Below are 66,751 nucleotides of genomic sequence, written 5' to 3'. Positions count from 1 at the left end.
ATGGGTCCATGCAGGTGACATCTGTTCGTACCCGCATGCTGCTCTGTGAGTGGTCAGCCAGGCAGCTGAACGGTACAGTACACCAGTGGTTTTCAACTGCTGGTCCAGGGACAACCAGTGGTCCTTGAAGAGATTCCAGGTGGTCCCCAACTAAATGATGGACAGTTGGTTGGTAACCAAATGGACCCTTATAGATCTATATTTTATGCTCTCAAGAGTTAAATTATTGTTAAACATCTGCATTCATTCATTTACAAGAAGTCTATACACAATTAGAGAATGTGGAAGAATAATTGTTATCTCTCCTATGGTACCAACATCAATACAGTACAAAATCTTATCCAACAACAATATTCAAAGTTTGGGGTCTGCGAGGCTAAATCTCATCAAATGGTGGTCCGTGGCTCAAATGCTCGAAGTAAATACTCAAGTATTTAAAAGTACAAATTACAAAGTTCATTTTATTTTTCATATCAATGCTGTATTGAAGTAGCCTATATAACATAAAAAATCACACCTGTGTGAAGTGAGGGGCGCTCTTATCATTGATTTGTACATCATAATGACATAAAATAGACACTAGGTCTATTTGCTCAGACACTATGACGAAAATTCTCCATTCATTGTCAATGGGAATTTAATAATTTGGGGAATTTAATAAGTTTGTGTAATACAAGTTGGTGGACACACACCAAAAGCTGGAAATAAAGATTTTAGACATTTTCTAAATTTGTGAAAATGGCACATCTAAAACCTCATGTGAGAATTGTACAAAGAGAGCAATTTAATTTCTTTCTAAGGACCGGGTAAATGTGAAATCAATCAATCAATCTGTCTAAGCAACATAATTAACATTGGAAACAAATCTAAATAAAATAACATATTTTGTTTTAACATAGTCTAGTCGGAGACTGCAAATAGACTAGACTACTGCTCTAGTCCCATCATGACAGACCAATAGAGGGTATGTGTGTGACATCATCATCATAACAGGAAGTTATGCGGGAACACTTACTGAGTGGCAAAAAACTACTTTCTGGCCTTGACAGCCCATACATCCAAACAGAAAATTCAAAAGATTTGATTGCATTAAACGACATTACTCACTTTGCCACTTGATTTGCCACTCACTTTATGCATGCGCATACCCTCTATAAGCTATTTATACTGTATATTCTCAATGTGTATTGGCTTTCTTCCCCGAATCGCTTATACATTTTATTACCAGATAATTATATTTAGACAGAGGTTTAAGAAGGAATGCTCACTATGTCTAGTTTACAAGCTTATTTAACCCACACACAGTAGAAATAATTAACCGAACAACAAACCGGAGGATCTAAATGCTAGAGTATCTCTAGCCATGTAAACCTCAAACAGAAACTAGCTTCAGAAACGCAGGCAGGCACCATGCTAATGAACAGGAGAGAGAGAACAGGCCTCAGGGATTTGCATGGTCTGTCATTATCAGTAACCTCCTTAACTGTCAGTGCACACAGCCTACAGGCAGCACTGACAAACTCTCATTCAGGCACGCACACTCGCGCACACACACACACACACGCACGCACGCACGCACGCACGCACGCACGCACGCACGCACGGATACACACGCACAGATACACACGCACACACACAGATACACATGTTCATCACAGTGTGTGTTTACACACACAAACAGACAACTACCAAATAAATTGTGGTTCCGCAGCAGTTCTTTGGGGTGGTCGCTAACATACAAAGTACCTGTTAAGCCTGATTGATTGATTGATTGATTGATTGACTGACTGACTGACTGACTGACTGACTGACTGACTGACTGACTGACTGACTGACTGACTGACTGACTGACTGACTGACTGACTGACTGACTGACTGACTGACTGACTGACCTGAATGTTTAGAGATTTGAATAGTTGTGTGTTGTAGGTTGATGCTTTGAGATTTTACGTGATAAGTGTGTGCAACAACCGAACATTGTGTGTAGTGTTTGGACAACAAGGTGATGTGTAATTGACATCAGAGTCTAAAGAAGGAAAGTCAGAGTCTAATGCAGATAAGGGAGTGTGATGTAGTGCAAATTGTGTCGAGCGATTAGGTACAAGGTTGTGCGTGATGTTTGTGTGTAAACAATTGTGAAAAACTGTAACAGTTTGTAGAATAAGCTCAAGGGAAGCACAGTTCAATACAAGGTCTGGTAAGAGCAAATAATAGTTTTATATCACACCATTTGACAAAGGTGCTATAAAACACAGATAGGCCCCACATGAGTTTTCCCCTTAGGAGACATGTACAGAACCACTTTTAGTGCCATTTAGCACTATTGTTGTGTAGTGGGCAAAAGGTATGCACTATATACAGGTAGATGCTTAAGACACATACTGAACTGTTGTGTAGATTATACATACAGGCGTAAACTAGACACACACAGACACACAGCCTCAGGGAAACAATTGTTGTTCCACTCAGAGATACAAGCTGGGCGCTGGCAATCATGTTTGTCATGTCAATTAAGATACAAACAGCGGTTAGGAGTGTGTGTGTGTGTGTGTGTGTGTGTGTGTGTGTGTGTGTGTGTGTGTGTGTGTGTGTGTGTGTGTGTGTGTGTGTGTGTGTGTGTGTGTGTGTGTGTGTGTGTGTGTGTGTGTGTGTGTGTGTATACATAATAGTAACCAGCAGAAGAGGGGTTATACAGTGATGCAGTAGCCGCAAAGTAAATTATATACTATACTAGTTCTAGATTTTGATAGTACTAATTAAATACTATCACTTGAAACATTAAAGTGATGAACACATTAATGCATTAATTAACACACATAATAATAATAGGATTGTGAAACAGGCCATTCTGCATAATGAGCACACGTTTCTGAAAGTACCGGTATATGTTTTGATGCCAATACCTTTGTACTGTTACTTTAAAGTAAAATGGTAGAGAGCTTTTACATTACTGCATTGTGGTAGGCCTACTGCTAAATTGCAAAGTAGGCCTACATGTTCCACCACTTATAGTGTCATATATTTTGAAATGTAACACCCCAATTCATACTTTCATTGTTTGTTTGTTTGTTTTGACTTTTTTTAACCAGTCATTTGTCACCATTGAACACAGAATGCTGGTGGAGTCAGTAGGTAGCGGTGGTTCAGAATTAACAGATGTTAGGGGTGCAACAGTTATTCAAACTAAAGCGATAATAACAAATAATTGATCATCTTATTTAAAAAAAAAATGTATATAACATTGAATAACAATCTATCCCTAGTTTGGATATGTCATTATAGGTGAAAAGTTTCAAAAGACAACATAAAATAAATAGTGGAAATAGCACATCTGCAAGGTCGCATCACATTGTGACATGTTGTGAGCTTGCGTTGAAGATCTGCTATTTTCACTACTTTTTCACAATACTGTGAGTATAAAATATGGCATATGTGGTTATTCAATTCAGTGGCATGCAATAAAAAAATACTATATAAGTATGTAAGTAAGTAAAAAATACTATAAAGTTTCTTGATTATTCGATTCATCGAAAAAGTGATCAATAGACCAATGAAATCGCTGAGAAAACAATGGATAGTTGCAGCCCTAAACACGTGACATGGCCGTTGGAGTATAGGGTGTAGCCACAGCAGGACCAGGTGTGACAGTCGGTCCATAGCGAGGAACGGTAACCAGGATACTGAAGAGTGTGAGCCTTTCCCTTCCTCCGGCTTTAAACAAATATTGACTGGAGCTGCAAGCTGGGACAAACAGGCTCACAGCTACACAGCTAAATAATGAAGGTGCAGGACAGGTTTTCACATAATGACTCCATCTAACAGTGTGACATATTCTATGTGAAGGCCACGATGTCTTAGCAACTTTCTGAGGCGATTTAAGAATGGACGGAGATTGGCTAGATGGATCTAATTCACTGTGTGAAGCACAATGGGCCATAGGAAATAGATTTTTTTTTATTGCTGTGCAGGCCTGGTCAGTTAGTACATAGTAGATGAAGAGTTTGGGAGTAGACAGTGAGACCAGTAGAGAGGTATATGGACAATTACGATGGGATCACTCAACTCACGTTCATTAACCCTGTGCTTTTATCCAGTGATCACAGTAACATAACATGTCGATCTTGAACCAAGTGTTATTATTTGCATCTAAAATGTCCTTTAACAATATAGCACACTGCCAGTGCCAAAGCACTGGATAATTTCCTGACTGGTTGGTAAAAGTGAGCAGATTTATTCTAACATTTAAGGTTTCCTGTAGTCTCAGGCTGAGCTGTAAAGTCTACTGTACATTAGAACTACACAGACTAGCGTGAAGTCCAGTCAACTATTTTTTCAATATGCAAATGTGTTGGTTATCAGTTATTCCAATGACTACATCATGCAACAGAAACCGGTCAGAGGGGTTTTATGCCCTAAGACATGGTAACACTTCCACTATGAAAGAGGAATGAAAGAGGAATGAACTATACTCAAATGTTTTGACAATGGTCAGGTTGATTCCAATATATGTGCACTTCCATTAACATTACTTTTTGCAGTAAAGCCAACACAAAAGGCTTTTGAATCAACAATGTTCATGAATTCTAGTTTATTGCAGTTAGATAAAAAAAAAACTTTCAGACAACAATAAGAATACTATAGTTAATTAAACACAAAAATACAATAATAAAAAAGTGAATAAAGGGAGAATAAGATTGAACGGTATACAGTGGGCATATATTTGTGATGGCTACAGGCAGAGTATATCGCCACATCCAAATGGCAGATGGTTCCTATCATGGCTGGCGCGTGTGTGTGTGTGTGTGTGTGTGTGTGTGTGTGTGTGTGTGTGTGTGTGTGTGTGTGTGTGTGTGTGTGTGTGTGTGTGTGTGGTTAATGGTTAGTTAATGATTAACATAACCTTCCCATTAAGCCCATCTCTCTTCTCTCTGGTGCGTTGCCTGCAGGCTGCAGCCTCCCTTCATGACGTAGGAGATGCTCTAATGAATAGGTCCCCACAGTGGAAAAATATACTATTGTCATGAATGTCCCAATGGAAAAGTGATTACTGTGAGACGTAAAATGATATTATGAGTCCTATATGACCACAAGTGTTTTCCTCCATACTATGGCCAGAAAGGCAGAATACTGCATAGGCTCTTATCCATTCAAAAGGTGAAATGATGATGATCATGTACACCAATTAACACTGCAATTCATAACTTGAAACGTTATTTTAGCCAATCTGTGTGGTAGCTTAATACTAATATTAATAGAATATAACTAACACATCTGCAGTGCGTGGTTGGAGGTGGTCTCCCTGCAGTTCCATTGAGACATGTATACTCGACTCGTTGACAAGTAGCGCATGTCTGAAGCTCATAAGTGCAATATCTCGCCTATAGTCAAAATGGGGATTAGCAGGAGAAATTTGATCTCACATGCGCAAGATTTTAATCTGGTGTATATACTAGGACAAGATATCATATGGATAGCAACTTTAAATATGATTGTTCACGGTTTGACCACTTTGTAGTGCTCAATAGCCATCACATTTCTTCCAATGCAGGAGATGAGAATCAGCACTGCTGCTGCATTAAAAAGGCATTGTCCTGAGGGGACTGCCACCCAGGAAACATTAGTTACTTCTTTAACGCAGACTCGACTCTATCTCATCATAATTATTGTCTCTATAGCCTAAACGATGTTATCTTGAACTCTAAACATATAGGATATACATGTAGGCCGGCGCTAGTGTTTTCTTTTTCAAAGTCAGGGTTAAATTACCATTTGTGGAAGAGAGAATTACTTCAGGCCTATAATGATAAAATGCAACCTCATATTGTTGTTACTATGTGGTCTTTGTATCTGCTCATAAATATATGTCAACTTACAATTGTTCTCAATTCTAACACCATACTACTCAGTAAAAAAGAAAATAATAAAATAAAACACATATATATTTTTGTCTCATTAAAAAAAAAAAACTCCTGATAGTCAAGAAACTGATCTGTGCATAAATGCTATAGACCTTTCTTGTATAATCCTATAGTGTGAGTTAATTGGCCAGCAAATTAGGTGACCCAAAGTCTGTATGAACTATTCAGTATTCACCTGTTGCTTTAGGTTTAGCCTAGATGTCAATGAGGAAAGGGGTCCCCCTCCCCACCCCCCAATAAAAAATATAGAAAAGGAAAATAAATAAATCCATAAAAGCAATAGGCCTACAAATGAAACAGTATTTGTGTTTGTTTAAATTCTGGGACTGACAATAGGCTAGTGTCTGTCAATGATGCTCTTCAATGGTGGGAGGTAAAAAAAAAGAAAAAGAAAAGAAAAAAAGAAGAAGATGATGATCTTCGACATTCCTCTTCTTCAGTCGCCAACCTGTATCTGCATAACGCGAGCCGAACGAACAAAACTTCATCTTCAGGTATTGTGCGTGAGGCTCAACGTGAGGCAAATACAGACAACGAAAAGTAACGAAAATGTCCGAATGTCTTGATGGTTCCGTGTCTCGGTCTCATGTGGTTTCTGTCCGACCTTAGAAACAGATGAGGGAACAAAAGTTAAGAGCAGCTATTACAAAAACAACGTTTTAAACGAATTTGAATAGCCTATATGCTACATATACAACTTCAGTCAGCCTACCTTTTAGCCTACTGTGGGAGCAGGTGAAAAAGAGCTACACTCAGTTCAACTTTTGTGCGCATCTTAAGGCCTAGTCACACTGAACGTCTGCGGCTGGTGGCAGGTATACACCTTTTATACCTCAAGTCCTCAACAGTATCTCTCTCTCTCTCTCTCTCTCTCTCTCTCTCCCTCTCTCCCTCCCCCTCTCTCTCTCTCTCTCCTGGCTATTCCACATCAAATGGGAGGGTAAGTGTGTGTGGATCCTCGGGGCGCGCGCACAGAGCACAGACACCTGTCGCACGGTGCGTTGCTCTGATCCAATATTGACACAAGGGGGAAGGGTGAGAGAAAGGCCGCGCGCGCGCGCACGCACGCACACACGCACACACACACACACACACACACACACACACACACACACACACACACACACACACACACACACACACACACACACACACACACACACACAAGCCTCTCTCACCGTCCATTATCGTTACCGATCCTTTCCCTCTCTATGCAAACCGGCCCCCGCCCCTTCACTGTCTCTCTCCCCCCTCCCTTCTACCACGCAGCACATCTGACCTTTGTGCCAGCCCTGATGATCCACGGGAGGAGAAAGGAAGCATTGAAAGGTAACTTCATTCATTCAGCTTGTTAGTCATGTCATAGAGAAGCCCGCCCCACCTGCCGACTTCGGCTGTGTATCTGTCAGTCTTGTTCAGCGCTCGGCCCAATCATTTACACATCATTTCCATATCATATGGCTTGCAAATAAGTTCCTACCGGCCGGGCTATTGCCAGCTCGCTGGGCACACCCTGCCCCCAGTGCCCACCAAAACTTTGGAACGAACTCAACGAAGTTATGGAATTCTTGACTGTTGTCTACCAGTAGCCTGTATACATTACACATTACTGTGAAAAGAAAGACTAGCAATTGTCACAAAACGACAGTTTTTAATATTCAAATTATATTCATGTTTATTCATGTTGTCAAATATTGGGCAAGCCGCAACTCATATTGTTGAGTCTGTCAAAATGTGTTTGTAGCTTACATATTGATGAAAGAATAACCTGATTACCTGAGTCACATTTTGCTAATCCTCAACTGACTGGTTTGTGGTTGGCATATAGGCCTATGTGAGTATAGCCTACTTCTCATCGCAGTCCATTTATATTCATAAGCTATACACGAAAACACAAAGCACACAAAGCGCTGCTGGACACTTATTTTGCAAGCATCATAGTATAGGCTACTGTAGCCTATGCAATGCAATAGTGTGGTATAAGTGACTATATGTGGCCATTGCTTTAAGTAATGTCAACACATATAGATTTAATGCCATGTTCTGTCCTAAAATCACCCAACCACTTAGTCACTGGACTTCATGGAAAGTGATAAAACATCTAGAAACATAATTAGAAACCTTATACCTAGACATTTTGCAGCACTCATGCATACTTTGCATATAGTTATATTTAGCCTATACTGTAAAAGTAAATGGAAAATGTATGTCAAAATTTGTATTAATTACAGAGGCTGTCAAACTGCATTTCAAATTACACATGAATCAGTATAATACTACACACATTTGCAATGATACATTTATTTAATTAAAGTGTCATTACACAAAAGGCAATAATTTAATTGTCATGAAAAGACACAATAATAGGAGGGAAAATACTGAAAAAATAAGGACATATAAGAGTACAGGTTATAGCTGTGGGTGTTCCTAATGCCAAAAGCAGGGTTCCTACACATTTGGAATTTCAAAATTCCACTTTTTTCATGCAGACTAATCTCAGGCCGGGTTGTTCACCGGGCGAGAAACCAAGGTATCGGAGCAAAAAAGTGGACAGTTCAGTGTCAAGAGGGACATCCAGAAAGGAGGAGCTGCGCCCCCCTGGCCGTCAGGTGGCACTCCCACAGCGGCCAGGGGCAAAGGCCCACTGGTGACAGAATGCCGTGAGAGTACGGACACCCCAGGCACCTAAAGGCCTATTCATACTCCAGTTTTAGGTGATAAGGTGACCACCAAAACGGTTGCAAGTAAAAACAGAGAAGTTCTGGGGTGAGTGGCTTATCACTGCAGCGACATCATGTTGTAGTTTTCGGTGGTCACCTTATCACCTAAAACTGGAGTATGAATAGGCCTTAAGGCGACAGACAAGCTGGACTCACCGTCCGGGCAGGGACCAGAGACCCCAAAAAAAAGATCATACATTTTTCATTTTCCAGACATTGAAAAGTATTAAATAAAATTCCATACCATTCCATACTTGCGTAGGAACCCTGCAAAAGTCACACCATTTAACGGCATGTAAACTCCTGCCACAACCATTTTGTAAGATTATATACAGTAAGACACACACATTGCATTCCTGTCTGAGGATATGTTGTGAATAAAACATGAAATTAAAAAGGTCTCTTTGAATAAAATTTGTTTAAAAAAAAAAAAAAGTCTTTATCCCGTAAAACAGTATAGTAGGAATGTTCCAATTCAGAATGACTGAGTGGCATGTCCGTAGACCAATAACTAAACACCATGTTTCTATATTATGTAGCCCCTATGACGTTCTGCAGACATAGAATATAGGAGGAAAATTGCATGTTTTGACGAGCATCAAAGTCTAAATCTATTTAAGTTGAATTCAGAACTTTCAGTGTGCACGATCAGTTTAATTTCATTTGATTTCAGTTTTAAACTAGATTTGCCCCACTTGTTCCCTTAATAATAAATTCCCCTACAAACACAAATCAGTTGACTATACATGTGCACCTAGCAAGTACAGTATGTTGATGTGATAGCATCTTTAAATCTTTAAAGGAATACTATGTTTTCCAACCATATTGCCATGTCTTTTTTTGTATCAGTAAGGATCATGGTGCAAAATCTATCAATGTTTTTTATACAACAAACTGAAAGCAACAAATACTGTCCACGCTGGGATGAGATTTAATTAGTATTAGAACTGGCCCTCTGGTATATTGCACAGACCACCATAATACTACAAGTCCGACAATTCACTGCGAGTGCATTGGCACATATCACATACTATGAAATCAGTGCTTGGTGAGGATCATAGAACAGGAAACTGAGCTTAATAATAATGCATTTTCAGTTTTAAATGCATTTACGTTTTTGCTGTTTGCCTGGGACGTCCTCATGACCGTGCCCGTGTGTTGAAACACAGTCCGGCCCTCGACCTCGACCGATTTCTTTATTTTGGCCTACTGTGTATTTGAGTTTGACATCCCTGACCTAAAGGGACCATAACTTGGTTGGCTTGATTTCTACAAGCATTAGTATTGTCAGTGAATTCAATCATGAATGTGATGTTTATTGATTTAGTTCTATTTTATGTATCAAATGAGAAATCGCCCCTACCATCCAGTACCAAATGTGTTTTGTTCACAGAAGCATCATTATCGAAAGCAAATCAATTCTGGACTATATCTACAAAGTTTGATCAACCTGATAATTCCGTGAGAACTACCGCCCTAAGGAAACTACACGGAAGTCAATGAAAGTTTGCACTTAGCACTTATGATACGGACACAACCTCTGATTTGTTATTGGCTAGTCCGACCAAGTCTCTTAATGTAGGCTTCCCATCCTGACTTCCTGTACAACTCGGCAGTCTCCAGCCTATTAGAGGCCCCCAAGATACCCCGTCCAACAATGATGACATCAGAGCCTTTGTTACAGATAATTTCCTCTGGGCTGGTGTACTGCTGTCCCAGCTCATCGCCTGGAAAGAAAGGATATAGGTGAGAGATCAGAGCAGAGGGGTGAATACTGAGCTGAAATTTTACTTAACAGTAGATTCCTTGTACAACAGCACCACCCTGTGGTAGACAGTGGCAAGCTTTGAACATTGTGTCATCAATTTCTTTCTTTCACTACAGTGACTGAGGTTTAATCACTTAAACCCTATACTCAATTGACCGGATTCTACAGCGCTCTATACTAGCCCCCCACCTGTTTTTGCTCTTACACTATAGCTTCTCTGAAAATAGCTGATCTACAAGCTCACAGCAACGTGACGCAATGCGATTCTGACCCAATGTTGACCCCAGAATAGGGACACGATAGGGTTCATGTGATTAAATATATTAAAGACATTTTACTTCATAATTCAAATGATACATAACTAAATATGAGACAGGTCCAAAAGAGAAGTCACTATAAGTCAATTAACCTCCAGCTTGCATCCGCACCCCAGGAGTCATGTGGATGAACTCTGGTTGTTTGCTGATCTTTGACGTGCAGATAAACCCAAGAACAAAGTCTGGCTGCTCCTCTGCCATCTTCAGCTATAGAAGAAACATAACACGCAGTGATACACTGTGAGAAACAAACAGTATTATCAACAAATCTGAGATTAATTCAATTAAACCATCATGATATATAGTCATGCTTTTAACCATTTTCAAACTGGCATCCATATTATAGGCAATATTTTCAGAAATGTAAAATAGGCAATCGTTTCAGCACGATGAATTTTCATGACACCGTCATACAAAACAAACAAAAAATAGGTGTTTAAGGGAAGACATGCTTACCACTGCCTGTGTGTATTCACCAGTAGCCAGTGAACCCTGGGAGCTCATCTGTGCTATGAGCAGACAGCCTCGCCCCATTGGCTTGCCCACAGCACTCAGCCCCTTCACTACTCCAGGACCTGGAACAGCATGGGCATTCACTATGTGGGACCACGACGCGATTTGGTATAAACCCCCTGGGGAAAAGGATAATCACAGAAATTAGTAATGATTTTGTGTCTTACATCTCCATTCAGGGGCGCCCCGCGCCCGGATGGCATATAAAAGGCGAAACAAGTGACCTGTTACCACCACAGTATACCACATTTGCCCTAAAAGTAAACATTCTTTTTGTGTGTCAAGTTATGTTAAAAGCAGATTCAGGCTATTTCAGCAATGAATGAACCTTGCAGCTCAGCACATATTATTGTATTTCCATACGCTACAACTGAAGAGAAACTCCCATGACCAACAATGTCTACTAAAACCTCTGTCATTTTCTTACCTTCATACTGGTGTTTCACCGTGTTCCCGATGTCTGCAAACTTGCGGTCCTCAAAGATGAGGAAGTTGTGTTTCTCAGCCAGGGCCTTCAGTGCTTGGCTGAAGCTTGGTGTGTAGTCCTGCATTTAGAGAGAACGACCATTTTAGCTTTGATGTTGCTCGTTTGTTTTGTTTTGTCTTGTCCTGATTGGGATGAGTTTGGACAGAACATGGAATAAGGGGATTGAGGAGTAGACAATGCTACATGAAAAGTAATGCAAGATATTGCTTTATAACCTCATCACCCCGTGATTTGTTTCTATCCCTTTGCCTGCAGTATAATAGGTTAGGTGGATACTATGTTGTTTAAAAGGGGGAAAAGATCCCCCTCAATCATTTATTGTTCAGTTACAGAAATTTCTGAAAGAGGGCTATTCTGGCCTTTGGGTGGTCTTTAAACATGCACTCTATCCTGTTTAACTGGCTCCCTTCCTGGCACTGGCAGATGCCTGTAGGTCGCCTACCTGAAGGATGTCCACATGGGTTTTAAGGAGGCATATCTTTGGACCCAGAAGGTCGGCCAGCTGGAGCAGCTCTTCGCAGCCCGTCACATCGGCTGAGACACACAGGTTTGACTGCTTCTCTTCAATAATTCTCAGTAGCTTGGATGCCAGGGGGTGGACGTCTGGAAGTAAAAGCGTTATTCAAATGTGATATTAATATACAGATCCACAAATGTCGCCGATATAAGCATTTCTGTAGGACCTTTAGTCCTCCAATGGAATGTTACAGCTTTATATACAATGAAACATACTGGGTAGTTTTGCTCTGTCTTCATAGCTCAGTTCCTCGCTCTGGTCTTTACATGGTTTCTTGGTGACAGGCGAACCATTACCATTCTCCTCCTTAGTGCTGAATAGGCAAGAACATTTAAAAGTTGGGCTCAGGTGAATGTCACAGAGGGCAGGCAGAGCAATGTCTAATCTCACATAAACATGCACACCGCATAAACCCTTTTAGGTGTCTTTCACAATAATAAAACGCAATAAACGTTCTTTCACGCGTTTCAACCTAATCGGTCATCCTCATCTTACCGATTACGTTGAAAACGCGTCCGTTGCTCTGTGTGGATGAGGCAAATAAATATAAGTGAAAGGACATTTATTGAGTTTTGGCTGTTTGGGCCGTGCTGAGACTTTTACTTAATTCAGAGTGTTGCAGGCATTCCATTTCTCTTAATATTAAAAACACCACCACCTCAGTGTTGTACCTAAAAGTATTGTTGTCCATTATGAACTTGCGTACGTTCTGGGCAGTACGGGCATCGATGCGTTCAGCTGCCAGCAGCACATTGAGCAGCTTAAACATGGAGATGATTGGGTAGAGGGTGATTCCCTTAGAGGCCAACTTCTCCACACCACCTTGTGCTCTGTCCATTAGCACAATCGCATCTGTCACCTTCAACCACGACAAATTATAAGGTTAGTTTTAAATGACAGAAAATTATTCTACATTCTCACACTGAGCATTTCTTTGGGTTCGCTCATTATAATTAGTATTACCATTAATAGCTTATTTTAATATACCTTCAGTCCCTCTTTGTAGAGCACCTCAGCAGTCTCTAGGATGCTCGTGCCACTGGTCACGGTGTCCTCAATGATCAGACAAGTGTCCCCCTCACGAATTGTCCCCTCCACCATACGCTTGGTGCCTAGGGGTTTACATTACACAATTCTAGCACCTTAACTAACGTCCATAAGTATATACTGTAAAATGCACAGAATACATCTGCTGTTATGCTCACTCACCTTTGTTATCTCAGGTATTATATGTAAATACTTTAACTAGATCTCCTCCCCCCCCGCCCTCCTCCCTTCTTCTTCCCTTTATTTTTCTATGGGGGAAGAAAACACTAATTTCACCCACTCTTGTAAATCTGTAATGTGACAATAAAGCTGATTATATTGTTTTGACTAATGTTTCGGCTAAAGTGCACAATTTAATTCCTTAAAAATGCAAAAACCTTTGCATTTTGCAACCCTACACTTGAGCAATGTAATCTTCTACTAAAAACATTGAAGTAGCTGAAAACTTGCAGAATTGATTGTTTTGACTGGATACCATAAGCAGTTTCTTGGCAATGTGTAGTATGGCTTTCGTCTAGATCAGGTCAGATCCGTTTTTGGCCTTCTATATCATAAGACATTTGGCTAAATAATGCAGCCATTCTCTACGTTCAGTTAATTCAAAGTAGAAGATAACTGAGCTACAAAATGTACAAATACAATCACTTTGTTTCATGTCATATTCATATACCAACAGAGATGTGGAAATAGGTCAAAGGTAACTGTAGTGCACACACACACACACCATAGTCCTTGGCCTCCTTTCGTCTGATGAGCATGGGTAGTTCATGTGTGGAACAAATGATTGTAGCCAAGGGCAGAGCAGTGTATGGAACTCCACACACAGAGTCAAACTTAAGCTCCTCTTCTTGTGCGCGTTGGTAAATGAGACTAGACACCTGTACAGAACACAGATTGGTTAAGCATGGAGCTATACACTGACAGAAGCCTACGTCTGTTGCAGTTGTGGAATCTATCCTTAAACAGGTCTGTGGATTATCTCCTTAATTTTCCTTAATATAGCATGAAGTGAGTCGCGATATCCAGGCAAAGTCCTTCTTTTATTCAATCAAGGCATATCCCATAGTTACATCAAGTTACACGCATCAAGTCATCAAGCATCAATTCCATACAGCATTCAGGCCAGGCCAAGCCTGTCCATCATGAACCAACTCCGCTCACTCACCCCAACCAACCAACCTCCCAACTCTTCTGTGTCCCATCTCTTTATACAAATATGTGGGTGTCACCTTTGTCCCTGTGTGTGTGTGTGTGTGTGTGTGTGTAAGGAAGTCAAAGGACCCCCACCTGTGACAGGCACTATAATAATAAAATGCTCCTGTAAAGCATCCTGAGTTATAAAATATGTTGAAACAGACCCCAAAGATAGCCTAGGTATTTGTACAGCTGCCGTAAGCCACGGCCTGTGGTCGCTGACCCTAAAGATAATATCAGCAAAGATCACTTCCCAAGCATTATCTTGAGAAGTCATCTGGTAAACCCTACAATTTGGAATGACTGTCTTTCACCCCCGAGAGTGGCTTCCTGCCTGTGGACCAATTGATATGCAAATAGACTTCAGTTTAAGGCACTTTGTTAAGACACTGGAGAAATGGCTTACAGAAGTTATATGTACAATTGTGACTAACCATGTAGTTATGATTCATAATACACCACACAGTGAAGAAAAATTAAGTTTGATCAACTGTTCAGTTGAGAGTCTACTAGATTATTTGCAAAACAAGCCCCATAAAGATTTCGCTGCTTCTACTTGTATAAATTTGTGACAAATAGAAGTTTGATTCTCCATCCTGGCTACATCAGGCATGTTGCAGTATGTGGCTTTTTATAGGCAAGTAGAGAAAACTTTTGGACAACTTTGGTAAACCATATCCGATTCCAGTTGGATGTTGGTGGTTGAAAATCACTTGCCACAAATGCATGAACAGTAGTGTTTTTGTGCGTGTCTGGGTCTTGTTGGGAGTGTGACCGAGTGGCCTGTGGATCCAGTCTCGTCTACTCAACACTTTTGTACATTTTCATTTAAACTAGAATGAATAACTATCAGTAGAGTGTGAATGTGAAGTCACCGTTCTACAGTACCACCGAATAGAACATAGAAAAGTTCTCTTAATCTCTTTTAAAGCATAGACTACCCCAAATATCGATTAGAATCTTCCACAGTGTAAACGACATGTGATGCTGCAAAGATAACACGTGTTTACCTGGTTCATGAGAGATGGATGAGACACAAGCACTCTCAAGTCGATATAAATTGGCGTCAACAAGCCACACTTCAACTTGTATTGCCCAAATTTAACGGCATTGACATCGTGAAGTTTCAAGATTAGACTGTCCAGACAGACGTTTTCCATCTTTGATCTGAAGATTTCCAGCAGTAGCTCTGGAGGGAACACGTACAACTCTTCGGTCGTACAGCTCTATGGTACAGCTCACGTTGTTTTTCCTCTCCTCGAGTCCTCGCCCCGTGTGGTCGCCTTCGGTTCGGAAACTCTTCCGCTGATGAGCACCATGGATGCGCACTCGCACTGCTCAGTGCGCAAAGCATCCTGGGCTTTGAAGTCTTTTCACCGTTGTGAGCATGTAGATTGTCTATTTGTGAAATCAAATGACACATTTCGAAAACCTTTAAAAATACATTCTGCAATCTGCATAATGAGTACTTTTACTTTTGGTTCATGTCCTTAATTATATGTCGATGCCAATACTTTAATCAAAGCGAAATTTACAGTAAAAGCTAGCACTACACAATGACATTTTCAATGTAGCCTACTTGTAACAGAGCATTTCTACATCCAGAATCTATTGTTAGTTCAATGTTTGTTTTGTAAACGCCATTGACAATGAAGGAAAAATTTACGTCATATGTGCCTCATTACGTGATATTGTCTCTTTATTGTTAATGGCGTTTAATGTCTGTGTTGGCTCAGCATTTATTTTACATCACCATTACATCACCTAATCAACATGAGTTAGATATATTTAATATATTAGCGCCCCTCACTTCACATGGGTGTGATTTTTTCTCTAAAGATACATTTAACATCTGCTGTACATTCTAGCTATTCTAATAAGCATCGGATAGAATATAATCATGCTGCCAGTCTGCCACAAAAAATGTCATAAAGGGTATAGAAAAAAATGGAGGAAAAGTAGGGAATACTGTACTGTAGGTAGGTGGAAAGGGCATCACACATGAACGAACCTCCACCCCAAACGCTTCACATTTTGGTCTATAACTCACATTGACAAGTAAATTAGCCTTTTTTTCTTTCTTCTTACGGAAGAAGACCGTGCAGGTATGTTTTCTGCGTATGTCCCATGACGTGATGAATATATGTACCAATGCCAGGGTATAATTGGTTATCGATGGTGACGTAACGATGACATGTTTCAGTGTCGGGTGGACTAAAGGTAATGCCCCTATGTATACATGTATGTAATCTGACACCTCTGCCATAACAGGCATATAAGTAATCACTTCAAAATACTACTTTTCCCCTCCAAAAGCAAGGTACGTAGCAAATAGCTAAACCTAATAATTCAATATTGCAAACGTTCTTTCACAGAGGCTGAGATTTGAAAGTTTGTAGCGGTCTACAGTACTTGCACGCTCTGCTTGCGCACTAGTAAGTATGGCCTACTAGCCATTTATGGCCTACTAGTGTGCAACAAGCAAGTAGGCACTCGACAGAGTGCAGTTCTAGTTTATCATGCAGTGATGTGATCAAGCAGATCAAGCAACAGTCAGTTATTTCATATTCCTTTCCAATTGCCTAGGCAGGTTTGCATGAAGGATCCATCTTCCAAAGAAATGCCACAAATCCTGAACACATGCAATCAACCTGCCAAAATTGAAATGACACATTGAGGGATCTGTACATTCTAGCTATTCTAATAAGCAGAAATTTCACTTTCACAACTCATATGAGGCGCCAGTGCGTCACACATGTTTGTTGTCGGGCTAGGGTGGGCTTCATTTTTGAATGATGAAATCTTAAAGTATTGCAATTCAATTCAAGTGAGATTTATGTTTAGTTATTGTATCTTTAATATTTGGTTAAAACATTTGAGAGCTTCTTCTCTGCTGTCAGTGCCATGCACAGTGACCAGTGTCGGAATGTGAGTATAAAAATCACACCTGTGTGAAGTGAGGGGCGCTCTTGTCGTCGTACATCATCCAATAAAAAATGAATATACTTCTTCATGAATTAATTTGTCAACTTATGTTATTATCTTTTAACCATGATAGCCTACAATGTTTTTTTAAAAACTCATCTTTTCACCATGATAATGTAAGATGACAACTGAATTTATGTGATTGGATAGCCGATTTGCTCGTCTACATATGACATTTTCCTTTCATTGTCAATGGCATTTAATGTTTGTGTTGCCACAAATTTACGTTATATTTCAGGCACATATTACGTAAATTCTCCTTTCATTGTCAATGGCAAATGTGAGACGTGACGGGACGAAAAGCTGTATATCGGAGGGGCTATAGTGCTCCTCAAAAATGAGGATAGAAAAGTGAGGACGGCAATTGTGATGATGTATGATGATAAGAGCGCCCCTCACATCACACAAGTGTGATTTATTTTACAGTATATCATTTACCGTGCCCTGGTGCTGTCCGGAGGATGAACCCTTTGTTTGCTTTAAAAGCAGAAAATGTATTTCACTGTTAATTTACTAATACTAGTCCATAGCCGCATTTCCATTGCCGGGTCTACAGATTCCATAAACCTGTAGCTAGAATGACAATGCACTTATATTTGGGAGAAGCTAATCAGTTCTTCACTCCCTATGTGCAATTCAGATCAGATCAACTTGTCAACCCAATGATTTTGAAAATGGATGAGGACTGGCAATGTTTTGTTCATGTAATATTAAGATTTACAATATCTCGTGAACGAGCGGGTGTTGCTAAAGGTGAATACATGTCTTTTGTTGTACGTCCAGAGTATTCTTTGTCTACACTGGGCGATGAAAGGAAAAGTTCAGCACAGTCCACTGTTTTAAACACTACAGAACATGAGCACCATATAAGAAACTGTTCAATGATGTCCAGCGATGAGCCAAACAGGACCTGACTGTATAATAATCTTTCTAGTTCATCCATTTATGAAGGAGAAACTGTATATTTGTATATTCTCTGCACATCATATCAGGCACGTTTGGATAAGTCAGGACACATAATAGTAAAAAAGAAAGAAAAGAAAAGCATAACAAGTGTACAGCGGGTTTGTGTGATTTTGGATACTGTACGTCTGTCACTCTGGACTAGGCCTCCGCCAAAAATAACAATGAACTAGAACTGCACTCTGTCGAGTGCCTACTTGCTTGTTGCACACAAGTAGGCCATAAATGGCCTACTAGTGCGCAAGCAGAGCGTGCAAGTACTGTAGACCGCTACAAACTTTCAAATCTCAGCCTCTCTGTGAAAGAACGTTTGCAATATTGAATTATTAGGTTTAGCTATTTGCTACGTACCTTGCTTTTGGAGGAAAAAAAGTAGTATTTTGAAGTATGGTAATGATTACTTATGCCTGTTATGGCAGTGGTGTCAGATTACATACATGTATATTGGCATTACCTTTAGTCCACCCGACACTGAAACATGTCATCGTTACATCACCATCGATAACCAATTATACCCTGGCATTGGTACATATTCATCACGTCATATGCCTATATGTATGTATATGTAATTTCTGAGTTGATTAGTGGTATAATGTGGTTACTCGGGTGGTTTGATGCGTATGTCCCTTTAATCCACCCGACACTGAAACATATCATCATTACGTCACCATCGTAAACCAATTATACCCTGGCATTGGTACATATCTTCATCACGTCATGGGACATACGCTTCGTAGCATGACGGAAAACATACCTGCACGGTCTGCTTCCGTATGTACCGTGCCAGCATATGACGTCATATCATGCTGCTAAGGGACATACGCATAGTAGCACCTGACTGATAACATTACTTGCACGCCCTGCTTGCGCAAGTAATGAGTGCGCAACTCACTATTACGCCAGTAGACCTGATCCAAGCAGGCAGGAGGGGGCAAAATTGTGGTCCACGTTGACCCGTAACGTGCAGTGTGCTGCTGCTGATTTTATAAACAAAACACCCCTACCGCACCTTTTAGCCCAGCGCACAGCTATTCCTCAAAATTCCACACATTAACATAATAATATGCCCTTCTACTGCCTACAATCCTAAAGCAAATCCTTGCTGAATTAAAACACGACAAGCAGATGAACTGCCCTGGATAGGCGAGCGGGCCTGGTGGAGATCTGCGCTCAGAGGAGTGTGCAGTTGTGCACTTTTCTAGTTTTATGGACATCGAATAAATTTGAGGGCAATTTGGGGGCATCAAGGGGACTCCACCTGGCGATGCAATTGCTGTATGTATTTGTATATCTGTTTGTGTCATTGTTGTTTATCCTGCTGTGTTGTATAGCACTTTGGTTGTCCTCTGTCATTTGAAATGTGCTCTATAAATAAAAGTTTAGTTGAGTTGATGCTGAACCCACATTGTCATGCCTGTAAACGTTGCATCTCTTCTCATAATTAACCCCAAACTTGTACTATTGACAGAACAAATGTGTCAGTTACATAATAATGGGACAATGTATTAGTAAGTATAGAGAATATATATAGGATATAATCTGTATACTTTCTAGAACAGCAGTGCTCTTAGGCTGCCAACTTCGCTCTGCTCTTTTACAAAGATCTCAAAGTACTGGTATATAGTGGTCACAGCTAAGAGGATTCCTGTACCAGAACCAATGGCACCCAGCAAGTCGGCCATGACAGACAGCGCTCCTACGCAAAGTCCACCAAAGGCGGCAGCTGTGGGGATGTACCTGTTGAGCACGGTCACCATACTTGTGTCTCTGTATCCCCTTATAACCATTTGTTGTTCCCTCAGCTGCCTAGCTACATCTTTGGCAGAGGATCCTGTGATCTCAATCCATTTCTTGGAGATGAAGGCACAGGAGCCGAGCATGAAAAGGATATAGATGACAGCATGAATTGGGTCATGCAGAATAGAACCAAAGGAGTGTACTGGAGAAAGGTAGTAGCAGAGACCACCCACTGGGTAGGCATGAGCTGGCCCGTCACTAGCGGCGTCAGACCAGGTTCCCAGGAGGTTGACCAGGAAGTTGCCGCTGTAATTTGTGGAGAGCTTCTGGGAGATGAAGTAGAGGTAGGAGACCAGGGTAGACTGCAGGATGATGGGCATGTTAGAGGTGTAGAACAGCCTGATTGGGTAAGTGTTGACCTGACCACGAAAGCGGTTTGACTTGATGGGCAGGTCCACCCTCCAGCCCTGGAAGTATATGACAACAGCAAAGACAATGCCCGTGGCGATAAGGTTCCATACATTGGGCAGGTTCTGTCTCCCGAAAGCCTCCGTCAAAGCCTGCAACTTGTCCGTGCGGGTGGCGAGCAAATGGAAGAGAGCACAGATGGCTCCCTCAACCTCAGTACCTCTGCCGCTGTTAACAGTGATAGGGCTGAAGGCCTTCCAGGCGATGTTCTCACAGGTGTTTGTTGCAATGAATAGGGAGATACCAGAACCCAGACCATACCCCTTCTGGAGCAACTCATCCAACAGCAATACAATGAGACCGGCCACAAACAACTGGAGGATGATGAGCATGCTAATTCCAAGACCCATCTCCCAGGGATCCCCATACATGCCAGTCATAACATATACAGTGGCCTGTACAATGGTGATGATCATTCCAAACAATTTCTGTGCTTTGTCGAAAAGGGTTTTGTCTTTGGTGGTGCCTCCAACCTCAAAAAACTGCATGAATAGGCCTGATGTCACAATGGGGGAGATACCCAGCTCCATCAGAGTACCTCTGTTGGAAGCCAGAATTACTCTCATCCAGTACAAGGGATCTGCCGAGTCTGGCGGCATAATGCCAAACAGTGGCATCTGGCAGCATACTAGATAGATGAACAATGTGATGGCCGTGAACAGTAGTTTTTCTTTAAACTGAACATTTTTTTGTGGTTTCTGAATCTCTGGCACAAATGCAGAGAACGGCTTGATGAATTGTAAAACTTTATCTCCAATGCAGGGGTCCATTGTATACTGGTTCGGCTTTCTCTCCTTGATGTAAAATACTTTTGGGAGAAAGTGGAAATTGGTTGGGATCAGAATTTGATGCAGTGGTGAATAAGAACGTAGAGAGATTGCCTGTGTGGTTCAAAGACGTCTTTGTTGGGGACAGCAATTAAGGAAAACACTTGGAAAGTCTTGTCTATACAGTACACTCTCAGCAGTACTGAGGGTGTACTGCTTTTATACAATTAAGCAGTGTTTACCCTGTTGTCATGTGCTAGAATGTTACAGGTCAATCATGGCCAAATATGGAGTCTACTACAGATTCTGGCCGCTATGTGAGCGTTTAAATCGCTTGTTTAGTCAGCCGCTTCCATGTTTATCAAGGAAGTTGTGCGTGTGCGTGTGCATGTCGACTGAACTGAAGTCAGTTGGAAAATCTAATTCCACATTCGACCAGGGGAGGCGCCGGGGAGGTGCTAATGCTTTTCAACTCCCTGTCTGGATAATATCATGTCACAAAAGAAGATATGAGAAAAAGTTAATTGGTAAACTGACATGCCCGCTACTTAGTCGATTACACAATAGCATATTTTCTCTGTGGCAGCCCGACCTGAAGGCATTGCCTCAGGTATGAGTGGTAAGGTATACATCAAGTCGTAATGAAGGGGCACTTTGTTCAACATTTCAATGATCGAACTGCCAACTCTAACTTCATGAACATATGCCCATAATATTCAGAATAACAAATACCTTGGTTTCCAACCTCAGAAAACATATACCCTTAAATAAGTATACCATGCTCGGATTCAGCCCACATTCAACTGCATTGGTTCTGGTATGTTTGGGCAACATGTCATACAGTATGCTACCTGCAGTACTATAGGAGCACCAGAGTGTTGTTCCCATGATCTATACACACATGCTCATGTCTTGTATTTGATATTTTGAGAACTCTCACAGCCCTGGGACAGAAACTGCAGCGATGAGCAGCGGTGCAATCAAACCTGTGGTATCTGTTCCAAGTGGCTTGGCTGTCACAATGTTGACAAGGAACAGGACCGGGCAGGGACACACATGGATGTTATGATGATAGGGAAAACAGTCCATGGATGGCAATAAAATAACTATTTTGCTGAGTGCTGATTCCTTCAGCTTCAAAAGTGTTGTCATTTTGTGCCTATATGATTGTATCAAGTATAGGGTCCATGTTTGGCAAGTCATTTGGTAACGTGAAATCTTTCACTGACTTTCCTACTAGGCTGAGGAATATATCCCACCCTTTTCAGTTATAGCTGTTATAGCGCCACCAACAGGTGGATTTTTGAAATGCCTCAAATCATCCAATTGCCATCCAAGGCGTAAGAAGAAATAGCACCCTTTTCACATTGGCCTATTATAGCGCCACCAGGAGGCCACAACCTGACCTGCCCTGGTGGAGACCTGTGCCCCGAGGGGCACTTTATCTAGTTTGGTAGTGGGTCGGTGCGTGACTGTGTGTGACTGTGTGAGACTGTGTTTGTGTGTGTGTGTGTGTGTGTGTGTGCGTGCGTGCGTGCGTGCGTGCGTGCGTGCGTGCGTGCGTGCGTGCGTGCGTGCGTGCGTGCGTGCGTGCGTGCGTGCTTTTGGCAGTTAAACATAGAGGTCCAGGTGTTATTTTGTGCAAAAGCGGATTAGCTATTTCCCCTACCATAATGCCCTCAATGAATTGCATTGAATTGCATTGAATTGAATATGGGGTGTTGTGCTAATTCGCTTATTTCCATCGCTCAAAAAAAAATATTTTTTGTATATATCCTCTCTTCATAATGTAAATAGTATCCCAAGCGACACACTTTACTATACTCGATGGAAATCGACAACCCAACCCCCATTGAGGGCTTATGGTAGGGGAAATAGCCAATAATGCACTTTGGCACAAAATAACACCTGGACCTCTTTGGTGGGGACGTAACAACTACAAATAAAGGTAAGAAAGCCTTCTAGTATTGAATTCTCCTTTAATGCTATAACTATAGAGTCATTTTTATTGACGTTGCATGTATAGGCCTAAGGATAACACATCATTATCATTAAGTGTCTGTAAACTACTGTATACTAAATGAAATGTCACATATGGATTACGTTTCCCAAACTTTGAACTCAGCTACTGTTACAGTAGCATATACTGTATCAGAACCCTTAAGGGTGGAAGACAGCTAGCTTGGAAAGCTGTCAAACTTGTTTTAAAAGAGCCTGAGTTGCACACTTCGCCAAGACATCAAAGCCTTTATTGATTCCTGTCGAAATAAAAAATATTGTCGTTTCTCTCTACTCAACTGAATATTTGGATAGGGATGGATATGTAACGATTTATGCTTATGTATAAATATGTACTTTTTTATAATTGAATTTTTTCATTTAAGTAATCTGAATGGAGTAATAATGTTTTTGGGAAAGCCTTTGACCACTCAAACCCTATACTTACTTCATTGGTCCCCCAGGGGTCTATAGAGAGTATGCCCGGAGGTTATGCAGGAATGCCTACTGAGTGGCAAAAAACTACTTTCTGGCCTTGACAGCCCATACATCCAAAAAGAAAAGTCATATCTGATTGCATTAAACAACATTAAACAATGTTAAACTCAGTTGCTTTGCCACTCGATTTGCCACTCGATGTGCCATTCACTTTAAGCATGCGCATACCCTCTATACCTATTACTACCCATCAATCATGTGTTCCCTCTACAACAAATCTAACTAACTGATCTAACAAGCTCACAACACATCAAGCTTGTAGATCTGCTATTTTTGAGGAATGTGCACTCATTCATGACATGCCCAGAATAGGGTTCATGTGGTTAAAAGGAAGCAAACAATGTGTTTCCTCACCATTGAAGCTATCTTCTCTCCCACACACTGAGCTAACAGTCTTTAGAAAACAACACAATGCATTTTGAAACTTTTCATGCTTCCTATATGATGCTTCAACCCCTTGGAGAGTATGGTAACTGAATACAGGTACATCACCTTAATAGGTGTCAGCTGAATGAATGTCAGGAATACAATAGGAGCTCTGATTTGCCTACCAGCATAGCGTCATTGAATTGAACATAATGGTCCACAACGGGAACAGCATAAAATAGGTAAAGCATCCCCAAAGGGATTGACTATTATATGCACTTGGTTTGAGTTGCTTATTAATGAGTTTAGGATGGATACTAAAGACTATGGTATAGTTTTTGCACTATATTATAAACCGTCTCCAACAAAGAAAAACTTGGAGACCTGGGCCAGGCAATTCTCTTTAAATGCTGCACACTTTGCACACACCCACCACCACACATCCACAGACAATACGTATGGCATTAACCTCCTTTCCCATTGTGCGTGAGGTTTGTGGAGCGGACGGTGATGTTATCATGGTTTCATCAGTGTATTCTCATATTACAACTCAGATCAGATCACTTTTGAACCTGAGCCATATAAAAGCAGTCACACACAACACTGTCCTACTACATCACATCTTCATACCGATACCTGGACGTCGGAAAGGAGAGATACAAAAGGACAATATGGTGAGATAGCTTTGGATAGACTGATAGGCAGTTATTTTCTCTAATAGCTTATAGATATATATAGAAAGGGACATTTTACTGGACTGTTTTTTATTTCCACTTATGGAATTAGATGGATTCAGGTAGTTTAGTATTTTTAGTATATTATGCCAGGATTATCTCTTGGATAGATGGAGGATTGGATGATGCATTTCTAAACCAGACTGAGATTTCAGATCGTCAAAAGAAGTGTTAGGAAATCATTCCAGTTGATATCTGAGTAGTATCTAGATATTCCGCCTGAAACTAAATCTGAGTTGTTATTTTGCTGCAGCGTGAGTGTATCTCAATTCACGTTGGTCAAGCTGGGGCTCAGATTGGCAATGCATGCTGGGAGCTGTACTGTCTGGAGCATGGCATCCAGCCAGACGGCCAGATGCCTGCTGGTGGTGAGAAGGCCAACTTCAGAGGGGATGACTCCTTCAGTACCTTCTTCAATGAGACCGGGGCTGGGAAACATGTTCCCAGAGCCATCTTTGTTGATCTGGAACCCACTGTTATTGGTCAGTGCACAGTAAATAGTTGTTTAACTGTTGTTTTAGGGAAATTTGACTTTTTAATTCATGGGCATCTGTGATTTATGTTTTAAGAATACTGATAAGCTTTTTATGAGATAATTGATTAGTTAGCATGTCTGTTTTTTTACCCCGATGTAAACTCTCATTTGTGTTAGTATAAGATTGAATTGTCATACATTATGATGACACAGTGACATCCGTTATTATAGCAACGGATACAAGGTACACATTTAAGATGATTTTAACCGTTATATTATAGGATTCAAAGGGCAGTATTATGCGTGTCTTAAGTACCAGGTCTTATGACTTAACTTAAGACCTGGAGGCGTGGTCAATGCCATTTGGCTATTCTGAGTGGCCAAATGGCATTGATCACGCCTCCAGGTCTTAAGTTAAGTAATAAGACCTGGTACTTAAGACACGCATAATACTGCCCAAAGAGTGCAATTACTGTGAGATGGGATGTGTTTGCACCAGGGGTAATTGATGCTTCTTTCTACAGATGAGGTGCGTAGAGGAACATACCGCCAGCTGTTCCACCCTGAGCAGTTGATCACAGGAAAGGAAGATGCAGCCAACAACTATGCCCGTGGACACTACACCATCGGCAAGGAGATCATTGATGTGGTGCTGGACAGAACTCGTAAACTGGTGAGCTCTATCGTGTTGATAAACAAGCTTACAGATACACATACGTATATAGAGTAAATGCAATTGTCATTTTGTATATTCTCATGTTCAAAACATTACATTTACAGGCTGACCAGTGCACTGGACTTCAGGGATTCCTCATCTTTCACTCATTTGGTGGAGGCACCGGCTCTGGGTTCACTTCCCTGCTGATGGAGAGGCTCTCTGTCGATTATGGCAAGAAGTCCAAACTTGAGTTTGCCATCTACCCAGCTCCCCAGGTGTCCACCGCTGTAGTGGAGCCATACAACTCCATCCTGACCACCCACACCACCCTGGAGCACTCCGACTGTGCCTTCATGGTGGACAACGAGGCCATCTACGACATCTGCCGCAGGAACCTGGACATTGAGAGGCCAAGCTACACCAACCTCAACAGGCTCATTGGCCAGATTGTCTCCTCGATCACTGCCTCCCTTCGCTTCGACGGAGCCCTGAATGTTGACCTGACAGAGTTCCAGACCAACTTGGTGCCATACCCTCGTATACACTTCCCCCTTGCTACATACGCCCCAGTAATCTCTGCCGAGAAGGCCTATCATGAGCAATTGTCGGTTGCAGACATCACTAACACCTGCTTTGAGCCAGCCAGTCAGATGGTGAAATGTGATCCTCGTCATGGTAAATACATGGCCTGCTGTCTGCTGTATCGCGGTGACGTGGTGCCCAAAGATGTAAACTCCGCCATTGCAGCGATCAAGACCAAACGCACCATCCAGTTTGTAGACTGGTGCCCCACAGGCTTCAAGGTGGGCATCAACTACCAGCCTCCCACAGTGGTTCCTGGAGGAGACCTGGCCAAGGTCCAGAGGGCAGTGTGCATGCTGAGCAACACCACAGCCATCGCTGAGGCATGGGCTCGTCTTGACCACAAGTTTGACCTCATGTATGCCAAGAGAGCCTTCGTCCACTGGTATGTTGGAGAGGGCATGGAGGAGGGAGAGTTCTCTGAGGCCAGAGAAGACATGGCTGCCCTGGAGAAGGATTATGAAGAGGTGGGCACTGACAACATGCAAGAGGGGGATGAAGGAGAAGAATACTGAATGATTCGTGGCTTGAATCTGCTTAACCAGCATTTATTTAGAATACATTTTTTTCTGTAGTTGGAATACTCAATATAATAGCCTAATTATTTATATTTAGAAATTCAGAAGAATAACCAGAGAATGTCACCCAGCCAGTTCATAGATTGAATAGTTAATTTTATTGTCATCAACACAACAAATACAACAAGTGACAATTTTTTGTAAAAGCCCAATCTATTATCCAAACACAAATAATTGCTTGATTCATCCACTGAAGACCAAAATAGAACTGGGGACATCTTTCAATCTAAAGCGAATCATCAGAATTACTGATACAGTGACACTGACAGTATGAACCTTGATACACATGAGTTATGTATGTGTTATGTGCTGCCATTCAAAATAATTGTTTCCTTTTTCAATGTGGTTATAAAATCTTAGCTTCCATTGCAATTCAACCCATTAAAAAATCTAGGCCAAAATGTTCGGGATTCATAGACCATCTTAAAATAATACATTGTGGCTCCGAACAGTAGACACCCAGCACCAAGTCCCTCTGTTGCACGCCCTCCTACCCGGGGCCCATGGTAGAATGTAGCCTTATGTGATGAAAGAGCTGTTGTGTGGGTTTCTACAGTACATACATACCATTCTATATGAGAGCGGGACCAGGGCCAAATTAGCCATTGGGCCAATGGGGCCGTGGCCCAGGGGCCCTTGGCTCTCAGGGGCCCTTCTGGGAAAATGTAAAGCCCTGTAATGGGTTTGAGGCCCTGAAAAAAGCTCCTGGGGACCTTCATTGGCCATTGATTTTGTTAAATTTAGGTTAAAAAAATGATAAAAACACAAAAAAACTCGAAAGTTCTGCGCACACGCGCGCTAGGGGGGGCCCCAAAAAATGAATAACTGAGTGACTTTACTCACTCGCTGGTACACATGAGAACATCTCAGACCGACACACTGGTCTGCAGCAACACTACTACTATTGTTATCTATGACTCATAGTTCTGTGAATCTGAGGGGGGTTGGAGAAAAGCTTCACGTTAGTAGGCTTCATTATAACACGTACTAGTCCAGATATGAGAGGTTTATGAATATGTGATGTGCCTATATAACCCTATTTTATCATTAATGGAATTATGCTACATCATGGTGTTGCATATCATATTATTTGTTGCCATTTGGTTTGTGTTACTTTGAGTAGGGGGATGTATAATAGCTTGTCAATGTATTTTCCTAAACATGTAATACACCTACTATAAATGTTCTCAATAAAGACATTAACACAAATTTGTTTGGCAGAAAATACCCCTTCTGTAACAGGTCAGGTGTAGTGTGTGTGTGTGTGTGCGTGCGTGTGTGTGTGTTTAGTTTAGTTTAGTTTATTTAGGATCCCCATTAGCTGTTACACCATTCTCCCTGGGGTCCTCAAAGAATAAAATGAAATAAAAACATTACAGATATCACAAAAGGGGGAAAAAAAGAAATACATTACAGCATAACAAATACGGTTAGTGCATTCACTCTAGATTACATTAACTGGTATATTGACATAAACAGAATTACAATTTCGCCATTAAATCCTTCAGTCTTTTCTTAAAATGCCTTTTACCCTTAATTTCTGTGATGCGTACTGGTAGAGAGTTCCAGAAAGTCATTGCCCTACATGACTGTATTCTTCATTGTTCTTGGCTTAGGCACTGTAAATCGACCCATTGCAACATGTCTGGTATTATGTCTGTGTCTATCACTGGTATAATGAATATTTTTATATAAGCATTTTGTTTTTTTATTTGAACAAATGTTCCTAAAAAATCCAGCCAGACTATAGCAGCTAATCTCTGCTGTCATGGCTGTTAACAGCCATGACAGCTTCTGATGATTTAACAGTGCGTATTAGATCTAGTATTGCAGTTCAGGGCAAGGCGAGCGGCCTTATTCTGGGCTATTTGTAATTTACGCAGGTCCTTTTTAGCTGCATTGGACCACACAACTGGACAATAGTCAAGGTGGGATATCACTAGTGCTTGGATGACCTGGACAGCAGATGCACATCTCCTAATCATGGACAAACCCCCTCCCATTTCTTAGTTATGTTTTCAATATGAGTAGACCATGTTAAATGACTGTCTAATGTAACCCCAAGTAGTTTTATTTCATCTACCTGCTCAATTGCTAAATCGCTCAGATTCAGATTCAATTTGGGTTTTGACTTGAGCATGTATGCTGTGATCCAAATACAATGGATTTAGTCTTTGAGATGTTCAGGACCATCCTGTTGTTCACCACCCACTCTGATATGTTCTGTAGGCCTAGTTCCTTGTTGAGAGCTACAGACAGATCTTCCACATTAGTGGCAGACATATACAAAGTAGTGTCGTCAGAATACATGGCTACATTGGCCCTGTCTAAGACCAGTGGCATGTCAGTCATTTCTCATTTGTAAATATAGTGAACAACAAAGGACCCAAGCAACTTCCTTGTGGAATTCCACAGTGAATATGTTTAGTGTCTGAGAGACTCCCATTATGTATACTCTCTGTGATCTGCTGGATAAATAGCTTTTTATCCACCTTAGTGCAGATAAGGTAAAACCATAACATGAAAGTTTGTCAAGCAATAGATTGTGATCAATAATGTCGAACGTGGCACTAAAATCAAATGTGTGTGTGTGTGTGTGTGTGTGTGTGTGTGTGTGTGTGTGTGTGTGTGTGTGCGGGGCTGTGCGCGTTAGCGTGCGTGCGAGAGAGAGAGAGTCCTAGACGCGTTACTAAATACACAGAGACTAGTGGGAGGAAAACAGAGAAATAGATAAAGTTGTCATGTTGCACACGTGCCTAAAATTGATGATATTTGCGCCACCCTGTTGAAAACAATGTATTTCAAACTCCAGCTTGTCACACTGCAGGCTGCATGAACAGCGCTCGAGTGCTGTTTTCTGACCCCTCAATGTCGCAACTCTGTTTTAAATGTCTCTGGTTTGGTTGTACTTCGTCTTACGAAGGCATCGCGCGCCGAAAGTAGCCGATCTACAAGCTCAAAACGCGTTGCTTCCGCGACTCGTGTCGAGCTTGTAGATCGGCTATTTCAGGCATCCGACGGTGTCACAGTGGTGACGCAGACCTTTTTTTTAACCACTGTCGCATCGCGCTACAGCTGCCCAGTGCCGGTTATGATTTGCTGGCAGCCCCGTGTGTGTGTGCGCGCGCGTGCGTCCACCCGGTCGTATAAAAGTGTGGGCTCTCCCTCTCCGCCGCATTGTCTACCTTCTCCTTGAATCCTCAACTTCAACCGAAGGGCGAACACAAAAATAACAACATGGTGAGTAAGAGTCAGACAGTGGCTGCAGCATGCTGACGTAGCCTGTAGCCTCGGGAGTCTGGACATCCCATTATTTATTTCTTAAGTGTCTTTCTTTTTTTTCTTGTCTTTTTTTAATCGAAATGTATCCTTTCGGGATCATCTTAATTTAAACTAACTTCTTCTTGAGTCACTTTCAACCTGGCGTGACTGGCGTCTATGAAATTGGGCATGTGCCGCGCATGTCATGCGAAATCATTACATTTTCTAAAATCAGCTGATCTACAAGCTCACAGGGCTTGTTGCGAACTTGCGATCAATGCGATGCCTTCACAATGGACTTTAACAGACTGCGCGTTTTTTTTTAGAGTTTACTTTAGTATGTGTGCTGCCTGGGTCTGTTTATCTATTGGGGAAATGTGGAAATTGGGTTATAGGAGGCTAAAATACATTCTGTTAAACAATGTAGGTCTTGATGAATTGAACATGGTGGACCCTCTTGTAAACAAGTGTAATGCTTAATTGGGTCGTCCACTCACAGTTAACAGTCTTTGTATTGAGTTTGTGCTTGAAATGTACTGTAATTCTGCAAACTGTTAATAAATATTTCAATCAATCAATCAAAGGTCAGAGTCAGACAGCAGAGTGAGCAGACAGACAGTTGCCGAAGAAGCAGAATGTCAATGTGTTGTCAGATCATCATATCTTCAGACTTGTTTCATAATATGACAGGTTATTGTCAAAAGGCGTTCCATCACAAGTTGTGATGGAACGAGTGGTAATCGTGGCAGTGGGGGATGGATAGAAAGAACAAAAGAAGAAAAGTCAAGGAGTGGTCTTGGGCTGGCCTGTATTGAGTTATTCAGCAGCCATTTTGCAGCTGTTGAGGGGTTTAGGTTGACAGAGGGGGGAGGGGGAGAGGCAGACGGAGTCGGAGAGGGGAGGGGGGGACCACTCTGACCATGCACCGCCCTATGCAGCTGGACCATAGAATTATGAGCTGGACTCTGTGAGCTGACTGTGTGGTCAGAGCCTGGGAGGAGACACAGGCGAAGAGGGAGGGGCACACTAGGATGGATAATGCAGTACAGACTGGTTGAGCTGCAGGCTGGGCCTCCTACGTCCCCACTCTGTGACATGCACAGTAAAATCCTCAGTGTAAGGGCCTATTTGGTTACATTTGTTCACTCTAGGGTTTCACATGGATACAATTAACACTGGGGTTTACACAGGGTTTTACTGTGTGCTGCCTTTTAGTTCCACCTCGTTGGTGCTGAAGGAATTGGCAGGATGGATTTCCTACAACTGCTTTTCCTCCCAGAGTCCCAGCCATCAGGCCCGCCCTCATGCGCTGTGTGGTGACTGCTTAAAGGGACACTTCACCCTTTTTGCAAAAAAATACATGTTAATGACGTTTGGAAGATTTAGAACACTTTCCTGGGGGTCTTTATGTGTGTAATATGTGGTTTTAGATATTTTAGATTTGAGCAGTGAGCCCAGTGTCTCTGATGTCATGGACACTGGGCTCACTTACTTCCTAGACTACAATTCCCATAATGCTTTGGTGCACTGCTCCTCCTTGTGGATAGGGGGAGAGCTGTCTTACTGGAGATGTAGTCCAGGAAGTATAAAGTGGGCCCAATGTCCATGACATCAGAGACACTGGGCTCACTGCTCATATCTAAAATATCTAAAACCACATATTACACACATAAAGACCCTCATGAAAATGTTCTAAATCTTCTAAACGTCATTAACATTTGTTTTTTTGCAAAAAGGGTGAGCTGCTTTCCACTTTGGCCTGCAGACTTTTGTGAGGCCTGAGTGCCTGTGTATGTGCTTGCCACTGTAATCTTAAGATCTTGCTTTGCCATACATATTGGCAGCAGTGAGTCAGCTTCTCTTCAGTGGCTAAGATGTTTCCTTTAGTGCAGTTATCACAACAACAATGGTGGTTGGACATTATGTCTAATCGATATACAGTATCCTGAAGTAAATCCATCTGTTTTTTGCACTTAGTCGATCAATGTTTTAGATGGGGAACTTTATGAGGCACACACTCATGATGATGCTCAGATGTTTCTGTGTGTGTGTGTGTGTGTGTGTGTGTGTGTGTGTGTGTGTGTGTGTGTGTGTGTGTGTGTGTGTGTGTGTGTGTGTGTGTGTGTGTGTGCTACAACTACAATTACAGTGGCATACAATCAGATTGATAATTTTCTTAAACTGCAGTTGCCTACATGTTTTTGATTAATTTACCCCTGCCTCTTCCTCCGCAGCGTGAGTGTATTTCTATGCATGTCGGCCAGGCCGGAGCCCAGATGGGCAACGCCTGCTGGGAGCTGTACTGTTTGGAGCATGGCATCCAGCCAGACGGCCAGATGCCCAGTGATAAGACTATTGGTGGAGGAGATGACTCCTTCAACACATTCTTCAGTGAGACAGGAGCAGGGAAGCACGTCCCCAGGTGCATCTTTGTTGACCTGGAACCCACTGTCATCGGTCAGTAACCCTTAATGAAATGAACCATTTACCAGAATGTAACCATTAGATAGTCAATTTAGGTCAAATATATATATTTTTAAATGTATAATATATATTTTGTAATGTTTTTTGTGGCTTTCGTCTTTATTTTATATTTTTTATGGAGGGACTAGTCTCGCGTTACCAGACAACTATTCCTATCTCCGAATGCTATATAGAGTCTGGGACTATAGCCCCCATGAGCTGAGTAACGGAAGCTGCCATTTCCATTCATATTTTTATTTCCTTTTCTGCTAAGCAACAAGCTATAGCCTTGGATGTTTTCTATTTATATTATGATAAATATGCTCGACTGTAAAGACGAAACGGAAGTGGCGAGGAGGCTCCACTTCCGCTGTATCCGGATACTCATGAGACCTTTTTCGTTAGCCCAGACTGTATGATGAAGCGTTTGGAAATCACGGAGGCAACAGTCTGGTAACGCGAGACTATGGAGGGACAGACAGTAGGCTGACAGGAAATGGGGAGAGATATGGGGGAAGACATGCAGTAAAGGCCGTCGGGATCGGGAGTCGAACCCGCGGCACACTGCCAGCCTGGGTTGCCAGCCAAGGTGCCTGGACCACTGAGCCATGGCCCAGGCCAAAATGTATAATATAATTACGCCAGCAAACAACTTTCTATAGAACAAAAAAACAGTACTAATGATGTAAACTGTTCCCTTAAAACTTTACAGATGAAGTGCGTTCAGGAACATACCGCCAGCTGTTCCACCCTGAGCAGTTGATCACAGGAAAAGAAGATGCAGCCAACAACTATGCCCGCGGACACTACACCATCGGCAAGGAGATCATCGACCTGGTCCTGGACAGAACTCGCAAACTGGTGAGAGCCCAGGGCAGGCTTCCCAACTATTTTTTTTAAGATTATTGGATCGCCCGTGACAGCCCATTTAGGAAAATTCGGCTATAACTCCATGCGTTGGCTTTTGCGCTGCTGTCGACAGCCATGGCGCAGTGTGTTAATGACGTGTATGTCTATTTATTTTGGATAGGCGCGCCACATTACATACAACATGAACCACCCGATTCTTTGTTTAATTTCGCAGTTCGGCTAAATGAGATGAAGAAACTTGTCACCACTCTCCCTCCCTCTCTCTCTCCCTATCTCTCTCTCTCTCACTTTACGCATTGGAAGCTGCTGTGACAAGCAACATATGGGTAAAAGCCGCTGTAATGTAATGTTGGATTCATGAATTAAATATAGAGTCAAGGTGATGTCTCATGTCGGCAATAAATGTAGGCCTATATGAAAACACTATAGTGTCCCAATTATGCAAGCAAATTAAATAGAATAACATTTGTGGGTTAATAGGTCACTTGACCATGTTCTCTCTCACATTGAGACAGAGAGAGTGCTTTGGGCAGTACAACTCACTATAAAAAGCGAGATGATATTTCAACAAGATGTCTGGATTGGAATTGCTATTAAATCCCTGAATCCCTTGTGTAATTATATAGCTACTGTTAGATGATGGAAAAAAGGGGGGTAAAACAAGGGTATATATGTGCATGCACTGCAGTCAGTTACCAATACAACATCGTTGGTGTGGCATGTTTTGAGAGAGGCGCTTACGTGTGCCTTTCAGAAACAGCCGTGACCCAAGGGACATGTCGTGGAAGACCACACGTAAACTCGCTGCACACATTCTCTTTGGGAAACCCGGCCTTTGTCTTCCTTAGCAAACTGATTAGCTTGTGTAGTGGCTACAGTTAGCTTTAACTGACTAAAAACTATTGTATTTTTCATTTTTTCATTTTTCAGGCAGATCAGTGCACCGGCCTCCAGGGGTTTCTCATCTTCCACAGCTTTGGCGGTGGCACTGGCTCCGGTTTCACTTCTCTGCTGATGGAGAGGCTCTCTGTTGATTATGGCAAAAAATCCAAACTTGAATTTGCCGTGTACCCAGCTCCCCAGGTGTCCACGGCTGTAGTTGAGCCCTACAACTCTATCCTGACCACCCACACCACCCTGGAGCACTCTGACTGTGCCTTCATGGTCGATAACGAGGCTATCTATGACATCTGCCGAAGGAACCTGGACATTGATAGGCCAAGCTACACCAACCTCAACAGGCTCATTGGTCAGATTGTCTCCTCGATCACTGCCTCCCTTCGCTTTGACGGAGCCCTGAATGTCGACCTGACAGAGTTCCAGACCAACTTGGTGCCATACCCTCGTATCCACTTCCCCCTTGCTACGTACGCCCCAGTCATCTCTTCTGAGAAGGCCTATCACGAGCAGCTGTCAGTTGCAGACATCACCAATGCCTGCTTTGAGCCAGCTAATCAGATGGTAAAGTGTGATCCTCGTCATGGTAAATACATGGCCTGCTGTCTCCTATATCGTGGAGATGTGGTGCCCAAAGACGTTAACTCCGCCATCGCAGCGATTAAGACCAAACGCACCATCCAGTTTGTAGACTGGTGCCCCACAGGCTTCAAGGTGGGCATCAACTACCAGCCTCCCACCGCGGTTCCCGGAGGAGACCTGGCCAAAGTCCAGAGGGCTGTGTGCATGCTGAGCAACACCACAGCCATCGCTGAGGCCTGGGCTCGTCTTGACCACAAGTTTGACCTCATGTATGCCAAGAGAGCCTTCGTCCACTGGTATGTTGGAGAGGGCATGGAGGAGGGAGAGTTCTCTGAGGCCAGAGAAGACATGGCTGCCCTGGAGAAGGATTATGAAGAGGTGGGCACAGACAGTGTAGGAGATGATGACGAAGAAGGAGAAGAAAATTAAACATCCTCCAGGCTTTGCCGTCACATTCCAAAGTTATTATGCGGGTAATGCGACAGTAACATGGCAGTATTAATAAAGATATTCTCATGGCAAGTTAACGACTTTATGATTATCTTTGTGTGTGTGTGTGTGTGTGTGTGTGTGTGGGGGGGGGGGGGGGGGTAAAGCAGGGTTAACATAACTTGAAATGCTACTATGAGGGGTTGAAAATATAAATCCAATTGCATCTCATGCACATTTAAACCTTTAATGAATGATTGCATTTCGTTTCTAAAATAGAAAATAAATGTATTGGGTGCACATTCACAGTTTCCATCTGACATTTTCTCTGGTAGCCTGGAAGCTATAATGACAGCAGAGCAGTGTGGTGGCCTATTCCATCTATGTTTATGTTTATTTATTTGATATGGACATAACAATCACATTGCTCATTGCACAGTTGTACAAATAGTAGATGCGTCATTTACAGTGTGTTAGCACATGTGCTAATTTTCACCACTTGTCCACAGGACTCTAGGTTATGGGTAGTAGAATCCTTAGTTTCTTTCCACAACCACTAGATGGGAGCAAAGACCATTGAACAGTGTGGGGTTATCACAGGGTTATCGCACCATTAACTTGAATTTATTCTGGAAACATTTAGTTCACCGACCAGTCAGTCACCACCATTTTGTCACGTTATTATATTTAGCTCCCTTTTACTTGCAGTAGCAACAGCGAAACTAGACTGACTAGAACAGGTGCAAAACTGAATAATAAAAGAATCCGGAAGACTTAAGAGGTAAGTTTCAGGGGTAATAAGCATAGAACCACCCTCTTGGTTGAATAATCCTACCTAAATAGAGCAAGTATTTCATTTATTTTAAATATAAGGTTGGTCAACCCAAACGGCTTAAAGTAAGAGGGTGTACCTCCTCATCATAATCATTATATTAGCCTACAACACGTTACAAGTGCATCAAGAAAACGATATGTAGGCTACCATTATGATAAATTGAAAATGGTGGACCGGCTGGACCCTGTTGTAGCTATGGTTGTAAACAAGTGTTTTATTTTGGTTTCGTCCACAAAGCAGTTTTTGTTCTTTTGTTTAAAATGTAGGCCTACCCAACAGGCCTACGGCTGTGAAATACAAATTTCAATCAATCAAAGGCTATTCTGAGTTCTGACTAGTATTTTGACAATGACTATGACTACTTTGACAATGATTCACGTAAATTAACGCAGAAATGCAATTAATTAAGTGTTAATTTAATTGGGATTTGGGGTAGTTTAATATTTGTGGCATAATATTTAGGGTCATGCAATAGGCTACGTCCCAAGACTCCCAACTGTAGTAAGTGGCCTTACCTATCCCACGCCAATAAACCACGTGTCCCAGACATGGCCTGAGACAGAATATATATTTTTAAATAATACATTTTATTTGAACGCGCTTTAATATTATTATTATTATTTACAAATTTCAACGGGCTAGCATAAAAACATCTCAAACTGTCCCATCCCGTACCATCACAAAGCAACAGGCTGTTGTTCTGCAGCAGCTCAGCGCGATCGCCAGCGCGTGTCGCACACAGCTGTCGCTTTGCCAAAAAAGAACAGATGATCTTCTACAACAGCGGCACCGTCCTGCAGGACGGAGTCACACCTCACACCACACAGCACTGACAGCAGCACAACCAGGGCGGGTCGGGTGACGGTGACGCTCCCAAAACACTGGATGCTTCTATTTTTTCTAAACCCACGCCGCCGCGCGTTCTCAGCTGATTATGACGTAACGCGTGCAGTTTAGCCCACGAGAAGAGAGAGGGAGGGGGAGCTAGCCAGGGTAGAGAGGGCTTGTCAAGTTATGATCGTATATATGGGACATTGTAACGGTAATTATCCTGCTGTAACAGTAGTACCGCTAGCAGTAGTAGTGGTACTATAGTAGTACCATTTTGTCACGAGCGGGGGATCGCAGGGGGGCTTGTCTGTGTACAGTCTGTCTAGTGTCTGCGCGACTGTCACGAACAGAGAAACGCTTTACCGAGGAGGAGGCACTGCAGCTTCTACGATCAGCTCTCCTTCTGAACCCACCCACATACCGGCCTACCTACCACCGCACACCGCCTGGAGCTACTCCTCACGGGTCCATCCAGAAGGTATAGCCTACTGACGGTATGTACAAACAGCTTTGTTGAAATGAGGTGACATAACTCTGAGCGTGTACCCATTTCATCTGTACACTCTGCTCTCAGTCAGAGTTGCAGTCCTGTAAGGGTCCATTTGGAACCCATTTATGGAACCGGGTCCCTGGGCCTGGACCACACTTTGGAGAGCCATAATTTGGACTACTGGGTTACAGGGTTGAGAATTGTTTGTGGGCAATAGTATTGCAGCCCACAATAGCATATACTTTTGTTTTGTTAGGGGACCAGCATAACCATATTTGGTCATATTTTGTCACTGTGTCTCAAGTTCTGAATTTGATGTTGTTTTACTGTCCTCCAATTAGAGAAACCAGACATGCTATAATAAACTGACATCCCAACACTTTGAAATGTGTGTGTGTGTGTGTGTGTGTGTGTGTGTGTGTGTGTGTGTGTGTGTGTGTGTGTGGGGGGGGGGGGGGGGGGTTGCGGTGGTGGTCCTTCCTTGCAGCAGCTGTCAGATCAGATGCCATGACAGTCCGTTGAAGCTGTAAATAACATAAAGCCATGTCCCCCCCTGGTGTCCAGCCTCCGGTTCCTCACAGGGGAATACCGGGATAGACAGACAGACCAGTTTACTTTAGGCTGGTTTGGAACTCCCCCTTGGCTCCTCCCTGTAGTGCACTTACGACAGTGGCATGGGGGTAACTGGCAACTGCTATGTAGCCATCTAAATGGAACTATTGGGCCATTGGTCAGTTGCTAATGGCAGAAAACTTTCTGAATGGTCATTAACGTATTATTATTATTATTTTGTTATTATTGCTGTTAAAATGCCATGAATAGATTCTAGATTAAAATGTGGGACTATGCCTCTAACTTCTCAAAATGAAAACAAGCAAATATATAAATAAACATGTAATAGTGCAATAACTGCGTGAATACTAACAAAGTCACCCTTTTACTAACTCGCACACGGCGTACATCCGGCAGAACTGCTCAGCCTGGTATTCCTAATAAGTATATAAGTAAATTATGCTTAAACGGCTAAACCTAACCTTATTCCTAAATTATCCTAACCTTAACCTCAGTAAAACGAATACCGGACATCTCACCCCGGAAAGTGAAGACATCTCACCCCTGGAAAAGCAGGGGTGAGATGTCTTCACGTTTAGGGGTGAGTTGTCAGGACAACTCACCAAAAGTGGCAAAAGGGGTGAGTTGTCTTGTTACCAGTAAAACGATGACAAAAACTAACTCTATTCCTGTAGTAGTAGAACCCTAACCCTAAACTTATTTCTAACATTATTCTCAGTAAAACAAAATAAAGAATACAAGAACCGCCGCACCGAGCGTCCGGCGTGAGGTCGGCGGAAAAAAACAAGGGCGAGATGGATTATGTGCGACGGTACTTGTTACCAACTGCGTTGGTACAGTATAGATAACTGCAGGTAGATTGAGACAGCAAAAAATGAGCAAAGGAAACACATTATAAACGGTCATGTTAAAATAAAACAGAAAATGAAGAGAGTAAAAGTACGGTATAGGCAACATTTTGGGGGTTGTATAGGATTGTGCTTTCCGTTTAGAATGGAAATGAAGAGGTGTTTAACATTGCTGCTTTTTGTTGTTGCACCTGCTAGGTCTGGCGAGGCCTGAGGAGGCGACATGGTCGATTACTATACCATCCTGGAAGTGTCCAAAACAGCCTCTCAGGAAGACATCAAGAAAGCGTGAGTTACCGTATACCAGGGTTCCCCAATACATTTTCCTCAAGGGCCATATTTTGACTAGGGTACCAGGCTAGGGGCCGAGTCTGCACGCGCAAGGTCGAGGTCTTGCCCTGAAAATTAATTTTCAGGGCAAGACCCCATTTGAAAAGGATGCCCAGTTTGACATGCATAGGCTACTGACCCCCATTTAATGCTATTTATATCTGGGACCCCCCCCCCCGCCTATTGGGGAACCCTGCCGTATACTGTGGAGCTAATAGAGTTGCCAAATAAGGGGAAAAGCACACACATCCGCAGTCTAAAAAGTGCCAGGTGCAGGGCTAAAGTCAAAATCTAATAAAAATAGAGTAAGCACACTGGATCATTCTTCAAATATTTAAAATGTATTCTCCACCATACAGACGTGATCTTTCGAGCCTAAGCGGCTCTTCCTCAGTGATTAATCAAATATGACGTGTCCGAGGAAGAGTAGATTAGGCTCGAAACGTCAATGGTGTAGAAGACATTTTTAAATTTTGGATTTGTGCAGACTCTAACTCTTCATTAGATCTAATTTTCATTAGATCTAATGAAGATGCCCAGTGATTCTTAATTCCAATCCTGGAGGCCAAGTCTAGTTAGTAGGCTATTAGTAAATAGCACTGGTGTACTGGTGAGTAGATTGATGGATAGAATGGGAACGAAAACAGCCTAAAGTATTTGATCAGATCATGGACCATAAAATCACACTGTATGTCACTTTAGAATAACTTGTTCATTTTAAAAGTAATATTGTTTGATAATTCATGTTTTGCCCCCTAAAATTATGTGGTATTTTGTCAAGAAACGCAACACAATCCATACCGATTATACTCAATATAGTATAACATCAAAATAATTTATGTCAATATGTCAATTTTTAAACAATGTGATGCATGCATGTTTGTTTCAGGTACAGGAAGCAGGCGCTGAAATGGCATCCAGATAAAAACCCGGACAACAAGGATGAAGCAGAGAAGAAATTTAAAGAACTGGCCGAGGCCTATGAAGTTTTGTCTGATAGTAAGTCACAACACTGTGTGTGCTTAAACACTTCAATGCTTCATTGACAAGGGTCCCCCAGGGTACTTGGTCCCCTCCTTTTCCCCCAACAAAGTTTTGCAGAACATTTGCTTATTATTATTATGTTAATAATATAGGGATGCTAAGTTCCAGTGGATAAAGCTATGGAACACGAGAGTGAGTGACAATAACAACAGGGCTTTACAACATTTGATTCTTAACATGCAACATGCAAGCTTGTAGATTTGCTATATTATTCACTATAAGGGAAAATTGACATGGCCAAAATAGAGATGCCAGGTTGAAAGTGTTTACATTGACATTGGCAACAACCCCCTATTTTCTTCAGTGGGCTAAAGTGAAAGCATAATTATTTTCAACATTAGCTCTATATAGTATATATGTGTTCGTAGCTGTTAACATGCCATTCACACTGAGCTGAGTGTCTCTGAAACGCCAGTTGTCGGTGACGACACTGAATTTAAAAACTACAACCCCTACTTCCTGGTTTGACCATGACATTTGTTCGTAGTGTTTACAGCAAAAATAGCGATCTTAACTTCAGAAAATATGAATGAAATTGATGTAATAATGGGGGCCTTAGACTGGAACATAGAGGAACACAGATAATGTTCAAAATAGAGAGGAAGGGGAATTTTCTCTGTTAACATGGATTGTATAGTAATATTGGTGGTGCTATAGAGTATTTATCATCAGCTCAAATGCAGCTTGTGACGTCGGTGTTTGACTCTCGAAATGAGCGTGAGATACACTGCACTTGGTTCTAGTTCATAAAAGAAATGTGACCCTACCTGGCCTCCATTCATAAAATATGTGGAGAATCTGATGTTTACATAGCTGGTCACGCATGTTTCAAGCTAGTGGACACAATGGGATAACTGGAACATGCCATTGTTCTGTTGTCTCATTATTTTCATTGTTTTGTAGCAAAATGTTTTGACTTTGAGCTTTTTTGTACTATACGGTATGTGTATGCCTTGGTCGTGTGGGTTAGTGACTACGGATGCTGCAATGTGCATCTCCATGTCGTACAATAGTGTCACACCAAAGTAGCGAAAATAGCAGATCTATTAGCTCACAAGTTGCATCGTGATGCATTGTGAACTGAGCTCACAGATCTGCAATTTTGGAAAGACATTTAAAATCTCTAAAAAAGTTTCGAAAAATGTCCCTATAATAACATTCCCAAAGGGGTAGAAGGTTGAAAGGTTTAAAAAACAAATGAAATCATCTCCCTCCTATCACTATATTATATTCTATACCAGAGGTTCTCAAACGATTTTGGCTCAGGTCACCCCTGTAAATAACATTTTCATCCACGGCACCCCTGAATTACATTGGTACTAGCACCTTACATTTATGTCTTATTACGGTACGTATCCGTTTCCATTTAGGATAGATTGAAAATAACTTTATACTTGACATTTAACCACTTGAACCCTATCATCCATATTCTGGGAGGAACATTCATTAAAAATAGAAGATCTACAACACGTCACATTGTGATGCGTTGGGAGCTTGTATTTCTGCTATCTTTGGTGAAGAGATTTTAGCATAGATTGAAAAAGAGTGCACAAGGAGTGCAATTCAAGTCCGTTTCACTCCGTATAGAGGATCTAAGTGGTTAAACTGAAGTGATATTAACATATTCCAAATATAAGTATTCTTTGGCACGGCACCCACTTTGAAAAACCCTGTCCTATAGGCTACTATATGAGTCATGAGTCTCGTTCTGTGTTGTGATCTCAGGTCTCTCACAGGAGAACTGTATATGAGTCATTGATTTAAATATTTCAACATACTGTATATTTAATAATATTTCCATTTTGTGTGTTTGTGTGGACCTTTGCGTGCGTGAGTTTGTGTGTGCGCGCGTGTGTGTGTGTGTGTGTGTGTGTGTGTGTGTGTGTGTGTGTGTGTGTGTGTGTGATGATTAGATATACAATATTATGTGTGATCACTGTGTTTTTAAGTGCCATGACTGAGTCATACTATGTTACCATCCTATAGAGAGTAAGCGGGAGGAATACGACCACTATGGCAGTGACCGAACGAGACACAGAGGTAAAAAAAAGGACCAAATGTTCACATTCAACAACGCACAGTTGAACATGCTGTGCCATAGCATACATGATATGGAAGTAATCCGTCTTTTCATCTTCTCTTCTCCATCTCTTTGAACTCCTTTCTCTTCCTGTTCCCCAAACCACATCCACATAGGCACATCTAGGTCCTCTCCTACAGATTTCTCATCAGATTTCCCAGGGTTCACCTTCACATTCCGCAGTCCAGACGAGGTGTTCAGAGAGTTTTTCGGTGACCAGGATCCATTCAACAACTTCTTCGGTAAGTAATTATTGTGTTGTGTTGTGTTGTGTTGTGTTGTGTTGTGTTGTGTTGTGTTGTGTTGTGTTGTGTTGTGTTGTGATGTGTTGTGTTGTGTTGTGTAAAGATTTGTGTGTAAAGATTAGTTTGTATATAGTTTGTCAGAAAGCAAAGAAAAGGAAGAGGGCTAAACAAACCAGTTATCCCTTTGTTTATTTTACACTTGCTTCTAGTCAAGGCTTTCATTTCAATCAGCCATTTTCCATCTATCCTTCAGATGACTTTTCGTCCTTCGGAGGCATCCATGGGCATGGTTTCCATGGAAACGCAGGCCCCTCTCGTCTTGGCCCCAGTCGATTCTTCTCCTTCCCCTCAGCAGGAGGTAAACAGAGTTTTCCCACTAAATGGTGCATTTATATAGCACCGTCTTGCTCAAGGACACTTCGACACTAACTCTGGGGGAGGCCGGAATCGAACAAGCGGCCACTCTACCCCTGAGCCACTGCCGCCATTACTCTGTTGCTGACTTGTTAGTTAATAGTTGTGTAATGACTCAGTCAATGCTAGCCTAGACAGTAGACACAAAAATGATGAAACTATAACCCAGCGGTACATGTATCAACGCTCCTCGTCTCTCCCCCAGTGGACTTCACCTCCTTCTCTTCCTTGGGGGGCATGGATGGGATGGACAGCATGGGAGGACCCGGAGGAGGGATGGGCAACTTCAAATCCGTTTCCACTTCCACTCGCATCATCAATGGCAAACGCACCACCACCAAAAAGTACAGTATGCATTTCCGTCCTTTGCCAAATCAGCTGACCTGGGCCAAGTTGCATATCTAGTCCTATTATTCTTTCTCTCTTTTTCGCTCTCTCTCTCTCTCTTTTTCATTAGGTTGATGTTGGTGCTAAAATAGTAGATTAGCATATAAAGGTTATTTGTTCAACGTGGTTATATAGGTATCATGAATAGAGCGGGCTAGTGAAACCAAGTTCACTGAAAGTTTTACTGTAACTGTACTTTCCTGTGAGTCATTTTGAGATCCAATTAGAATCAATTAATTATGGGGGCACGGTGGCACAGCTAGTAGCGCTGTCACCTCACAGCTAGAAGGTTCCGGGGTCGATGCTTTTGCTCGAATTGGTTGCAAAAAAAAAACAAATCAATTAATTATCCAGACAAAAAACATTTAATAAAAATGAAATCAACAAAATGTCACACACAAGTAGTTATGACACATCTGGTACATGTGTGGCAAAATAAATAAATAATCCAACAAAACTACTACTATGTCATGCCTGAATGTGCTTCAAACAATGAAATCTATCTAACACATTCCACGTGTCCTGTGTGTCTGTGATAAGACTGCAACTGGATGTTTGAGTCATTTTGTCCTTGCCCAGTGTGACTTGTTCCAGTTCGTACACGTGTATCAACTGTAAGTGTAAATCATGGTGTAGTGCTCACATGCAACCCAGTGACCCACACAACTATAACTGTAAATCATGGTGTAGTCATGTAGTGCTCACACTGCAACCCAGTGACCCACACCATGGAAAAGACAGTTCACTGTCCTGTGAAGTAGAGCCTGACCGATGCCCAAATCTTGAGAGTCCTAGCCCAGCAATTACCCATGTTTTAACCGTTATAATGTTAAAAAAAGGGCAAATAACGTTTTGATAGACAAAAGCACTATTCTAAAATAGCATCCGGCTTCAAGTGATCACTTTGTGAGCATGTAGACCTGATACTTTTGGATGTTTTTGAAAACGTAATGCCTAAAATAACGACGCCATGTTGCATACGTTTTGATACCGATAAAAAAGTCTAATATTGCCCGATATATCTGCCAGACCAATCTACTATGAAGTGTCCTCACCATCGACTGATGTTAGGGTGCTGGGAAGATGCTGGGTTTGTTACTTACTGGTTGGGTAGTTTGTCCTGACAAAGGTTCTTAACAGGAATGAATCCATGTCTGGCGAATGTTTGTGCATATATAATATATACCGGTGCATATATAAGAATTATAATCCCAGCACTGTAATTCACTGACTTTAACTTTAATTTAGCCTGTTTTTCATGGCACTTCCTCTGACCTCGATATCCATCTGTGTGCGTGTGCGTGTGCGTGTGCGTGTGTGTGTGTGTGTGTGTGTGTGTGTGTGTGCGTGCGTGCGTGCGTGCGTGCGTGCGTGCGTGCGTGCGTGCGTGCGTGCGTGCGTGCGTGCGTGCGTGCGTGCGTGCGTGCGTGCGACTGCGTTTGTGTGTGGTCTGCAGGATCAAGGAGAATGGGCAAGAGAGAACAGAGATTGAGGAGGACGGGGTGCTGAAAACAGTCCTTATCAATGGTAAACACACCCATAGTGAAGATCCTCTACTGCCAAATTAGCTTTAGGAACTTTACCTAACTTCTAATACTAATCTAACTTCTTTAAAAGGATCCCTGGCCAATAAGCCTTATATGCCTTAATAATGCCATAATTTCCCTCTATAACTAAAATAGACCTTAAATATTTTATTTATTTTTAGAAACAGTTCATCTTTTACTCAAGCGGGACAATGCCTGTTGCAAGTTAATGATGACGTCATTTTTCCATGTGGTCCAGGTCTATGGAATGTTTGAAATGCATGTGAAAATAAAACTAGTTGAATAGAGCATTGTTTATGTATTAAGGCATAATACAGTTTATTAGCCATGGATCCTTTAAAGAAATTTAAAAAAAACCCACACTGATCTGTTTCTTTTTTTTTTTGTTTAAGTTGAAAGTGGTTAGACGTGTGCCTGTTTCAGTGTATTGTTTGCGTGCTCATCATGAATACATCTGCCCGCAGGCGTGGAGGACGAGATGGCCCTCGCACTGGAGCTGAGCCGACGAGAGCAACATCCCTCTCCCCGCCAGTCGGCCCACAAGCCACGCCTTCAACCCACCAAACGCCCAGCCGAGCCCGAGAAGCCTCGCCCCAATCTGCACTCTACGGCCGCGCAGCGCTCGTTTAGCTCCGCCCCGTACTTCCACTACGGGGCCACCGAGGACGAAGCCGACGAAGACCTCCAGATGGCGCTGGCGTGCAGCCTGTCGGAACTGGAGGCCCAGCAGAGAGCTGCTGGCGCCGCGACCACTAACTTCATCTCAGGTGCTGGGGGCGGGGTTAATGTCACTATTAATGTGACGAGCGAGGAGCATAGGGATGGTGGGGTTACTAAGAGTGTTAAACACTTCAGCACAGTCGATGGCAAACTGGTTGAAAAAGAGGGGAGAGGTGGCGAGGACGAGATGATTGAAAATGAGGATGGAAATATAGGCGGGGGTTATGGAGCTAGGGGGAGGGACGGGGAGACGGGTTCAGGTCAACCAAGGGGACCAGGTGTCTTATCTGGGGAGCAGCCAGGCAGCAGCCCCCCTGTTCCAGAGACCCCCAGAGCTGCTAATTCAGCAAACCACCACAGTGAGGATGGGGAGCCTGCTATAAGGAACAATGACAATATTGTGAAGAAGAAAAAGAAGTGTGGCTGTATTGTGTGCTGATGAAATGTGTGCTGATGGAGTGTGTGTGTGACTGTGTGTGTGTGTGTGTGTGTGTGTGTGTGTGTGTGTGTGTGTGTGTGTGTGTGTGTGTGTGTGCGTGTGCGTGTGCGTGTGCGTGTGCGCGTGCGCGTGTGTGTGTGCGACATGCGGGTGTGCGTGCATCTTGCTGTGCTGTGCTGTTTTATACTACATTTTGTGTTCCGGGCAGTGCCTCCATTGATCAATCGCAATGCTTTAAAAATGTTTAAAAGAGAATGAGTTGAGATAGGGAATTCATTAAAATATAGTTTTGATCATGTTACAATGCCAAATCTAAATATTCCCACATACGCCTAAATTCCCAAACGCTAAGCTAAACATTATCTATGAATGCATGTCTTAAACAAGAAAGGTTCAAGAAAAGAAAGGATTCAATAATTGGCTTAAATACGCAAATCCTTTTCTATACATTGTGTTGTGCTAGTGACATCACCATAGCCAAAGCCAAATAACAGACCCAGCATAATTTCCAGCAATGAATGTAGGAAGAGCTGTCCACATCAAATAACTTTATTGCCATTGTCAACTAGTACTGTACATTGTGTGCTTACTGCTACAGAAAGTAAGACGCACACAGGCTGAACAGGTCCCAAGGTGCAATGTGTTATAGTGGAATTTTGTCAGGCTCCCTAGCCTCCCTGGCTAGAGTTGTATCCAAATGACAAGTTATAAGTGAAGTCTATTTTCCTCCTATAACAAACATTTCCAAAGATTGAAACATAATTAAGTCAGCCCTAGTTTTGGATCCAAACATTAATGTTAGTGATCCTTAAATGCAGGGTAAGACTAAACTAAATGTTGGAGTTTCTGCACTTAAATATGTTGAAGTTAGTTCCCCTGTGTGCCATTTCTTGCCTCAATTTTTAATCAAATGGAGACTGAGACGTTTTGTTGGGTAGAATGGTTAATTGTCCAGTCAAAGCAAAGCAATAGGTTGCAGTGGTTTCTTTCCTAACCAGAGCATTATGATCTAATGCGTGACAAAGCACAAAATTATCAAAGATATTTTGTTAGTGCCTTTGTGTGTGTTTGCTGTAGTTTACTTACTTAATGTGCCATTCATAAAGTCATAAAAGTCATAAAAGGAAAACATTTCTTGGGTGTCTGTCTGGTGGCTTAACCAGATGTGTGCACCTACGACATGCTCCTTGTGAGTTACAGGGGATCTGGATTTGAATCCGAATCCTGTCTCTCCCCTCTCTTTGCCTTGGCTTCGTCTCTCTAGTGTACACTATCCTGTACATTAAACTCTGCGGGAAATGACCAAATGGCGACAGCTTACCGGCCTCTTTTAGGAGGCGCTGGTCAGAGCTATTTTTCGGACCGAGCAGAGCGCTTTTAAAAGTTCAGAACAGTTTAACCTTTTACCTAATAATAACCATCATGAAGTTGTATTTTCTTAAACGCAGACATACGAATGAATTTATCGCAGATTCACCAGTGTCAGCTGCACTGCTCAATGCAGAGAAAGCCAGCAGTGGTGCCCACTGAGAGAGGTGACAGCCAGCCGCGAGGACACTGACAGCATTGTCTATAACTATAACAGATTTATACATTTTAGGCGGGAAATATGCCACACAGTGCTCAATCTCGATTCATTTCACATAATATCTACACATAATATCTATCTAGGGAAGCATGACTAAATTACGTAATTATCCATTATGCCAGCAGTGACAAATCCATTGTCCAATCAATTGCCAAATTGATTGGCAATCAACCATTCTCAGTGTCTTTTAATTCCATTGGCTATTATTGGTCTCACTTTTGACCATTTTGATGGAGCCATTTTATATGAATCACTTGACTCCTGAACTGGGACTGGGTTTCATAACACCTAATTCCTAATTTAATACTTTGTTGTATGACAAATAGCTAAAATAGTGTTGTGAGCTTGACAATCAGTTATTTTCGCTGTTTTGAAAATGTTTACATTTTTTAAATATTTTTAAAAAACAATATCATTTTTGCTATAATATATCCCAAAATGATCTATATCCCAAAATAGGGATGCCAGGTTGAAAGCGGTTAAGCATCAGTGGGGAAATGGCACAATATCCCCATGTCAGTATTCAGTAGGAATGCCAGGTGTTGACTGACAGTGTGATGCTAGCTAACAGGGAATGGAGGTTGACTGACAGTGTGATGCTAGCTAACAGGGAATGGAGGTTGACTGAAAGAAACAGAAGCCGGCTTGTCGCTTGTGACAAAAATATCCTATAGGTTGAAACTTTAGACCATCTGAGAACATCTAGACTCAATTCTAGAGAGATAAGCAAGTCATTTCCCATTCACAGTGATGGCTGCTTTCGGACAAATTACACTGTTAAATCTTTTAATGTTGTTATTCAGTTACAGGCAGTCAATTGAATTGCCTGGATCAGATTGCCTGCGAGTGTGTGTGTTACTGGAACCATAGCTCATGCGTTTAGCATGTGTTAACCTTAATGTAAAAAAGGTGTTCATATTTGGGGTAATGCCCTTTCAGTTGTCTTAACAAGAGGCTCTCATAGCTTCTCCTAAATGTCTGTGTATGATTGTGAGGCAAAAACTAAGACTAGAGTCTAAAAGTAATCCTAACTGCCCTTAGAGGCTGTGCTGTTCCTTTCACCCCACATGACCGGTTTGAACCAATCTCCCTGTGCTCGTCTCGCTAGTGGAGTTAAGAACTCATGCCCCCATGTACACATTATCTGGTTACATACCACAACAAGGGGGCATGGCGGCCAGCAAACGGGTGCATTGATAGCCTATTAAAGGCTTTATAGGAGAGATACATGTGGGCACAGTTCGGCCAAACAGTGACACAAATCTCATACCTTAACTAATTCAGCCTAAAATAGCTTTGCTCAAGTGTATCCACCACATTCAGCCACCATGTACCTTTGATGAATGAAGTGAAGCCTATTCAGAGCTAGTACAGGTAGCTAGTTCATCTGATTGGTGCGGGCTACTTAAACCTCTGGCTTACTGCTCATTGTTTTTGCTGCTGCTCTCATCTTGCGGCTCTGCTCTGCTGCTACTGGTTGTGCTTTAGCTCTAGAATGTTCTTTGCGCTCCTAACACAGCATCCACCTGTGGGTTTTTATAAGATTCCCTTGCTATTCCATCCCATTTAATATCTATTTGGCAGATCATTTATTTATTTATTTTCATTCTTACTGGGAATTTATGAATTCAGACAGTGCCTTGCGCGAATGCGTATCGATATTTATGCTAAAATAATCATGTTTATGCTCTATAAATATATTTATTTAAATCCAAGAGCTGGAATAAGCGACAGAAGGAGGTGGCAGGGAGAGTTGTTGAAGAGTAGTCTTCCTCATATTGTAGTGAAGCAGCAAAGCAGTGACTCTCGCAATGACTCTTTAACCCTGTCAAGTGTTTAGTAAGGGTTACCATGGCACTGCTGGAGAGAACCCAGACTGTCTGCTGTACTACAACTCACACACGCAATGGAACACTAGCAACTGTCCTTCTGACTGAGTGTTTTCAATGGGACTACTAGATGATATAGATGATATAATGATTTCATTTGGAATGTATTTTACAAGGGAGGGTGAAGTGAATAGTGCCAATTGAAGCTCTGATGAGACTGGATTCAAAGATGCATGTTCAGTGTGGGCCTGTGGGGCTAAACCGCAATCAAAAGAAAAACTGAATTCACTCTCCTCATAGCTATAGTGGAAAAGAGTATTTTGTTTACTAATGTATGGCATAAAGCCTGATTTGTACTTGGTCGTGCGGCGATGTCACGCTCCGAGAATAACTCACCTACAAGCTTGCAGTGGTGGAAATTAACTAAGTACAGACAGCTTGAGGTATTTGTACTTTACTTGAGTCTTGAGCTCCACTACATTTCAGAGGCAAATATTGTACTTTTACTCCACTACAATTATTTGAAAACTAATTACTTAGTAGATTTTGATTATACAGTAACCACTTTAGACCTACAGTATATACATTTCGGCCATTTGAAAACAGCTGATCTACAAGCTCACAATGTGAACTTCTACATCAGCTGTTTTCAAAAGATGTTTATACATTCGAAAACTTGAAGAGACATTCTGCATAATGAATACTTTTACCTTTGGTACTTTTAAATACATTTAAATGCCACTATACTTTTGTACTTTTACTCAAGTACATTTTGAATTCTGGACATTAAGGCCTCACTCAGACCTTTACTACATTGCTGTATGCTTGTTGGATGAATGTTGTGTAGTGTCATGGCCTCCCCAATGCATTTCCAATGGGAGTCACATGGTTTGACACAACATTTGTGTTGTATGAGGGGGAGGGGCGCAGTCGATAACACAGCCGAAAGCCATACAACAGCTTGTAGTCCAAAATGTGGACTACAAACCATGTGACTTCCATTGGAAATGCATTGGGGCGGCCATGACACTATACAACATTCATCCAACAAGCATACAGCAATGCAGTAAAGGTCTGAGTGAGGCCTTACTTGTAACAAAGTGTTTCTATATTACTTTTACTAAAGTAAAATATTTGAGTACTTTTTCCACCACTGTCTGCCACTCTCGGTGCGCAACACCATGCCACTCTCGGTGCGCAACACCATGGCACTCTCGGTGCGCAACACCATGGCACTCTCGGTGCGCAACACCATGGCACTCTCGGTGCGCAACACCATGGTACTCTCGGTGCGCAACACCATGGCACTCTCGGTGCGCAACACCATGGTACTCTCGGTGCGCAACACCATGGCACTCTCGGTGCGCAACACCATGCCACTCTCGGTGCGCAACACCATGGCACTCTCGGTGCGCAACACCATGGTACTCTCGGTGCGCAACACCATGGTACTCTCGGTGCGCAACACCATGGTACTCTCGGTGCGCAACACCATGGTACTCTCGGTGCACAACACCATGGCACTCTCGGTGCGCAACACCATGGTACTCTCGGTGCGCAACACCATGCCACTCTCGGTGCACAACACCATGCCACTCTCGGTGCGCAACACCATGGCACTCTCGGTGCGCAACACCATGGCACTCTCGGTGCGCAACACCATGGCACGACGGAGCATACATTAGGCTCAAGGCTGAAATAACTACACGAGGAAAGGCTCATGTTATACAGTATGCATGCCCAAGTTCTATATGTTTGTATTGATAGCCTACCTTATATTGTTATATATATATAACGTTTTATTATCTATTAGCATGTTACCTATTATCTTTTTTTGTATTTGATTTTTGCTACTATATAAAGACAGACATTTCCCTTTACAATATTTTGTTCAGATATTGCTAAATGTATCATTTAAAATGGTTTCATTTATTTCATGTGCTTCATTGAGTTCCGAATGCATTAGTTGCTTTGCTTCCATCGTTCTTGTCAGAAATCAAGCGCACCTAAAATTGCAACGTATTGAGATATTTCAAACCATTTTAAAACAATTTAACTCTAGTCTGCTTGTTAAAGTGGTTTTGTCATTTCTCCTCTTCAAAATGTCATCTGTGAATGTGGAGAGAGTGAGAAAGAGAGGGGTGTGTTATAATTGTACAATATCAGACTGGCGTGTTTTATTTTTCATTTATTTTCCTCTCTCACAAAATGTTAAAAGGGTTAAAAAACAGAAATAAAAGTTCAGTTAAAAGTCAAGTGTCAAACTTGTAAGTGTCAGCAATCCACATCAACTTTATTGTGTCTTTTTTTTCTTTTCTTTTTCTGGTGTTATAATAACTTTGCTTTAATGCCACAGTGTGTCATCTGTTGGTGTTAATTGTGTAGCGAAACAGAGCCTGGTTAGCAAGTCTAGTCACACTTGACATACACTTGACAAGTGTACATATTGTACTCTTGTTGAAGAGTGGGGGTGCTCTTGGGGGTTGCATGATACTGCCCATGATACTGATCTGACATTGATGACACTGGCCATGATACTGACCATATTTCTGACATGATACTGATGATGTATGTCACAGGTCGGTGACATGGCCTGTCACAGCCCTGTCACAGGTTTGTCAGGCCCTGTCGTAGTCCTGTCACATGGTAACATATTACCATGGTATGCTCGCTCATATAGGAACATTTTATCATAACATGGTGCGATGGTAACATGACAGGGCCTGTGGCTGTGAGAGGTGCCTGGTGTGACAGGGTCTGACATCTATATACAATACTTACTGTATAATCGTAACAATCGTAACCAGTCTCCCTGGGTGGGAAGTAGGCTAATAATTACAGAATAATCACCTACTAAGAGTCCAGTAGAATCTGATATTTGGTAATCGATGAGATGTTTTCGAAATTATATAAGCAACACAATAAAAAATAAGTTAAGTAATATATAGGTAATACTTTTATACAGATTAGGCTTCAAGGAAAAGACACTACTATTACATTTTAGCTAAAATGTCACTTATGCACGACATTATATTATGTGGTTGTTGTTTAGGTCATAAGTGACAAAATAATTATACTGAAACAGAGTAACTACAAAGCTACATTTAGATTTATATATACATTTTCTACTATTACCCCATATTATGATTACATTATATAAATTAATTTAAAGGTAGGGTAAGTGTTTTGTTAAAAGGTTAGTTTTAGGTAATAATTAAAATGACCATATTCCTTTTATTTATCATCTGATCATTTAAGTTAATTACTGATCTTTCTTCTAATGTTGTTGTCTGTCTTTTTTTGTCTTTCTCACACTTCCTAATTCCTGTTTCAGACTCAGACTTCCAGGCCTTTACGGGCTAATCTGATTGGCTCATGCTGCTCTGTGCCCCACCCCCCAACCCTGAGGTAAAGACAGTCTAAAGCTGTAGCACCCACAGACATAGAAAGATAGACGCCTCTTTCACTGCTGCAATTCATTGGAGCGACATGTATAAAACTGAGGGCGGAAGTGCGCCGTTATATGGCGCATCCCCGGCATCCAGTCACATGACTCACGTCCCTTCCTTTCAAATGGTCACCAACACGGAAGCTTGCCCTCACTTTTTCACATACATCCCAGAGCCGAAGGAGGCATCTACCTTTCTATGTCTATGGTAGCATCAATAAACTCCCTTATTGTGTGTGTAATTCCTCCCCTTACCCTCTTCCCTTTAAGCCTAATACATTGTAAAACAGACAGCGTTGCTTGTTGAAAAGAAATCAAAGATTGTTTTTGGCAAGCAACATTGTCCTACGCACAGACCCCTTGCACGAGATTGTAAACCACTGAGATTATAGAGTGTAATAGAATGGATGGTTTATATACTGTAAAAGCAGTAGTCTAGTCTCACAAGCCAGGCTGTTGCCTCCCACATTTTTCAAAATGCTTCTGTTATACAGTCTGGACTCCACAGAAGCTCTGAAAATGAACCGGGATAAAGTGTTGTCTTTACAGTGTCAGTGACCCAAATCTGTCCTAATATAAATCAAAATAAAGCCTATATAGCTTGCTGCTTATCAGAAATGGAAATTCTAATAGAAAATGTAAAGATATTTTAACATACGTTTGTGAACGGAAATGTCAAACAGATGACAGCTTCCTTTCTTGGCTTTCGGGAGGTGTAGTTCCATTAGAGAGATTGTTAAATAGTTGTCTGGCGTCTCAAGACTAGCGCCCAACCAACACCTCACTGGGTGCAGCTTCCTGCCACTAGCAGCACGACCTGGGGGTCATCACATGGTTATACCCCACACCTCACCCCACATCACCTTAACCACTTTATTTATATTATTATTATTATTTTTAGTATAAATACACTTTGAAAATAGCTGATCTACAAGCTGATAAAGTGAGCTTTTAGATCTGCTTTTGAAAAAAATTGGGAATGTTTTGAAATGTTTCACCTATAATGTCATGGCCAAAATAGGGACACCAGGGTTAATGTGGGTAAAAGTCGTACGATTATGCGGCTTTTCTCTAAATCACTAGCAGTTAGACATATTACAATCATTGAAATACTTATCTTGGGATTGGAAAGTCAAGATTTCTAAACATCTCCCAAACTTGGAAAAACAAGTCGGTTCCTGGCCTGAAGAAGTTTTGATTCATTTGATTGAAGAATGTATTAATAGTTTGCAGAATTACAGTACATTTCAAGCACAAACTCAATACAAAGGCTGTTAACTGTTAGTGGACGACCCAATTAAGCATTACACTCGTTTCCAATAGGGTCCACCATGTTCAAATCAAAAACATTTAGAGACGTACAAATAGACACTTCTAATAGACAGAACAGGAATTCATCAACCTAATGAATAAATAAAAAATCAAATACAGCAACAACTGTATTTTTCCTTATGTGTATAGAAAAGGAAAAACACATTGACATGAGCACTTACTGTAGAAAGCAGATTATGGATTAATGTACACATAATTGAACCCATGTTGGTTCATGCATCATCAATCGTCACCAATACGTTTGTCCATTGATGCACTATGCATAGTATGATGCAAGAGCAAAAAGGTGAATATGGCCAGTGCTTGTTTGTAGTATACAGGTGTTACTATGGGGCCGCATACGTTGGTCCGACGTAATAACAGTCCGACATGCGTGGCTGGTTAAGACTCACCCGTGGCACCGACATGCGTGGCCGGTTAAGACTCACCCGTGGCACCGACATGCGTGGCCGGTTAAGACTCACCCGTGGCACCGACATGCGTGGCCGGTTAAGACTCACCCGTGGCACCGACATGCGTGGCCGGTTAAGACTCACCCGTGGCACCGACATGCGTGGCCGGTTAACACTCACCCGTGGCACCGACATGCGTGGCCGGTTAAGACTCACCCGTGGCTTGCACGGTTAGGTTAGGGTGTCAAGACTATTGTGTGTCGGAACTGTTAGGACGTCGGACCAAAGATATGCACCCGTTAATATGATGAAACGCTGACATTTAAATCTGTCCATCTTCTCCTACAGGTTAAAGGTCAAACTCCCATAAAGCACTTGTCTCTCTCTGCCCACCTGGCTTCTCTACCTGCTGAAAGACACTTTTTTCCCTTCTTTTTCAAAGTTTTATTTGAAAATGCAAAGCAAATTGAATGACACATACCTGACGTGTGCTCTGTGTATGTGAAGTGGTGTGTATGTCCGAGATGATATAATGTAAAGAAAGACTGGAATCTTTGTATTTTGAATCTCGTAAAAACAGTTCAAATCATCTCTGCATTAAAAGGTGATGTTTAAACTACATTTCAACTCTTGTGTTCTGGGGAAAACATTGCAGTTTACACACTGTCACACCCCTGTCTCAGGCGGGGTAATATGAACACCAGGAATGGCGAGGCAACACAGTTGGGCAGAGTTTTAACAGTAGTTTATTTTCTCAAGTGCATAATAAGTGACAAACCAAATACAGAGGAGACCGAAATATCTGTAATTGAAAATAAAATGTATATTCAAAACCAAGTATTTCATATAGATAATGTAAATCAAGCAATCATTTTAAATCATTATATATATATATAATATAATCAAGTATTTGTAAATCAGGCCTTTTTAATATAAAGCAACTCAAACACCATAAATCAACATATCTAGATACAAAAATGCATTTCAACCATGGTTATAAAATGATAATCAAAACATCACCTCCTCAGAGACTGACACCTTCTTGTCCAACACCAGCAGACAGCAGACTGACTGGAATACCCATTCTCTGCAGCTATATACCCCCCATGGCCCCTCCCACTAGACAGGACCAATTGATAGGGGTTAACATGATCCACAACATGTCAAATCTGCTTAGGTTTGAGACAAAACACATTTTCATACATTGCAGTTAATTTAAGCTTGTAGATCTTTTCTTTCTCAAGTCTTTAGTTTTCCAAAGTCCTCGTTTTAGAGTCCAGTGTCCCTCATGACAAATAAACATCCCTATCCACAGACGGGAGTTGGTTTGGCCCAATTAGTGCTCAGCTGGGCTTCCACCTATTCCACAGAACCTATTGAACATGTTTAATAGCTGAACAGAGATATACCGAGAGCTGATGGGGATTTGTTTGTTGTTTAGTTTGTCCATACCTTACCTAACCAGTGCGCGCTACTGACAGGCATGTAATGAGCAAAACATGAACAGTGACAGGGTGGGGTCACACTGTCACACACACATTCAGCATTTATTTATTTTATTTTATTTTATTGACCTTTATTTAATCAGGGAAGACCATTGAGAGCATGCTCTCTGTTGCAAGGTCGCCCACAGTACAACATGATCACAACGTACAAAAAACAACAAACAACAACACAAATTTACACAAATGTTGTTGTGGTTTTCGATTAGTAAACCAGCTAAACCTAAGTCAGTTAAGATATGTAGCCCCTGTGTATTAGCATTATGATTTTACATGAGCAGCATAAAAAAAATCATAATGCTAATACACAGGGGCTACATATCTTAACTGACTTAGGTTTAGCTGGTTTACTAATCGAAAACCACAACAACATACTATAGTATGTCGTCGAAAACCACGAAAAACGACAGGCCTACTATAGAATGTCGTTTTTCATGGTTTTCATCTTTTTTTTATCGTTGAAAATGATGAAAAACGACATAAGCTATACTATAGTATGTTTTTCTTCGATTTAAAAAAATGAGATACTATAACTATAGTATGCCGTTCAACACATAAGAAAACGGCATGCCTCAGAACAAACACATTGAGTTTGCCCGCAAGCGGCATGGCTACCGCCTGGACATCCACGAGAGGAAAAGGAAGAAGGAGAGTCGTGAGGTTCATGAGCGCTCTCACAAAGGCTCCCACTGAAGGCCAGACTCTACCACAAACAGAGGCATTCTGAGAAGATCCAGATGAAGAAGACCATCAAAATGCATGAACAGAGAAAGATCAAGCAGAATATATATCCTTAAGATTTGTACAGAAGAGTTTGTTAATATATCATTCATAGCCTGATTTACATCACATTTTATTCCTAAAAAACATGGTGAAAAATTCTTAGTCTTAATGTAAGTAATCAACTGAAGAGTTTCACTGTGATAGCTATTAGTCATTTAGTTTTTTACCCTATACACCTGACATGTCTCACCTTATCATCTCTCGATTCGTTTTCTGCGCTTTTTGTTTTAATTCTAAAATGACTTCCTTTGATATAATAATTTTGAAGGACGGAATAAGTCACACCGGCATTTATTTATTATTCATTTATTGTTTAAACACCTCGACTTTGGCTCTGTGTTTAAACATCCTATCGTCATTATTTCTCAACAACTACCGCCGCGTCATATATTATCCCTTGCTTAATGTCATTTAATGCAATCAGATTTTCTGTTTGGATGTACAGGTATGGGCTGTCAAGGCCAGAAAGTAGTTTTTTTGCCACTCAGTACTAGGCGTTGAAAAACTTGAAGATGTCACGTGCATACCCTTACTGGACCGGACGTTGACGGAATGCACTGGAATCTGGGAGCAGATTAGACAAGGCATGAACAAACATAATTTTGAATGACTGTGAACTTTGTAAAAAGAATCGATTCAGACAAATGAAAGAAAACATATCACAGGTTAGTTTCGGATACCTTGTTTTCTGATTTGCAAATATTGACGTCTCGAAAGAGCACAATAAGAGTTTCTGCAATGCTGCAGCTGGGTAGTATCATGAGAAATCATTCCATGCAAGGTTGTTAAAAGTCGACAGTGATCAGCTTACTGGTGCGTAATAATCGTAATCAACAAATACTGGTAAATAGCATTCCCTAAAGTCATAATGATAATTCCTCCACTACAGTTCTGCTACAGAAGGTGATCAGTAGTGTAGTTCAAAACATAAATATGAGGCAACTGAACAAACTTTGAGCTTTTGTGATTTTGTTTCCAAAATGACACTAGGAAATAAGACTAATCCACTACCGATCCAGTATGTTTTTGACATTTGTTTTATGGTGCGTTTTGTTTTTAAAATGCAAACCGTTATACACGTTCATCAGACCAGAGTATGTGAAGGACAAACATTCACAAAAATAAGATTTTTTTCTAATGCTGCATCACATCACAAATTTATTCAGTTCAAGTCAAAAATACATTTTTATAGTTATTTTATATAGGTATGCTACATGAAATCAACACACAATCATCGATGTGGATTATTTACATTTATCACAATGATAAATACATTAAAATACAGAACACAAAGGGTGTGTGTGTGTGTGTATATATGTGCGTGCGTGTGCGCGCGCCTGTGTGTGTGTGTGTGTGAGAGAGAGAGAGATCAGATGTCAACTAGGTAGTCAGTGGAAAGTGTGTAGAAGGAAGGTCCATTACAACAGCAAAATCCTGAGTGACCATTTAACCCTGAGTGTAAAAGCGTACACTACACCCGAAGAGTTAAATTAACACTAAGCATTTTGCTGTGTAATGTCAAAGCCAACAATCATTTTAGAAAGTTAACAAAAATCAACAGAAACACAAAATGACAGCAGCTACTGTGAGTGTTAATTTAACCCTTATGGGACCAGATGGACCCATAAGGGTTCCATGTGTAGGCTTAACCACTTGAACTCCAGCATCCATATTCTGACGGGAACATTAGGCAAAAAATAGATCTAAAAGCTCACAATGCCCTGCGATGCGACACATTGTGTCTATTTTTGGTGAAGAGATTTGGTGTAGACGGGGAAAAAGTGATCAAAGTACAGATGTAACTCAACGTTCAGTTCTCCAAGACTACAGGGGTTTAAGTGGTTAAAAATGTTACAAGTTAACACTGTGTGGTGTTTTACTGTGTGGTGTTTTACTGTGTGGTGTGTCATGGCAATCTCTTTAGGTATGGCAGGATGGCTGCTATAGAACTTATATTCATGGAAATAAACAAAGAATTCAGAAACACACCACTGGGATATTCAACAAAACAGGCACCTGATACAAGGGCATGTGGTATGAATTCATCGTTTTTCTAAGTACTACTAAGTAATGTACCATCTCTTTGACGACACTGTCACACAGAACAATATTACGATCCATCCCAAAAATAAATAAATGTTCATTTGTACAGGAACGACTGCACCACACAGCCCCTCTCCCTGTGCTGTCATAATTAAAGGCAATACCTGATGTGGAAAGCATAGCTGGATCCACATGTGCAAAACAATCATTTAGATTTAATTCCTCTTTGCTAAACATATCTGATAATCTCCTTACAGTCTTAAGGTACGGTCACACATGTGAAAGTAGGTGAATGACTAGCTCTAGTCCATAGCGTTAAGGACTCTCCTTAACGCTATGTTACTCTCGACTTCCTGCGCACGCATGAAATACAGCACAACATGTTGACTGTTGCAAAAATAAAAATACTTTCGCTACTCACCAATACAAAGATGGTTTTCTGGTCCCTAGTGGATTCACTCGGAGCCCCCCACCACACGTATAAAATGCACCTTTTGTCCAGAAAAGAAAATATTTCTCCGTTAGGAAAAATGTGGTCAGTTGGGTTTTTCTGTTGACAAGATCTGTAGAGGGCGCAGTGGAGTAACTATTTTTTCATTTCATATGTGTGGTGGGGGAGTGCGTCCACTAGGGAAAGTAGGCTTTCACAAAACCGTCTTTGTATAGAGTAGTGAAAGTGTTCTTTTGATTTTTGCAGCAGTCGACAGGCAGTGCCGGGCATTGCAGCCTTTCATGTGTGCGCAGAAAGTTGAAAGTACCACACACACACACACACACACACGCACACGCACACGCACACACACACACACACACACACACACACACACACACACACACACACACACACACACAGTCACACACACACACACACACACACACACACACACACACACACACACACACACACACACACACACACACACACGAGTAGTTTGCACTTGTTTGACCGTACCCTTAACTGGGAAGATATCGCAAGGCTGTTCTAGATACAAGTGGAATAAAATGCAACTGTGCCACTAATGGCTGACATCTGATTTTTCTGCTGAATGCTGAAAAGAAGAAGGAAAAAAGTACCAGGTTTTAAAAATCTAAAGAACCCAGAAACCAAGGAGTTGGGAAACTAAATTCTGAGGAACAACAAAAGGAGCCGTTGGTTCGTATTTACAACAAGCTGACCAGTTTTGATAATGTACATGTTGCGTCCTCAGTTGTGCATATGGATAGATGAAACGGGTACTGTTCATGCCATGTCCTTGGTTATGGCTATGGGTGTGCATGTGCAGGTTTTTTTCTTGTGCGTGTGTGTCCTGGGATGAGGTGGCTCACTGTGGCAGGGCCTTCAAGATGGCATTCACCTCCTCGGCTACTGCTGTCAGCGCAAACTCAAACTGGTCCTGAATGGAGAAAGGCACAGATGGGAGTACCTTAGGTCGCATTTACGCCTGATACTTTGGTAGACTCGATGTGAATCGGCGGAGAAATTGGGATTCTTGCATATTTAATTTGCTGCGTTTGCCTTCACACTGCGATGTCATCCGCAGCAATTGGAAACGAAGCAGATAACTTTATCAATGTTTATTCAATTCATAAACTACACAGTCAGTGAAATCAAAGTGTGAAATCAAAGTGTTCAAATTCTGCTTCTAATAGTTAGGACTTGAGGGTAACGTGGATGCATGTGTGTCGTGGGCCGTCGGGGACTGGACTGACTGTGTGTGTGTGTGTGTGTGTGTGTGTGTGTGTGCGCTCGACTTTTTTTTTGGGCACATGGCCGAGGCACATGGAGACGGGAGTGCAAAATGATCCTTAATTAGTTTACAATCTGTACTCCTATAGATTAGGATATCCGATCATCATTTCAAATTAGTATGCATATGCCATGTTAGCTATACAGTTTATAGATCATGCTTAAGCATGTGTTTAATTTTGCAGTATTTATATTTAAACAAGATGAAGAAAGTCTCCATCACTTGGATCCCCGCACACAGTGACAGCCCTCCATGTTTACGCACAGACAGACTCAGAGAGAGCTCAGTCTGTACACTGCAGTGTTTTTACGTGTTTCCTTAAGCAATTGATTAATGTGCTCATCTGACCATATTTCGATGAGGGCTTCAGTCTCCTAATTCGATCACGTCTTCACAGTAAAGGGGACATCGCGCTGCGTAAAATATCCCTTCTCCGTCTCCAACTTTACTCCTCATTCATCCACCACATTGTTTGCTTCATTTCCTTTATTTGATGCGATTGCATTCCCACCTGCACCGAATCGAAATCAAGTGCGTTTGGAAGCGAAGCAAAACCCCCGTTTTTTGGCGGAGTAGAATGCGGTTCTTTGATGCGCATTAGGATTCGAATGAGGCTTCACAGCTGCCAAACGAAGCGCACTTTCCGACAATGTGCAGCAGGATTTGTTTTAATCGCAGTAAAGCTTTCTGGTGTGAAGGTGACCGTGTGAAGTCCTATTTAGTCTTCTGAAAAACCATAGTCTTTTAGTCTTAGTCTTTATCTTAATGCAATGTTAATTTTGCCAGAAAATATTTAGTCTTAGTCTTTTGAATAACACACCATTTATCTTATTCATCTTAGTCATATTTAGACTTCTGAAAAACCATAGTCTTTTAGTCTTAGTCAACAAAATTTACACTGGAGGGGAGGAGGCAGAGACCAAATCAAAGACATCATTATAAACTGTGGCCCTTAATCTAAACTAGAGTAGAAGAGATAGAAAGATAATAGAGAGAGGTGGATAGGTGTGCTGTGACATGGATCAGCAGTGCACACACGCACGCACGCACGCACGCACGCACGCACACACACACACACACACACACACACACAGAGAAAGCACAATGGTACCTTGGAGGAGACCAGGCCAGGTCTCTGGTCTCTGATGTGTTCCAATGTGGCAGCGATGTCAATCTCCTTCACTCCTAACAACAACAGTATAATGGAGTCACATGTCAAAAGTGTCACATTCAAATCTCCATTGCATTTTAAATATTTGTAAAAGAAAAGAAAACGCTATTCCCTGTAATGACATTTCCCATCCATTGCTTCATAGCACCTTTTAAAAATACAGTACATATCAGATTGAGAAGAACACAGCATTACGTATAGGCTCTGGCACAGTAATGGTATATCGTAAATTTACATTTTTACACTCATTGGGCCAGATTCACAACGGAAATATACGACCAGGTGTAAATGAAGTGCGTACTGATAGCGTATTAATCCGACCAAGGCTATAGCCTACCCTTAATTATATTAGCCTACCTATAAGAGCTATTTCTATTGAACAATTGCACACTCGTCTTTGCAGAGGTAAAAATGAGCTGCATTGATTAATGGGGGGATGGCTATTCTGTGTGGCGTCCATGTGATCAATATACATTATTATAAATTAATACCACAACGCAAATGGAGGCAGATAGGTGCTCAATCATGCGACATTAACTCTTTGAGCGTTTCAAGGATTTCTATATAGTTTGTAGACTTCTCTATGGCCAGAATGGCGTTTTTGAATGATTTATTGAAAATTCTCTGTTGTGAATGTGTGACAACGAAAGACCTTCAGAGAAAGCTTGACTTGTCTGCTTCCAGGAAAAAAATGAACTGAGTTGATAAAATGTTTAGTTCTTGTGTTGGAAGCCATTTAAAAGAGCCTGCATTTACACTGTTTCTGTTTCTAGGACAACCAAAAAAAGTTATGCCCGGTTGAAGTTTTATTTTCTAAATAACTTTTTTTCTGCTGGGCATACATAGCCATGCAATATCTCATTTTAAAGGGTGAGTTGTCTAGTTCAATTAAAATAAAATAAAAAGTTTCTCACATGTACCACTGTAGATATTTTGCCATCTATAAATAGCATGGTCAGTCATGATCAATCTGACCTATCCAGCTAAAAGTCCCCATAGCTCTGAAATTGGAACATCATATAAACTCAATTCTTTTTTGGGGTAAAATTAGACATTCTAACGCACATTTTGATATATACCATGTTTACATAGTCTTACCAGTACCTTGTCTATTCATGCATGTATCTCAAAAACCTGTTATGAAGAAACACAGTTTTGATAAAAAACACATCCAAGGACATTGTTTTGATATGACTTGGTGCCCATGATATGTATCAAAATATAGACTTGAATGTATACTGTATTATAAAAAAGAAATTGAGTTATTACCATCTACCGTTACAGAGTAAATCACAGTTGAAACTTGCTTAGTCATATACAATAAACCTCACAATAGTGAACAAAATAGTCATGACAGGTCTAACTCATTGTAAAAGCGTCTTTTATTTTTTACGACTACTAACATAATAAAATGATAAATATTACAGAAAATAAATAGGCCTACATACAAAACAGTTACTCCTCCCCTAGCTCTGATCCATAGCTCTAAATGCGCATTTAGAGCTATGGATCAGAGCTACTCCTCCCAAATGTCCCCAAACCCAGTCCTTGACGGTGTGTGTGTGTGAGTTAACCTGACTCCGCCATATGGGGCAGCAGAGTGTACACTGTGTTCCCCCCTCCTGCTCCCATCTGGGAACTCTCAGGCAGACTTGATGCCCGGCCACAAAACGGCCTGGCCAATCAGCAGCAGCTTCTAGCAACTTCTAGCAGCAGCTTCTAGCTTCTACTAGCTGCTGCTGATTGGCCAGGCCGTTTTGTGAGCAACTTCGCTTCTAGCTGCTGCTGATTGGCCAGGCCGTTTTGTGGCCGGGCATCAAGTCTGCCTGAGAGTTCCCAGATGGGAGCAGGAGGGGGAACCCAGTGTACTCTCTGCTGCCCCATCTGGCGGAGTCAGGTTATGTGTGAGTAGGCTAAATAAAAAAACACCCAAAAACTGCCCCCCCCTGAAATGAATGAATGAATGAATCCGGTTCAGTGTCGGAGAACGCCATCGCAGTCTTGACTCTTCATCCTCCTCCTCCTCCTCCTCCTCATCTGATGCCAGTTCTAAATATATAAAAAGAAATAAACATTTTAGCTGTAGTCAGTGCACGCTACTATTACATGGCGTTTTACCCGGCTGCTGGCGATCAATGATTTTATTGTGCAGTGTCTTTGTGGGCCGAGTCGTGGCATGACAAATACAAATAGATGCTTGTATAAGTAGTATCACGATAAAATAATATGGCAACGTTAGAATGAAACACCAATGAGTGATCGGTGGTAATGTAGCTAGCTGCCCAGGGTATATCCAGCACCATTGCGTCGCAATCATCCAGCAACATTGGTACTGGCTATTGCCCGGGCTTGTGGCCCGGCCAATAGCCAGTACCATTTGTGCAGTGTTTGTTAGCAACTACTACTAGCCAACAGCCAGTGGAATGTGGTGACGTGATGGTGCTGGATATACGCTGGGCAGCTACATTACACGCGATCACTCATTGGTGGTGTCATTCTAACGTCGCCATATTATTTTATCGTGATACTAATTATACAAACATCTATTTGTATGCCACGATGCCACGATTCGGCCCACAAAGACACAGTACAATACATTCATTTGATCAGATGTTTTTGTTAGCTACGTCGATCACCTATAGTACCGACCCTTGTTATATATTCTCCGACTATGCATGTCACGATGACTAAACCAGTTAGATCTATCCATATATGGTTCTACCACATCTATCTGATATCAGCACTAGGTCGGCTCGGGCCAAATATAGGGATCGTCTTACTAGACATGTCATATTAGGGCATTTTCGAATACAATAAAATTACCTTTTAGCGAAGGCATCAGCCTTGGTGGTAACTCCGGTGGGGAGAAGAAAAAACATTGCACACGTGTAATCCGCGAGGGTGGATGTTGCAGCCCGGCCCGGACTGGAGAATGCCACTGGACACGGATGGATCATTTTTCAGATTGTTTTTTTTGCGGCGACTGCAAACCTGGCTGAAAAACTCTTCCTCCAGTGCCCACCTCGGAGGAGTCAACCAACCCCCCTGTTCACTGGGGGCTGGGCGTCAGTTTCCAATAGGAAAGCATACACGTGTGTCACGTGACACGGGAATTCTGGGAAATGTAGTTGATATTTATGCTCAATACTATATACAGAGGTGCGGACCGAATTAATATATTGGTATTAATAAAAAAAGAGAACTACGGAAAATCACGTACAGGGCAGAAAAGACTAATGCAAAACTCCACGTGTTTTCCAGTAGTAATCTGTCTAAGGGTTAAGGAACACTAATCTATTTAAATCATGCGTGAAACTAATTGGCTGAGTCTGTACCATATAAATACAAATACAAACCAGTGGAATTTGCATCAGCATAACATAAGCTAAGCAGTTGACACATTTTCTTCTTTTATGTATGTGTGTGCCCAAATGCTGGGCACATACATATCTTTTTTGAGGTTTGGGGACTGATTGATTGATTCAGCATGAAGACCAAAGCATTCTAAATACATATATGCATGCCTTGATCACTGGTACGGCACCCTCTGAGCTGACTTGGAAATGAGCGGATTGTACGACGTCCGCCAACGTCACGGCCAAGTTCAAGTTCATGAATTCCGAGCTGTAATTGTGAATCTGGCCCAACCACTACATTCTGCAACCACAGTGTAATATTGTGACTATAGCACCCTCTGCTGTGTAATGTGTGAACTTACAAGCTGGTGGACATGGGGCTTTGAGTTGGAGGGATGACAAGGGTAGAAAAAGGGCAACACCCAGAACCTACACACGTTCACCCTACAACACTCCAACCCCCAGCCACACAATCACACTACTAGGTACTAGCCCAACCAACCAACATAAGTAGCTGCTTATTATGCTTGATTTATTGCATGCCGGTGTTGCACACCAAAAATAGATCTACAAGCATCTTGGCGTCCCTACTCGAGATGAGAATCAACAGAGAAATTAATTAGAGTGGAAAAGAGTAGTTTGTTTACTAATGTATAACATAAAGCCAGAAATGTTAGTATATTAACAAGCATCTTAGGAGATCATTTTTCCTCAGTTTTGAATAAATACATTGTACTCTATATGGAAGTGTGTGTGTGTGTGTGTGTGTGTGTGTGTGTGTGTGCGTGCGTGCGTGCGTGCGTGCGTGCGTGCGTGCGTGCGTGCGTGCGTGCGTGCGTGCGTGCGTGCGTGCGTGCGTGCATCTCACCCTTGGCCATTCGGTTCAGCACCATGTCAATGAGAATGTATGCGCCAGTTCGTCCAGTACCGTCACTTAGGGAGACAGACAAGAGAGAGAGAGGACACCATTAAGATCTAAACAAA

At 41.7% G+C, this 66,751-nt stretch overlaps 6 protein-coding genes across 6 annotated transcripts in view; 3 read left to right on the top strand and 3 right to left on the bottom strand.

The window, feature by feature from the left end:
• Positions 1-9,066: 9,066 nt before the first annotated feature.
• umps (uridine monophosphate synthetase) lies at positions 9,067-15,782 on the bottom strand. The gene is made up of 10 exons (XM_079519088.1): positions 15,492-15,782; positions 14,012-14,165; positions 13,228-13,352; positions 12,912-13,099; positions 12,456-12,553; positions 12,166-12,326; positions 11,664-11,781; positions 11,180-11,355; positions 10,816-10,930; positions 9,067-10,365 (listed from the first exon to the last, which is right to left on the bottom strand). Exons 1-10 carry the CDS (start codon positions 15,639-15,641, stop codon positions 10,187-10,189), a joined length of 1,464 nt encoding a protein of 487 aa, XP_079375214.1. The 5' UTR covers positions 15,642-15,782; the 3' UTR covers positions 9,067-10,186.
• Positions 15,783-19,979: 4,197 nt separating this feature from the next.
• Positions 19,980-21,233, bottom strand: LOC306935704 (protein transport protein Sec61 subunit alpha-like 1; the record flags this gene model as incomplete). Its single annotated transcript, XM_079518879.1, has 1 exon — positions 19,980-21,233. The coding sequence occupies one exon, from the start codon at positions 21,231-21,233 to the stop codon at positions 19,980-19,982; it is 1,254 nt and encodes a 417-aa protein (XP_079375005.1).
• A 3,340-nt stretch (positions 21,234-24,573) lies between these two features.
• On the top strand, positions 24,574-27,227 carry LOC306934897 (tubulin alpha chain-like; the record flags this gene model as incomplete). The annotated part of the gene is made up of 4 exons (XM_079517707.1): positions 24,574-24,592; positions 25,234-25,479; positions 25,997-26,145; positions 26,253-27,227. 4 exons carry the CDS (start codon positions 24,574-24,576, stop codon positions 27,225-27,227), a joined length of 1,389 nt encoding a protein of 462 aa, XP_079373833.1.
• Positions 27,228-30,419: 3,192 nt separating this feature from the next.
• Positions 30,420-35,885, top strand: LOC306935080 (tubulin alpha chain-like). The gene is made up of 4 exons (XM_079517929.1): positions 30,420-30,530; positions 32,786-33,008; positions 33,727-33,875; positions 34,815-35,885. The coding sequence occupies exons 1-4, from the start codon at positions 30,528-30,530 to the stop codon at positions 35,790-35,792; spliced, it is 1,353 nt and encodes a 450-aa protein (XP_079374055.1). The 5' UTR covers positions 30,420-30,527; the 3' UTR covers positions 35,793-35,885.
• A 1,653-nt stretch (positions 35,886-37,538) lies between these two features.
• dnajb2 (DnaJ heat shock protein family (Hsp40) member B2) lies at positions 37,539-55,772 on the top strand. Its single transcript, XM_079518200.1, has 11 exons — positions 37,539-37,956; positions 39,568-39,657; positions 40,589-40,698; positions 42,730-42,783; positions 42,940-43,065; positions 43,322-43,426; positions 43,688-43,826; positions 45,326-45,396; positions 45,881-46,183; positions 53,327-53,400; positions 55,513-55,772. Exons 2-10 carry the CDS (start codon positions 39,593-39,595, stop codon positions 53,353-53,355), a joined length of 1,002 nt encoding a protein of 333 aa, XP_079374326.1. The 5' UTR covers positions 37,539-37,956; positions 39,568-39,592; the 3' UTR covers positions 53,356-53,400; positions 55,513-55,772.
• Positions 55,773-58,505: 2,733 nt separating this feature from the next.
• ptprna (protein tyrosine phosphatase receptor type Na) overlaps positions 58,506-66,751 on the bottom strand; it is a 39,362-nt gene continuing 31,116 nt past the window's right edge. Inside the window, exons 22-24 of the mRNA XM_079518526.1 lie at positions 66,636-66,700; positions 62,352-62,425; positions 58,506-60,886 (exon numbers count right to left, since the gene is read on the bottom strand). Coding sequence (XP_079374652.1) covers positions 60,815-60,886; positions 62,352-62,425; positions 66,636-66,700 — 211 coding nt within the window. The 3' untranslated portion in view covers positions 58,506-60,814. The remainder of the gene's footprint in view (positions 60,887-62,351; positions 62,426-66,635; positions 66,701-66,751) is intronic.

The sequence above is a fragment of the Electrona antarctica genome (assembly GCF_951216825.1).
Source record: "Electrona antarctica genome assembly, chromosome: 13".
Classification (NCBI taxonomy): Eukaryota; Metazoa; Chordata; class Actinopteri; order Myctophiformes; family Myctophidae; genus Electrona; species Electrona antarctica.
Note: the sequence above shows the minus strand (reverse complement) of the source record. Positions and strands in the feature narration are given on the sequence as shown.

Bases quoted from the DNA above. Each gene is read 5' to 3' on its own strand.
- dnajb2 (XM_079518200.1), top strand. From the start codon at position 39,593: ATGGTCGATTACTATACCATCCTGGAAGTGTCCAAAACAGCCTCTCAG. The intron at 43,066-43,321 runs GTAAGTAATTAT...TCTATCCTTCAG, and splicing joins TCCATTCAACAACTTCTTCG to ATGACTTTTCGTCCTTCGGA. The intron at 45,397-45,880 runs GTAAACACACCC...ATCTGCCCGCAG, and splicing joins GAAAACAGTCCTTATCAATG to GCGTGGAGGACGAGATGGCC.
- umps (XM_079519088.1), bottom strand. From the start codon at position 15,641: ATGGAAAACGTCTGTCTGGACAGTCTAATCTTGAAACTTCACGATGTC. The intron at 13,353-14,011 runs GTGTGTGTGTGT...GTAAACCCCTAG, and splicing joins AAAGGAGGCCAAGGACTATG to GCACCAAGCGTATGGTGGAG. The intron at 11,782-12,165 runs GTAGGCGACCTA...CTCTAAATGCAG, and splicing joins CCCATGTGGACATCCTTCAG to GACTACACACCAAGCTTCAG.
- LOC306935080 (XM_079517929.1), top strand. The intron at 33,009-33,726 runs GTCAGTAACCCT...AAAACTTTACAG, and splicing joins CCTGGAACCCACTGTCATCG to ATGAAGTGCGTTCAGGAACA. The intron at 33,876-34,814 runs GTGAGAGCCCAG...TTCATTTTTCAG, and splicing joins TGGACAGAACTCGCAAACTG to GCAGATCAGTGCACCGGCCT.